General features: G+C 46.0%; 3 protein-coding genes, 1 long non-coding RNA gene and 1 pseudogene across 13 annotated transcripts; 3 read left to right on the forward strand and 2 right to left on the reverse strand.

Annotated features, from left to right (window-relative positions):
- Positions 1-2,838: 2,838 nt before the first annotated feature.
- On the forward strand, positions 2,839-4,118 carry LOC123057256 (G-type lectin S-receptor-like serine/threonine-protein kinase SD1-1; annotated as a pseudogene).
- A 141-nt stretch (positions 4,119-4,259) lies between these two features.
- LOC123057257 (MEIOTIC F-BOX protein MOF-like) lies at positions 4,260-6,318 on the reverse strand. Its single transcript, XM_044480328.1, has 5 exons — positions 6,143-6,318; positions 5,356-6,088; positions 4,989-5,264; positions 4,739-4,888; positions 4,260-4,268 (listed from the first exon to the last, which is right to left on the reverse strand). The coding sequence occupies exons 1-5, from the start codon at positions 6,316-6,318 to the stop codon at positions 4,260-4,262; spliced, it is 1,344 nt and encodes a 447-aa protein (XP_044336263.1).
- Positions 6,319-6,861: 543 nt separating this feature from the next.
- On the reverse strand, positions 6,862-12,778 carry LOC123063480 (uncharacterized). Of its 10 annotated transcripts, none has more exons than XR_006430354.1 (6): positions 12,582-12,778; positions 11,408-12,454; positions 10,772-10,971; positions 7,503-9,009; positions 7,204-7,289; positions 6,862-7,107 (listed from the first exon to the last, which is right to left on the reverse strand). It is a non-coding gene; the product is annotated as an uncharacterized lncRNA (long non-coding RNA). The 10 variants fall into 10 exon arrangements; XR_006430357.1 differs by lacking the exon at positions 6,862-7,107 and having other exon boundaries at positions 7,220-9,009; positions 11,408-11,617; positions 11,793-11,886; positions 12,288-12,454; XR_006430348.1 differs by having other exon boundaries at positions 6,863-7,107; positions 7,204-9,009.
- A 1,842-nt stretch (positions 12,779-14,620) lies between these two features.
- LOC123057258 (uncharacterized) lies at positions 14,621-17,007 on the forward strand. The gene is made up of 2 exons (XM_044480330.1): positions 14,621-16,625; positions 16,748-17,007. The coding sequence occupies exons 1-2, from the start codon at positions 14,621-14,623 to the stop codon at positions 17,005-17,007; spliced, it is 2,265 nt and encodes a 754-aa protein (XP_044336265.1).
- A 2,568-nt stretch (positions 17,008-19,575) lies between these two features.
- Positions 19,576-23,080, forward strand: LOC123059429 (cysteine-rich receptor-like protein kinase 10). The gene is made up of 7 exons (XM_044482005.1): positions 19,576-20,461; positions 21,092-21,202; positions 21,331-21,512; positions 21,777-21,987; positions 22,065-22,302; positions 22,424-22,574; positions 22,684-23,080. The coding sequence occupies exons 1-7, from the start codon at positions 19,603-19,605 to the stop codon at positions 22,981-22,983; spliced, it is 2,052 nt and encodes a 683-aa protein (XP_044337940.1). The 5' UTR covers positions 19,576-19,602; the 3' UTR covers positions 22,984-23,080.
- Positions 23,081-72,089: the final 49,009 nt, after the last annotated feature.

Here is a 72,089-nt window from a genome sequence, read left to right on the forward strand (position 1 = left end):
CTCGCTAGTGACAGAACCTCATCGCCTTCTTGTCTCGCTCCGTCGAACGAATATCGCCTGATCCTCCGCGTTGCCACTCAAACGACTGTATCCCCTAAGCTCCTCGTCGTTGTACCAGCTAGCAACTATATCGTCCGCCCCGAGGCACTAGTAGAGGTCGCCACCTGGGGGCAAGCGCAGCTTCACCTCGACCTTGCTCTGATACCAATTATTGAAAATCCGACCTCAGGATCGATCATCACATCAAATACGACGAACATGCGCACACAAAAACTGATAGCCAAGGGCCTTGGTCTGCCCTTATTTCTTCTTTATTTCTTTTCTCATTTTCTCCACGGTACAATCGGCTCACGCAGCCAGGTCTGCTTATATATATGCACGACCAGACCGGCTGCTAACCTAAACCTACCCGTGTAGGACTCCTAATACTACTTGGATGGTTAGAGGGACTGTAGATCCCCAGCCCACCAGGGTTCAAATCCTGGTGCTCGCATCTATTCCTGGATTTATTTCACGATTTCCGGCGATGCGCATTCAATGGGAGGAGACGTTCCCCTCGATGACGAGGTGCCTATGGTGACTTCATAAATTTCAAGATGATATGCCTGCTCAGTCTTTCAAAGGTGCTCATAGGGGTAAGGTGTGCATATGTGCGTTCATAGGATGAGTGTATGCGCGTGTATATGAGGGCCTCCGTCTGTACTGTGTTAAGAAAATACGCAATGAATTATAGTATGATGTGCCTAATGTTTGGAATTAGCATACATTATGGTAATTTTAATACTGGAGCAGAATCAAAGTACATTTTCATACCACTTCATGTACTAGTTCAAGTATCATTCCCAGCACGAATGGAACATATGCATCAAAATATATGCATGATAAGTTGGTACAGCCTGAACCTAAGATTAGTACAAATGCTAGGTGTCTTCCGCACACAACTAGCTGCTACACAGACGACAAACATTGGACGATTTGCAGACGATGTAGCACAGGAAGCCGTTCACGTGAAAAGCAAAAGTGAACAACACCGTTCGATCCAACATCGTCCAGCTATCGGCCAGGGTACTGTCGTCCGTATAGTAGTTTCGATACAAGTACTAGGTGCTTTGAACCCCTTTCCTAGAAAATGCAGCAGCAACATCAACACACCCAGACTTTAATTTCGAATCCTAACCCCACCTCACCCCACACTCTCAGCCCCATACGCGCCTAAATCGGGGAAAACCATGAGGCGGGGGCACCAAAACAACTCCGCTAATAGCACACTATAGCTTATAAGGAATTGTCTCATTAAATAAATTAGTATACAATGTCTCGCTAATACCATGCTAGTAGTATAATTTAAGAGCGACGCTATTTTGTATAGTGTGCTATTTTTTTCCTTGATACCAACAACAAAATTTAGGGTTGCCAAAGTTAGGGATTGGAACAACCTCATCAAAAATGATGGAACCACGCCTTGAAGGACACACTGTGGTGGATCTAAACTTCACAACCTTGGGCAAGAAATCCCTTTGCTTCATGGCGAACTTGTTCCCCCAATTTTCCTCTCCTTCACTTTCTCTATTGGTTTTATCTTCTTATCCAATGGAACAGTGGAGTTTTTTTTTGTTGCGAGAAATTTTCAATCTATTCATCTTTAATCATGGTAGTACAACGAACACCAAAAATAATAAAAACTACATCCAGATCCATAGACCACATAGAGATGGTTATACAAGCACTAAAGCGAGCCAAAGGCAATGCCGCCGTCATCACCCCTCCCTCGCTGGAGCCGGGCAAAACTTGCTGTAATAGACAGTCAGAAAGTCGTTGTTCTAAGGCCCCATAGGACAAGCACACTAGAACAAGCAGCCGCCGCCGATGATGAAAAGCGCATATCAGAAGGATCCTACCCGAAGACACACGAATATAGACAAACAAAGACCAGATCCACCAAAGAAAACCACCAACCGAATCTTGCGAGATTTGTCGGAGACATACCCCCACACACCCTTTGACAATGCTAGATACACAACCAGGACGGGGGCTTGGCGAGGAGAACCTTATTCAATATTCAGGGAGCCGCCACTGTCTCGCCCTGAGCAGGACACAAACCCTAAGAAAACTCACATAGACATCTAAAAATGGAGCCCTCCCGCCGGTAAAGGCCGGGATCCACTGCGCCCCATGGCCCTAAAGCAAAAGAAGACGAGATAGATCAGCGGCGCCATTGACGGGAGGCAGAAACCCTAGCCACCTTTTCCCAAGGAGAAGACGCAAGGAACTTTCACAATGGAATAGTGGAGTCTAACCTGGAATTTTCATCACTTATCTTGGCGGTTGCTAGATGGGAAGCTAAAACACCCCCCTCACCTCATGTGTAGTCAAAAACACTCATATGTCATAATCGTAATGGGTGGTGAGCTCTTACACATGTTTGCCCAACAATAAAGGGTACCAAGTGTTACCTCCTCACATCCCATTGAAGGAGGATATCCTACAGTTTGTTCTTAAGTTACCTTGGAAAATAATTTATGTAAGTTCCAGTACACTACAATGGCAGATATCACATCATTCATCATTTCCTCTTGTGCTAGCAATCTAGGGAGAAAGGGAAAAGTTGCATGCTTCTATTGTATTATTGGTGCTCCAAATTGAAAAAATGCATATGGTTGCTTGATAAATATATGTGTAGCCTAAACCCAATATTTATAAATGTACCTCAACCAAATGTGTTAGCATACTAACCACATATGTAGCCTTAAACTATAAGTACAAATTTAAGAAAATCATCTGAAACTTATTTATTTTTACCTATTCGACAACGGACTAAAAGTTGTAAGGAATAGAAGTATGGAAGTGAAATGTAATATGAAGGTCCCAAAAGTCCCTTTCCCATGGATGACATGTAATCCTTGTTCTATAATATCACTAAAAAAAGATAGTGTCACTAATTTTGTTTCCATACTTCCAGGGGCAGTTACAAGATGGAGAGGAAATTGCAGCTAAAAGACTAGCCAGATATTCAGGACAGGGTTTCACAGAATTCAAAAATGAAGTCGAACTTATTGCGAAATTACAACACAATAATCTGGTCAAGCTCTTGGGATGCTGCATTCAGGGAGAGAAAAGACTTTTGGTGTATGAATATTTGCCAAATAAGAGTTTGGACTTTTTTATCTTTGGTATGCAGAAAAGTTAAACCATATTTTAGATTGTTGCTCGTCGATACTTCAAACCATGTTCTCTAATGTGCAGATCAGAATAGAACAACTTTGGTTGATTGGAATAAACGACGTGAAAGGCATAGCCCAAGGTCTTTTGTATCTCCACAAGCACTCTCGGCTACGCATCAGACATAGAGACCTTATTAAGGCAAGCAACATTCTCTTGGACCAGGATATGAATCCTAAAATCTTTGATTTTGGACTAGCAAAAAATTTCAGCTCCAATGATACTCAAGGAAACACAAATAGGGTGGTGGGAACATAGTAAGCATATATGTCATAATTAAAACATAGTTAGTTCCTACATCATGATTGTGTGTTTTGATATAATATTTTCCTTGTGCTTCTATATCTCTATCAGAGGTTATATGTCTCCTGAGTATGCCTATAAAGAGATTTACTCAATCAAATCAGACGTGTTCAGCTTTGGTGTGTTACTTCTCGAGATCCTTAGTGGAAAAAGGAATTCTGGTTTCCACAAGTCTGAAGATTTTATCAACCTCCTTGGATATGTGAGCGCTTCTGAACTCTCGGACAAAACTTATATAATTTTGGAGACTTAATTTGGCATGCATGTGATGAAAAATAATTCTGCAGTCGTGGCAGCTCTGGGAATGTGGAAGATATCTTGAGCTTCTAGAAGCATCAATTGTAATGGAAATTCATCCAGCAGAGGCGAGAAGGTTCATTCACATTGTACTGATGTGCGTACAAGAGAATGCAGATGATCGACTAACCACGTCAAATGTCGTTGCAATGTTAAACAACGAGAATGTTACTCTTCCAGATCCTAATCATCCAGCATACTTCAGTCTAAGAGTACCTAATATACATGAATCGGCCACTGCTGTTGTGCCATGTAGTAATAATGATGTAACCATTACTGAGCAGCCAGATGGAAGATAATTGGTCACTTTGTTTCCATTTTTGTGGCTGTAAGCGATTTCTCACCAAGAAAAGATTAGTGATCATGTGTTCGTAGGAACCAGTGGATCACACAAGAAAACTCCAAGGGAACAAACACAAAGACATATGTCCTTTTATCAATTAATTTTCCTAATATATTTTGAACATATCTTAGAGTACAGGTAGTGATAGCTTACACAAAAAACATTTATATATTCCATTGTTGCATGCGAAAGAAAAAAAACGAGGAACAAAGAAACAAGGACAGTATTATGAAACTGTTCCACATCATTTGAATAATAGCAAACCAAGAAAAGTATCATATAGCTAGTAATCAGCCTGTCCAACCACATGCTTATGAAAAAAGAGACCACCCAACACAAACCCATATAGGAAACATCTGCATATAACTCAGCAGTCCATGCAATGCTTGTCCTTTATTAAACATCTGCATAGAACTCAGCAGTCCATTGTTGCATGGAAAGGTCATCATGTAAAATAATATACAGAAAGGGAATAGACTTATAACAAACTAAAGTCAAAAGCAACTGAAGGGGGTTATATTAATTTTTGACCTTGGTAACATGGATCTTCGTAGCCACCGGTAAGTCCCTTTGTACCATGGACAGGATCTTCTCCATTTGTGCAGTATATTGGACTTCATGGTCATCTCTTGCGTTGTGCTTGATTTCTACCAACTTAAGGCTGGAGATTGTGCAACCCATCTTAAAAATGTTCGAAGCAGCAGCACCATATTGAAACTCTTGGCACTGCACAAATGAGCAAAGCAAATAATTTAAGACCTAAGACATAGGAGTACAATATATATTGAGGTAGAAAAATTTACTAACTGAAATTAAAAGTATGTACCCCACAATTGTTGAGAGTAAGCTTCCCAAGGGTAGGCGTATTATGCAAGAAGGACCACAACGTCTGAATGTTGTCACCTATCTCACACTTGTCAAGGACCAAGGTTTTTAGGTTGGCGAGTTGTGGTAATTTGTTTTGCTTCTCATCAAGTATTGCCTGCAACATAGGACGGGGGAGCAAATCATCATCACTTGTCCGCACCGTAGTTCGATAAAACCCCGCTGGAAATCGAGTACCCGGTGATGGAAGATCTGGAATATGTTGCTCTGCTACTGCCTATATATATTGTAAGTGACAAGAAGATGGTTAATTTATAATCTAATTGAGAGAATAAATGTGTGTTCGCTAATTGAAACTTAGTGCGCACCATATCTCCAAAGCCTGACAGCTCCAAGTGACTGACGTTGGATAGAGATCGGAGAAGTTTGCATAAAGCTATTAGCAAATCTTTGTCATCTTGATGATAGTAGCAACTTCCATGTACCTGCCGAACTTTAGGCTTGTCCAGGAAGTGGATGGATGCTTCGACAGGAGAAGCCGCCTCACACACGGTGACAGCGAAAACGCCAAGGCGGCGAAACTGAACGACGAGGTGTAGTGAGGCGAGACGAGGGGCGTCGACGAGGAAGTGTAACCTTGTTCCTTCATTGGGTGTGGGCGAGTTATCAACAATGAGGTTCTTGAGCGTCTCGGACGCGATTCTTGAGATTTTGGACATCTCCGTGCCTCTGATCTCGAGGTCTTGTAGGACGGGGAGCCCGGCGCTGAGGTGCTTCTCAAAATCCTTGTGGAGACATACGTTATGGAGGCGCAGCTTGTTGAGGCGGTGGGTGCCAGGACCAGACGCCAGAGGAGGCAGCTTGATGCCGGAGACGTCGAGGGTCGCCGGGGAGCACCGGAGGCCACGTCGAATCCACCTGGTGTGCGACCTGCAGTAGGAACGGTCGTGGAGGAGGCGCATCCATATGGGCCAGGAAGAGGGCAAGCTCAACCGCAGGGTGCCCAGCGGCGAGGCACACGCGCCGCGACGGAGCAAGAGACTGTCGACGAAATCGTCAAATTTGTCGAGCTCCTCATCCTCCTCCTCATCGTCGTCCTCGCTGAACCGGGGTTTGAAGCTCACATTGTGCTAACGGTGAGCCACGGATGCCCACTCCCCTGCGTCGATGTCGAGGCACGGCGCGGTGAGCCAGAGGCGGCGCCATGTCGACGACAGCGCGCAGGTCTGCACGAGCTGGCGGGCCTTCAGGCGCGACATGATGTCCTGGAGGAGGCACTCCGGCAGCTCGCTCAGCCGGTCCACATCGTCGGAACGCTTTCGCTTGGCCATGGAAGCAGATGCTGGGGAATCCGATCTGATCTCACGTTGCAGGGCCCGTCCGCTTTCTTGACGCCGAAATTTGTTTAGATCTGATTCTCCCGGACCCTAATAATTTCCGTCGGTCCGTGGACCCGACACATGTAGGTCCGTGGACCCGAACAGATCATCAAAGTGGGCCGTTTACAGCTCTCGCATGAAGAGCTCCGTTACAAAAAACTAGTAGAACGCCCGTGCGTTGCAACGGGCTGCATTGGCGACTTCTTTTTTTTTCTTTCTTCCATCCATCAACTAAAAATGTTCCTTGAGGTGATACGTGGATGGACAAATTTACAATCATACAAAAATATCAACGGTTTAAAATATATTTATCAAAAAAATAATTCTACAACACATCCGACATTAAGGTTATGGTATCTAACAGATAGGGAACAAACACAATGATGACTTACCATCAAATCTCATTTATATTTTATAACATGTTTTTCCTACCAATGTGTGCAAGATCTCTCTCCCAATTCCCCCTTCCCTTGCTCCCTCGCTCTCTCCCCCTCTCTCTCGCGCACTCTCTCCCGATCTCAGGTGTGTTGCCTTCTCAAGAAGGCTCCAATGCTCTAGTAGCGGTCTAATGAGCTGGTCGTCATTATTCGGTGGTGACAACAACGATGAGGAGGAACACCGCAAGATGTTGCTGATGTTCTTAATCTCTCCATGTGGTCATCAAGAGGGCTTCAACCAAGAACCATAATTTGATTGACTACCCACAAAAAATAGAACTATTCTTTACAACTTTCTGAAAAGCTAAATATAATTCAAAAAAAATTATGAAGAGAGGTTAGTAAATAAAAATACAAGTCATGACTAAAATATTAAAGTGAGAAAATTATTATTTTTTACCTCATAACAGATATTGTGGCATACTATCTTTCAATATTCCTTATTTAGTGCCAATGTAAATTCCATACATTAAATGTCTAGATCATCTGAAATGGCCATGAAATTACAAAGTGGGAAGGTGGAACAACATTTACACAAGTATAGCATGCAAAATCAGCAACTTATGTGTATAGTCTACAGCTTCATCAGGGCAAGTAAAAAAATCAGTCCGGCCTATAAATTGTACATAAAAAACTGCAGTTAAACCAATGGACAATTGGAATGGATGTTGCCTACAATCGCTGTGACAACAGGCTCACCAGCAAGGTTGCACTTGTAGATCATCATTTTCTGTGCAAGGGATATCTTCTCAACTGAAATCTCCATTCCAAAATCACCTCTGGCCATGAAGTAATTGGTTTCCCACAAAGTGTCATCAAAGTTTACAATGCCCTCTTGGTTTCAACCTACCAATTCAAGAAAGAATAACAACATAGCCGACATGGTCACGGGCAAGCACGTATGTTTATAGGCACAGTAGATTTAGTCAACACAGCAGTTGAACGAAGCTAAGTAATCTGAACAATTTTACAAGTACCAAGAAATAAAACTTACCACAGGAGATGCAAGAAATAAAATTAGGCAAAACTTGTTCAACAAATTATGCTAAGGCTTTTGTGAACCAAGTGTATTCATTAAGGAAAGCACATAGAAGAGAACCAATTATGTATTTTTTGACTATATAACACATAATAGACTATAATGTTTTTTTACAAACAGGAGTAGATGTGAAACATGTCCTCGGAGAGACAAAGAGTTCATGGGTTCCAGAATCAAGTGTGTATATTAACAAAAAGTTGGACGTTATAACAGTAAGTTGTCGAGTGTGTATATTAACAAAAAGTTGGACGACATAACAGTAAGGCAACTCAATGAAAGGAAGGAACATCATCTGTGGTTGCCCTGGTACTTAACTGACATGCAAAAACATTTCATCAGTGCAGAGAGTATCAGAAGTTCAGGAAGGAAAGGAAAAAAACATTAACAAAGCTCGATAACATTACCATCATAATAACACAAAACAAGGATATTTGAATCAGATTTGTAATTCAAGCCCAAAAATGTATATACTATAATAATAACGCAACCATCAAGTCTTTAGTTAATTCATAAAGAGCTGATTGTTTTTAAATGTTTCAGTCCGCTGCTTCTGTATAACAGTTAAAGAACATAAAGAACCACTGCCAACAAATTTCAGTTAACTAACCGACGAATGGATACATATCAAAACAACTAAATCTATAAGTAATGTAGACTAACAAATACGCATGACCATGAGTGCTTCACTGATTGCAGAAAATCAATACCTAGATAAGGTTAAGGATTCAGGCCAAAAATGCATATACACTGATAACACACTACCAAAAAAATCAGCAAGGTTCAGAATTCAGGCCCAAAAAAGGTATACTATACTAATAATAAGTAACCAGGAATTCTCGATTTGCTTCACAATTCAGGCCCAAAATACATATTGTACCAATAACACACAACCATCAAGTCTCAGTTCATTTACTTAAGAATTGATTATATTTCAATGATTCCATCTCCTGCTATTCTTTAGCAGTTAAAACCAGGCTTCACCATGAAAATAGAAAAGATACCTAGTTCAGTCACTCGTAGCTTTGGAGCATGCTTAATCAGTTTGTTCCTCATGAACCACATATCAGCGCACACATACAGACACACACGCGATGTGCTCAGCACCTCATGCTGCTAATCACTATGTCGTATGGACACACATGTATCATTGCCACTCAATGGTTTACCCTGAAAGAAGTAGGAACAACACTAATCAGAGATGATCAGGTTCAGTAGAATGGACGGATAGGCAGAAAAAAATCACTGTGCAGCCAAAAGTATACATCTTCCAGCTTCCAATTTTGGAAAAGCTTAAAAATAGATATAATGTCATTTTTGTTTCGAAAGTATACATTAATGCGGTTGAAAAACAGGTCCTCTCTCTGTTTAAACAAATAGATATAGATTCATTTTCCATTCCAAAAGTATACATTAACATGGTTGAAAAACAGATCACATCACCCCAGCTGTTAAAAGTCAATTAATCTTTTTAGTAAACAAAAATTATACTCCGTATTTCAGAATTTGGAGACGAGGCTAACTTTCCGTCTACTAAACCGACCAAGAAGAAATTCAACTCAGCCATGAGAGCTTTAAAAAAAAGGATTTTAGTGTGATCTTACCGAAAAAGGCTTTCGCCCCGCTTTATATATAAAGCATCAATCAACAAGCACCCAATACAAACACACGCCCGCCACCGCAACACACGCACACACCCAGGGCAGGATACATAGGTGCTGAGCGCAGCAACACCACCCCTAGCACTACCCACACAGAGATGAAGCTACATATGACGAACCATGTGCTCCAAGGCGGCGCCTTCAGGAAGGGAACGACACCGGATCGCCGCCACCGCCCGATCCAAAGATCAGAGTTTCCCCCGGAACCGCATGACAGACAATGAGAGCCGCGACGACGCCTTCAAGAAGGGAACGATCTTCGCCGCCGCCGGTCCGTTCGAAGATAGAACAGGTTTTCACCTCGGCCAACACTCATCGCCACCGAACGCCACACCCTGGACACCACACTGCCCACACGGCCATGGTGACCGGGCAGCACCAAGGCACGGGCTCTGCCCACAAGCACCGCGCTACCACCACCAGGGCCGCCGCCCTAGCATCCAAGACCTCGACACCACCTCACCCGAGACACGTCGCACCCCAAAGGAACGACACCGGATCGCCGCAACCGCTCGATCCAAAGGTCACTCCTGCTGCACCGTGCGCGAGACGAGCTCCGTCTAGCCGCGTCGGGCGCGGGACGAGCTCGATCCTGCAGCACCGGGACGCGAGACGAGCGGGGAGAGGGGAAGTCCCGGCGGCGCGCGGGTGGAGTCGCCCCTCGAGTCGCCAGAGGAGGGCGACGCGGGGGTGTTTTTTCACTCTAGTGTGATCTTTGGTATTTCAGCTTCAACCGAAGCTAGCCACCATTCACAGTTAGACAATGTAAATCCAAATTTTAGATGGTTTTTCGTTTAAACTGAAGATATAACAGCCTATGCACTGCCACAATCGATGAACACAAAAATAATGTTCAATTAATTACTTAACGGCAGATAATCAGTGTACCACTACATGGTACCATAATAATTAATTAATTTGCAGCAATTCTAGACATCATTAACTCTTAGACACTGTAAAAGCAAATTGCAGATATATTTTTAGTTTAACCCGAGGCTACAACCTTATACGCACTACCACATTCGATGAACGCCACAACAATGTTCAGCACTACCACATGTAATCTGAATCTCCCCTGAACTTTTCAGTTTGACCACCCCCAGGCATATAATTGCAGCCTAACAAAGACGACATTGCTCCATGGGAGACTCATAGATTCAACTCGACCAAAGAATAAGATTTAATAATGGATTCAAATAATTAAGACGAAGATATTGTCCTGTGGCCCAAGAGAAAAGATATGTTTGGTAATTGGAAACGTGTGTAGATACCTTGATGGAGCGGTCTTGTTCAAAGGCTAGGGAGGCCTTGGAGAAGACCACCTTCCGGGTGAGCAACTTCTGCAGGGACTACACGTTGGCGCCCAAGTCCCTAAGGTTGCCAATGCTCCTTTGGGTTTGAAAACCTTCTCTTCACAGAATTATAGATCAATTTCTGAATTCTGGAGGACTGTACATAACGCATACTTCATCTGGAAAAATAAAACTAACTGTAATGAAAGCATCAATTGCAGTTGAAAAAATAGTGCTAAAGAAAAAGGAAAGCTTGTGGCTGCTAATTGATTGCAGCGTATGTACCAAACAAATTACAATGCACTAACACAACATGCGAATTTAAAGAACTCCCTATAGTGGATTCAACCACCCTGAACGAATGATATTATATATCAAGGGCATGAGTAATGCAGGTTTATATTTGTAACCAAATAAAGTAAAGAGTACATATTAACCAATGGAATTAACTGAAGCAATTAAATAAATTTGAGACGGTGACTACAAAGCATGAATACAATGAGAAACTACACAAATTCAATCTAACCATGTGTTAGTAGATTAGATGCTGCAAAAGGTTGTACAACCTTATGGGACACAAGCAGCCAAGTTAAACTAACTGAGGGATGAACTTACTCAATGAATCAACCACTTTGTTCTTGCCCCTGGCCTTATCAAACTTATACACAAGCAAATCTTGCATAGTTGGAGAAAATGAATATTCAAGATCGAGAAGAACATCTAGAAGCTCTCGTGCATCAATCTCATTAAGTTAGTTGATTGGTTCCCTTACAAAGAAGCAAGGGAACTTGTAGTTGTACTGTTGTAGCATCTCCCCCTTCAATCCTGAAACTTGTAAAACAAAGAGCTGAACTATTTTGCCCCTTGAAGGATCAAATATAATGTATTTGAAGTTAGTAGGTTAAATAAAAAAGTTTATAGAAAATAAGATCAATCTATTTATTAAACAAAGCAAGCTACAAATGCAAACAGTGTGGCAGACTTAGATCACTTCATGTACCAAATATTAACTGAAATTTTATGGCATAAACCACAAACTTCCTGTATTGTAATGGATCACACACCAAAGAACTTACATTGTAATTAATTTTATCCTGCAAAATATTGTGAGCAATCTTAATTTCATCACAACACAAACTGCATCTAGTTTTGCTGAAGGATAGTTACAAAAAGTATGGAAAAGCTTCCAAGCTAACGTTCCGTCAAAATAACCTTCAGTAAAGTGTATGTATGGAAGTATCTAAATAGTCCACCAAAATCAAAATGCTCCAGAAAATGGATCCTACAGCTAATCTAGTGCGAAGACCATTGAGGTGTTGTTAGTTTTCCTAAATCACGAGAACCATCTTGATAAGGAAATGACACCTGTTTGGAAGATAATTATATCATAGTAGAGGTACTCGAACCCTGGGTGTTCATTTTGTTCCAGCCCTACTCAGATTTGTGCTAGTTCTAAAATAGTTAACAGAGATGCACAATGACAATGGGCACTAACCTGGGCCAGTGACCTAAGAATTTGGAGCGAAGATTACTAATTTTTAGCGCAACACACCCTCTGTTGGCGGTTAAAATACCTCATGTCTGGGCTCGTAGTTGAACTTCTTACTGTAATTCTTACTGTGCATCTTCCTTTTGAACATTTGTTCCAATGAACCTGCAAACCTGCATCCAAAACAATCGATCTCACGACTGGCCATAATAATAAAAACAATCCACATGACCTTGCAAGCAAGAATATAGATGTAATTGATCAAAAATGAGGGAGATGGAATTTGTGTAAGTTCTGCACCTGTTCTAAGATCTCAGGTTGTAGTCGGCGGTGTAGGGGAGCAGTGATGTCGTGGCCGCACCATGGGGCTAGTCCTTGGTGTATGGGAGTTGTGCCATCAAGGCCGCACTGTTGGGGTAGTCCTTGATGTAGGGGAGCAGCTTCATCAGGGTCGCACTTGCCATCAGAGGGAGATGGAGCATCAGTTTGGTGAACTGGTGATGGAGTAATGCATTTCTTTTATCTGGTTGCTGCATTTCACCAATGTACCTTTGAAAAGATTGAACAGATTATCTTCCACCTAAAAGTAACATGGCCATCTTCATGAGACTGTCTACGCACATGGATGCAAATAGAAGATAATTGACGTCTTTGTACCAGAAAGATGTAAATTGAATATTCGATGTGTGACTGATTGCTACATTTTTCAGTTGATGAGATACAATATTCAGTTAAGATACACTCCATCCGTCCCAAAATAACTTATTTTGGGTTGGAGGGAGTATATCATAACTACATTCCTATCATGCACTGAAGCTTCAAATTGTATTTACTTGAGACATCCAAGATAGAAAAAATATAAGAGGAAAAATAAATAAAGGTTCATGCATGAACAAAACCTCCAGTGCTTTCACCCAGGAAAAAAGCAAACGCACGGGTTTTTTACTGGAAACTAAAGTTTATCGACAAGAGAGGAAATTCTATAGCAGAGGAAAGGAGAAGGCATTGGAATCACAGATAATATGTGCTAATCCAACCAATACGATCAGTTGAAACTAATAAAAAAAGAGTAAAGGAGTAGGCATTTGCATCACAAACCTTCTCTGATGCAGAAGTTGCAGCGCTAGGGCCGGCTGCACATCTGAAGCCCATCTCACCGTAGCACCTACGCCTCCTGTGCACCTCCTCCTTCCTGCTCGCGCCGCCGGGGAGGGTGCCACACGCGTGCCGCCGTTTTCGTGTGACCCCGCCGCCAGCCAGCCTCCGGCGAGCGCCACCGCGTCGGTGAGTCCCTCCCCGTTCCTTCCTTCCTCCTCCCATCACCTCATCTCTCCCGTCTGTCCTATGATTCCTCGTCGCGCCGTTGATGCAGGACGCGGCCGCCGCCGGATCTTCAACGCGCACGGGAGCCACAAACCGCCCCCTGTCCAAATCAAGCTCCAGTCCCGCTCCCCCCTCCCCCGGGTATAGCATGGCGGCTGAATCCAAGGCACGGCGGCTGAATCGAGCTCCAGTCCCGCTCCCCCTCCCTCGGGCTCCTAATTGAGGTTAGGGTTGCGCGCTCGGCCGGCACGCCGGCTGAATCCAACATGGGCCTGCGGCGATGGAGAGGAGGGCATTGGTGACAGCCATGGCTGGATCCGGCGACCGCAGCCTCCTCCAAGGTCGGGCTAGTGGGGGCTCGGGGCATAGGCGACTGGCGAGCGAGAGGGGTGGGAGCTCAAGAGCTGAGGAGAAGGCGACGATGCGAGCGGCGGCGGCGGACAGAAACCCTATTTGGTGTGGGTCGAGAGGTGGATGAGGGCCGGTTTTTTGGGTGCGTACGTGGGTTGGGGTGGGAGTTGGGACGGAAAAAAACCTGGGAGGTGGGAGTTGTCCCTGGTTAACCTATGAAATTTCAGGACGAAAATAAACCAGCGGAGGTGGGACGAAAATTGACCGGCGGAGACTACCAACTGCTCCATTAGGAGTAGAGATAATCAGAGACGGTCGCGTTCTAGATCAAATTGCAAATTCATTGTGTCCGTGGCGTCCATATATTTTTGGGAAAAAAATTATATAAGACCAGCTTTTACGGTTAGCAGGTGAGATCCGTCCTGATGAATAACACGTGACATTCACAAATCACAAAGCATCCACAAATCACGTGTCATCCAATGGATCTCGCGTGAGACCAGTCGCATAGAATTCTTTTCCATATTTTTGGCCCGTTCGCTTAGAAAAGGAAATAAACTAGCCTATAGCCTATACAAAACCTAGCGATCGAGAGAATGGAGCGCAACGAAAGTATCGCACGTCGTCTCCAACCCATCCACCTGATCATCGATCGTTCTCGACACATGGTCCAGCCGATGCGTATGCCGCCGCCGCAGCCCTACGAGTACGACGACTACGACCCCACGAGGGGCACGATCTCCTGCTTCACGGACCACGGCCTCGCCGATGACCCCATCTCGGCCGCCACGCTCGAGGCCCTCCGCGTCATCCTCGTCGGCCACTACGACGAAGCGTTCCGGCGGCTGCCCGTCGAGGACATGCCGGACGGTCTCGACCTGACCCAGCTCGCCGACCGCGGCGGCTTCTGCCTCGGCCTCCTCGATCCCGTTACCAACATCGTCCTCAATACCATCTCCCTCCTCCCACACGGATTCGAGTTCGAGGCAAACCCTAGCCCGGCGCCGTCCGGTCCAGGACGCAGGATGCCGTCGGGCCGCCGAAACGAGAGCAGAGATGCATGGCACGGCGTCGCGTGCAGGTCCAGCGGGTGCCTCCTCGAGTTCATGAGGGCCTACTTCGGACTGCTCAGCGAGGAGCAAGCCGGGCGGTACCTCGTCTGGGCGCGTGCCGACATCGCCATGGCGGTTCTGCTCGTCGAGCACGAGCTCTACATCGCCCGGCCTGCGCCGCCGGACCCTGGCTCTGGGAGGACGCGGCAGTCTCTCAGGCTCGCGGCTATGCACATGCAACACCCTTCGCCGGACAGCCTCGTGTCGCTCGCGACGGCGTGGCTTCCACCGCAGAAGCTCGAGATACTTGCCCCCATCCTACGACACGACGGCGGTCGGAATAGGCTGGCTGTCCAAGACGTAAAGAACATCCTCCACGTGCTGCGCCACCAAGACGACATCTCCGCCATGGCTACATTGCAGTCACCGCCGCCGCTTGAAGAAGGCACTACGAGCTGCATCTACCTTGGAGATGGCCGGATCGCGTACACCACCATTGTCCAGCGAGCCGGCGACCACATCGCATCTCTACGGCGTCTTCAAGACATGCAGTCCACGCTAATCTCTTACTCCATGGCACCATCGTGGGCGACACGCACGACGGCGGGTCCGCGCGACTCCCCTTGCGCGTACATGGGATGTCTCGGCGTGGACAACGCCCGAAAATGCCCGTACGTAAGGTCTCTGGAGATGTCCCTCCTGGGCACCATCCATGGATTCTACCTCAGGGCGCTCGCCATGCTGCCAAGCTATGCCGCGCGCCACCATGTACGCGGCATCCTCCTCGCCGGCCACTGCTACGGCCCTATGGACCCTGTCTCCAACATCATCCTGAGCACCGTCTGGTATGACGCGAACTTCCCGCTCCCCGTGGCTGATCGTGGGATGCAGGCGCACGACATCCTTGACACCCTCACCATGCTCAGGGTGGTCACTAGCTCCCTGCACGGCCTCATAGCTCTCCTGCACGCCAACTCCGGCAAGCATCTGCCGTTGCACGAGATCTTGAAGTACCTCTGCTACAGGAAGTGCGACTTGGCCACCATGTTACAGCCACATCTACACCGGAGCTCTCCCAACCCTTTTGCCAGCGCCGCCGCTGCTGCTCGTCACCCGCAAGCGTCCGCTTGGGCAACATTTCTTTCATCATTGGCACCGACGAAGCTAGACCAGATACGGTCCTCGATGATTAGTGCCACTGCCAACAACACTGCGCTTTCTTACGAGTCTTTGACCCAGATATACAACATCCTCAGAGAGGAAACCCGGACGGCGATGATTCTGCCGGCTCCCAGACTCTGTCGGACGGCGGTGAGCATTCTCACAAGAAAGAGGGAGGCCTATGCTCACCAGCAGAGCTTCATTCGTGGTAGGATTGAACAGCTACTGCTGGAATACGCGCGTCGCCATCCTTCAGAAACAAAATATGATCTGGATTTTATATGCGGTGTAGCCGTAACAGTAACCGGTCACCAGGATCAATGCTACCATGTCAATTTCATGGCAGCTACCAAATCGACATCCAAGAACACACTTTTCTTTGCCGAGTTTTGGTGGGCATATCAAGATCAGTCAAAGCCTTCCGTATGCTGCCCTCTGCCCCAACCGTATACCATGGGTAAGTACTAAATAAGTAGACTTTTCAACCTTAATATGTTGAGTTCTCAAGTATATTTAAGGAGTGCAAACTTCTCAAAATAAATGTGCATTCGTTTGGTGCAAATTTGGTTCTGCCAACAGGTCGTTGCTACTACGGCCAGGAGTCTGCTTGTAAGCTCGCCTATCCGGATGACTCCATCGACTATTTCTCACGCGACATTACTCATGGCGGACTAGATGACACGGAAGGCATACTAGACACGGACTTTTTGTACTTCGACTCCGAGAGGGACGTCGAACTTGCCAAGGTCTTGGAGAGGATGGGCAAGAAAGAAGAGGTCATGCAAAGGTCCTCTACTGGAAGGCGTGCTGAATGGACCGCCGGTGTTCCTCTGTGTTAGGTTTATTCATGCTTTGAATTATAATGTAGAAATGTTTGGAGAAAGCTGGATACACTAGTTAACGAGAATAGTTGGGTGTGGATCATAGTTTTAAATAGCCGGCTATAGCTCCGCTATAGCTGTTTGAGGGTGTTGCCGCTAAATGATTTCATGTACAATTTGCCGCTATAGCCCAATAATAGCTGTTTTTAAGGGTCGCCGCTAAATATCATAGCCCGCTATTTAAAACATTGGTGTGAATTAGTGTAAACCTTAAACTTGTTAATTGCTAGCTCAATGTGATCAACCATTTGACATCTGCCTCCTCCGTGGTGATGGTAAATGGTAGACCAGCACCATACGTAAAACCTTGAAAACAAGGAAGGCCCAAATAGATTAGGGACAACGCAGGCGCCGCAACCCCACGATCCTACACTTATCAAATCTCCAAATTTCCAGCCAACTAGGGGCGGTTTGTTGGGACAAACTCGGGACCATCTCTCTCTCTCTCACTCTCTCAGGTGAAGGTGAATACCCGGCTCGGCAACACACCGGCTCTTACATGCAAGACTATAGACGCCCTGGAGACTAACTCCAGCCACTAACCAGCTAGCTGTTTGTTGCCAGCTCCGGTGGACGGCTCGGCCAAGACCAACCGGCCGTGATCAAGATTAATGCTTACACGGTTAGCATTAAATAATCTACTAATCTCTTTCAACTTTTACATTATGCCCCTAAAAAGTATACAATTGATGTAATTATGTGATATTTGATGTCTTTCTTGCCAGAAAACTTCCAATCTATTTATCTTTAATCATGGCAGTACAATGAATATCAGAAATAATGAAAATTACATCTTGATCCGCAAACCACCTAGCGACGATTACAAGCACTGAAAGCGAGCCGAAGGCGCGCCACCGTCATCGCCCCTCCCTTGTCGGAGTCCGGCACAAATTGTTGTAGTAGACAGTTGAAAAGTCGCCGTGCTAAGGCCAGCGCACCAAAACAGCAACCGCCGCCGATGAAGAATAACGTAGCTCGAAAGGATCCACCCCAAAGACACACGAACATAGACGAACAATAAGCGGATCCGAGCAAATCCACCGAGGATAGATCCACCGAAGACACACCGCCACACGCTCACCAATTATGCTAGACGCACCATCGAAACGGGGGCTAGCGGGGAGACCTTTATTTCAACTTTAGGGAGCCGCCGCCGTCTCGCCTTCCTGAGTAAAACACAAAACCTAACAAAAATCAAAAGAACGACTAATAACGAAGCCCTCCGCCGGCCCTTGCCAAGATTCACCATGCCCCCATGGCCCTAGGGCCATCGGAGGCGAGGCAGACCTGTGGCGGCACTAGCGAGAGGCACGAACGAGCAAGGCATTGGGAGGAACTAAACTCAACAACGTCACCACTGCCACCTTACAGGCCTCCAGCGGCGGGATTCACCATGACCTCCGCATGCCTGGGTGGCCAATGGTTAAAGCACAATCAGAGATGATGGCCACCGCCGATCTCGTCGCCACACACGGTGAGCTATCGCTTGGTACCAGCCTTTGTGCCGATGAATATAGTCATGCTCATTGTGTTTGTTCTTGTGCATGATGGTTTTAATCCAATACTTTAGGGTTATTTCATGATTATATTTGTGATGATATATTATTATGGATGTTATATTGTTCGGTTAAAATTACAATTGTGTCAGTAATTAGGAGTGGCTAGTTCGACTGGTTACCAACTGTAGTTTGTGACGTGCGGGCATGAGTTCGAGTCGAGGCCCCAGCTTAATTCTAGTGAGTTTTTACATTCAACGTCTGCAAATGGGCCGGCCCGTTTTGCGCGCTCTTCAGCGAAGGCTTTTCTGTTTGCCGCTCGCGAGCATTCAATAGGACCTTTCCTCGCGTTCATCGAGCAGCCGCGAACCCTCTCGCTGAAGGGGCGACCGTGATGGGACAGCCCAGGAGCTCGGGGCAACAACCTCCTTTTTCTATTTTTGATGAGATGGATGTGTAGTCATATGAGAAAGGAGAGAGTACAGAATGATGATATACGAGATAGAGGTGGGGTAGCAAGGAACCAACAAACCCTTTTTAAGTTTCATATAGGCCAACTTTTTGATGCGATCCAAGCAACCAAACAAGCTAAAAACATTCCGTCCGGTCTGGCTGAGACTAATGCAGGCTCCCAAACGGGCGTTGGTGTTATCGTGGTCACCCATCACGTCCACGACCCGGTGACTCTGACTCCGCTGGCTACGTACGAAGATGAATAGAAGACGGTGAGCCCACGACGGCGACAGCAAGACCAGGACGGCGACGCAACCAAAGTCGCCGACGGGGTAGAAGATGGGCAGCTTTCGGTTAGGTTCGGTCTTTTGTGTTCGGTCTTGGGTCTTGGGTCTTTGCAAGAATCATGCTCACCCCACTCAAACGCGGGTCAGTCAAACATTAAATGTTCGGTCTCTCTCGCCGGTAACTAAATACATAGTACATCCCAGCATATCATCATGAATGTGATGCTGATATAGGAGCAACTCGCTCTTGCATTATTTCGCCAAATAAAAAGAAAACCATCAACGATCTTCGGGCAATGCCCGGTGTAAACTAGTCGATGGACATGGTTATCGTCCTCTTCCTTCTCCTGCCTTTCGTTGGTGCCGAATGGCAAGTGTGCGGCAGCAGCGGCAACTACACATCAAACAGCACCTACCAAGCCAACCTCCTGCTCCTCTCCTCCACCCTTCCCAACAAGGCCGTGTCCAACACCACCAGCCTCTTCGCCACCGCCACCACCGGCGATGCTCTGGACATCGTCTACGCCCTCGCGCTCTGCCGTGGGGACACCACCGACGCCTCCGACTGTGAGAGCTGTGTGGCTGCCGCCTTCCCCGATGCCCAGCAGATCTGCCCCTACAATAAGGACGCCACCTTGTACTACGATGCCTGCATGCTCAGGTTCTCCAACCATAATTTTCTTCTTGCCAACAGCACCGAAGATCAGAAGAGCTGGATCACCCTCCGGAACAACCTCAACTTCACCACAGGCGGCGACTCCGCCAAGCACTTGCTGTTGATGCGTCTCAACAGCACGGCCCAAGCGGCTGCAAACAGCTCGAGGAGGTTCATCACCTCGCGCTTAGGCGTCGACCTCGTCCCGACGACGGTGTACTGCCTTATGCAGTGCACGCCCGACCTCACGCCCGACGACTGCGCGGCTTGTTTACAGCTTGTTTTGAAGCATACGATCAAGTCCCTAGATGGAGCGCAAGGTGGTCGAATTCTCGGGACACGGTGTAGCATGAGGTACGAGCTATACCACTTCTACGAAGGGGTCCCCATGCTTGCAATTCCGGCCGTCAACAGCACTAGGCCAGCGCCCACGCCCGCTACCAGGTACCCACATTCCCAGTCACACCCACCAGCTGCGGCGCCTCCCCGGCTGGCGCAGACGACCATCCAAGAACAGCAGGGTATGTAAACTTCTCACCCTGTCCAGGACATCCTTAATTGGATTTGATTAGTTGATTCAGAAAAATCATGGAGAAAAGCTTTTTTAAAGGAGGGAATTCCCTCGGTCTTCGCGTCGTCGAGATGCATACAGCTAAAAATAACTTATCGTACGTACTGATATACATTATCCACACGTCATTTTGTTTCATAGCAGCTGATTTACTCTAGCACATGATGGTAATCTCCACTTACAAAAATTGCTTCTTTGATCTCTATGATAAGTAGCATGTTAAATACGTGGTACGTAGCACTATTACACTGGTATTAATTAGTAGACCTGAGCTTAGAATAGATGAATAAAAATAAATAAGTAGAAGAACTAAGTTTTAAGAAACTAAGCTAAGTGAATCAAAAAGAAAAGGAGGTTCCTTGACAAGGGGGTAAACCGTTAGAATCGGAACGGTTCAAATGTCACTGACATACGTGAAAATTCCTGTCAAATATGGCTGGCATATGTTTAATTTGTCAAGCTGATTTCTCATATATTGTCTATCACTTGGCAGAAAGAAAAATATATTGTCTCTATCACTAAATGATTCTGTTTTCATTTATATGAGAACTATACATGAACTAGCCTTTTTTTTTCTTAGGACGCAACTCACGCAAGAGGGTGGTGTGGATTATTGCTGTGGTGGCTCCACTCCTGTCAATACTCCTATGCTTCATCTGTTCGGTTATATGGCTGAGAAGACGAAGAAAAGGTTTGTTCTAATTATGGTTCATTCACAACAATGTTCCTCTAAAGAAAAACTAACAATTATTGATGTAGCCAGCCAGGTTAAGTTTCAGTCCCAGATTAAGATGATATTTATGTATTCTCTCAATTTAGGAAAGGAAAACTTAAACGATCAGGTTGCCACCAATAGACCAGAAGAAGACGAACTTGTCTGGAGATTGGAGGAGAAGAGTTCAGAGTTCACTCTCTTTGACTTCTCTGAGATATTGCATGCCACACATAACTTCTCCAAAGAAAACCTACTTGGACAAGGTGGTTTTGGCCCTGTCTACAAGGTAAATGCATTGTCTTGAAAAGATTCAATACTAAGATCATTCTATAATAATTCTCTTAAATAAATCTAAGATTGGCTGGCCATTAATCAATACACATTCTTGCGCGTACCCTGCAAATACATAACACTTTGCAGAAATAAAAATTAAGAAAATCTTGATAACTTGTTTATTTTGTCTTATTTTGCAATGGATGACCTGTAATCCTTATTTTATCATTTCAATAAAAAAATTATGCCTACAATTTTGGTTTGTACATATTTACAGGGCCAATTACCAGATGGAATGCAAATCGCAGTCAAAAGGCTTGCCTCACATTCAGGACAGGGTTTTACAGAATTCAAAAATGAAGTTGAACTTATTGCAAAATTACAACATAATAATCTTGTCAGGCTCTTGGGATGCTGCATTAAGGGAGAGGAAAAACTATTGGTGTATGAATATTTGCCAAATAAGAGCTTGGACTTCTTTATATTTGGTATGCACAGTGTAGTTTTGAACCATATTTTGGATTGTGATCCATCCATGTTATAAAATGCACTCTCTAATGTGCAGAAAGAAACAGGACAACTTTTATTGATTGGAACAAAAGACGTGTGATAATCGAAGGGATAGCCCAAGGTCTTCTCTATCTCCACAAGCACTCTCGGCTACGCATCATACACAGAGACCTTAAGGCCAGCAACATTCTCTTGGACCAGGACATGAATCCTAAAATTTCTGATTTTGGCCTAGCAAAAATATTCAGCTCCAATGATAGTCAGGGAAGCACAAAGAGGGTAGTAGGAACATAGTAAGCATATTTCTTCCTTACAATCTACAGCATAAGTAGTGCCTACTATACCATTTATTAGTTGATGAAACGAGTCGTATATTTTGATATAATATTTTCTTGTTCTTCTAACTCATTTCAGTGGTTACATGTCTCCGGAGTATGCATCTGAAGGCATTTACTCAATCAAATCAGATGTGTTCAGCTTTGGCGTGTTACTTCTTGAGATCCTTAGTGGAAAAAGGAATTCTGGTTTCTACCAGTACGGAGACTTTCTTAACCTTCTTGGATATGTGAGCGTTTTCTAAACCCTCACATGTACGGGCGTGTTATTTTCGTAGTGGATTTATAACTTTTACCATGTATATGCATATTATGAAGATACTTTCTCGCTTTCTGCAGTCATGGCAACTCTGGGAAGGACGAACGTGGGTTGAGCTTCTAGATGCATCAATTGTAAAGGAGATCCATACATCAGATGCTAGGAAGTACATTAACATTGCACTGTTGTGTGTACAAGAAAGTGCAGATGATCGACCCACCATGTCAGATGTCGTTGCAATGTTAAACAGCGAGAGTGTTATTCTCCCCGAACCAAATCATCCAGGATACTTCAACCTAAGGGTGTCTAAGACACATGAATTTTTTGTCCCATGTAGTAATAATGATGTAACCATCACTGAGGAGCCAGATGGTAGATAGTTGATCACTTTATTTCAGTTGTTAATGAAAACAAGCAATCATAGTGGTGTCTGAGTTGTACAAATATTCTGGAGTAATTCAAATATTCTGCAGTATATGGTAGATAGCAGATACTCTAGATGTTAACTATTGTACCTATTGTTATCCAAAAGTAATTCAAGCTTAAATAAGTCCAACATAGGCATACGTAACAAGTGAATAAAGCTACACTACTAGAAAGCATTACATCATACACGGGCAAAACCCAACAATGCACATGGCATATCAAAGAGACATATCTACATCATTTCATTGCTATGCAATGCTTTGGTACACTGCACATGAGTTTTTTTTCTCTCTCGAGAGTGTTTGGTGTCACCAAAATGGTATGTTGGTTTTAAAATTAAATTTTGGCACACTGTACAATTTTTTTTTGGCACACTGTAAGGAAAATGTCACAGATTCAAGGGTTAGATGTTCCGAGTCTGATGATGGAGCTGGCAAACCTTCCTACTCTCAGGAAAAAGAGAAGCAAGGATCGGGATTCGACATTTTTGAGTGCACAACATAGCTCCTCCATCATGTACATGATATAATGTGCAGATGGTGAGCATAGTGCAACGGCAGGGCCAAGATTTAGGTATGGGGGGGGGGGGGGGGGGGGGGGGGGGCTAAGTCGATGAAAAATAATCCAATGTGATAACTATCATAATGTTAGAGTAATTCTGTGCTTCGAGGCTATAACAACATAGTTACATTGGTATTAGCCTAGATTTGTCTACAATTGCTGAAAGATCCAAAATATTAATAATTTATCGGAAGAAAATTTTTCTGCTAATGCCCTTTCAATATAGATCCTGCAATGCCCAAGCAAATCGAGTATCTTCCAACTACAAAACGTCTCTTCAAATTTTCATACATAGCTTAAAATTCGAATCGATCTTAATACTAGTGGCACCTTTCTGTTCATAACTTCATGTCTTGGAATTAACATCAAATGTCACACAATTAAAATAGTTACATAAATTGTATATTTTTGACAGGCATAAGATAGGAGTTAAAAGAGATTAATTAGTAGATAGTTTAGTGCTAACCTCACATAGTTGGCCAGAAAATTGATAAGTGCACGACCATAGGTTGCGGTGCTGGCGTCGCCCCATGATCTAACAGTAATGCTACATCAACGGGCTTTTACGGGGGTGTTACGGGATGATTATTACGTGGCAAGTTGTCATTGGATTAAAAGGGAGAGGAACGGGTCCCACCCACCTGAAACTCAGGGAGGGCGGTAGAGAATTAAGGAAAGGCTCCATAAACGCAAGTAAAATGTCCGTGAGTTTAGCATTTTCGCATGATCTAATCTCACTTTGAGAGAGAAATTGGCAGGAGGCAGCAGCAGGGCAGGACGGCAGCCCTAATTGCCTAGTTCTTTGTAGGGAAGCGCTAATCGCCTAATCAATCGCACATTAATCATGGGAGTTAAAAGTTCGTTTAACGCCAGGACTAATGGCAAATGAGGGCAACATGTGGGCTTTAGTATGGACCTTCTCTGTTTCAGGTTCTACGTTTGAATCTGGGGGGCATAGTACGTCTAATGGCCTATAGTTCTCGCTAATTACTGCTACACGTGGTACAAAAACTCGATCGATAGGGGGGCTAGTCCCCTACTTGCCCCCCCCCCCGCCCTGTCTCTCCGCCACTGAGCACTGAGGGAGAGGTGATATGAAGAGGCGAGATGGGTACTATCACTGGAGAGAATTATATGAACGCAGTTCAAGAGACTTAAGGAGTCAGCATGAATAGGCGATGTGATGCAACACGGTCTCCGGGGAAGAGATGTGCGAGGGGGAGCCCGATCTTCACGGCGTAGGATCGATGAATGGAGGGGATAAATAGCTGCAAGTAGCAAAAAGAAAGCTCTTGGAAGGAGGGAAAATGGTTTGAGTTTCTAGACTCGTCAATTGTGAAGGATCCATACACTAATCCACACCCAACTATTCTCGTTCACAACTGTATCCTGCTTTCTCCAAACATTTCTACATTATTTCAAAGCATGAATAAACCTAACACAGGCAGACCAACCAACTAAATAAAGCTGGTTGAAAGGTACTCACTCAAATGATTGAAATTAGCAAAAACCAGTAGTCCATTGAGCACGCCTTCCAGTAGAAGACCTTTGCACGACCTCTTCTTTCTTTCCCATCCTCTCCAAGACCTTGGCAACCTCCACGTCCCTCTCAGAGTCGAAGTACACAAAGTCGGTGTCTAATATGCCTTCCGTGTCATTGAGTCCACCATGAGTAATGTCGCGCGAGAAATAGTCGAAGGAATCATCCGGATATGCCAGCTTACGTGCGGACTCCTGGCCGTAGTAGCAACGACCTGTTGGCAGAACTGAATTAGCATCAAATGAATGCACATTTATTTAGAGAAGTTTGCACCCAAAATTTGAAGATACAGTAACACTCTTATAAAATACTGGAGAACTCAGCATAATAAGGTTAAAAGTCTACTTAATTAGGAGTTTAGGACTTACCCATGCGATACGGTTGGGGCAGAGGGCAGCATACGGAGTGCTTTGACTGATCTTGATATGCCCACCAAAACTCGGCAAAGAAAAGCGTGTTCTTGGACGTCGATTTGGTAGCCGCCATGAAATTGACGTGGTAGAATTGATCCTGGTGACCGGTTAATGTTATGGCTACACCTCATATAAAATCCAGATCATATTTTGGTTCTGAAGGACAGCGATGCGCGTATTCCAGCAGTAGCTGTTCAATCCTGCCGCGAATGAAGCTCTGCTGGTGAGCATAGGTCTCCCTTTTCCTCGTGAGAATGCTCACTGCCGTCTGGCAGAGTCTGGGAGCCGGCAGGATCATCGCCGTCTGGGTTTCCTCTTTGAGGATGTTGTACATCTGGGTCAAAGACTCATAAGAGAGCGCAGTGTTGTTGGCAGTGGCACTCATCATCAAGGACCGGATCTGGTCTAGCTTTGTCGGCGCCAAGGATGCAAGAAATGTTGCCCAAGCGGATGCTTGCGGGTGGCGGGCGGCAGCGGCGGCGCTGGCAAAAGGGTTTAGAGAGCTCCAGTGTAGATGTGGCTGTACCATGGTGGCCAAGTCGCACTGCCTGTAGCAGAGGTACTTCAGGATCTCATGCAACGGCAGCTGCTGTCCGGAGGTGGCGTGGAGTAGAGCTATGAGGCCGTGCAGGGAGCAAGTGACCACCCGGAGCATGGTGAGGATGTCGAGGATGTCATGCGCCTGCGGCCCGCGGTCGGCCATGGGAAGCGAGAAGTTGGCGTCATACCAGACGGCGCTGAGGATGATGTTGGAGACAGGGTCCATGGGTCCGTAGCAGTGGCCGGCGAGGAGGACGCTGTGGACGTGGTAGCGCGCGGCGTAGCTTGGCAGCATGGCGAGCGCCCTGAGGTAGAAGCCATGGATGGTGCCCAGGAGAGACATCTCCAGAGACCGTACGTACGGGCATTGTCGGGCGTCGTACATGTCAAGAGACCCCACGTACACGCAAGGGGAGTCGTGCGGCCCCGCCATCGCCATCATGTTTGTCGCCGATGGTGGTGCCGTGGAGTAAGAGATTAGGGCATCTCCAGTCGCGTCTTCAGGAAGGCCTCCCCAGGCGATTTTTTCGCGCCGGAGCCAAAAAAACGGGCCAGTCGCGCCTCCAGAAGTCCGATTTTCTCCGGCTTGGGCCGAAAACAGCGCCAGTGGACCCAGGCCGAACCCGGCGCGCTGGGGGGCGCCGGGGCGAGCTGTTTTGGCGCAAAAAAGACGCGGGCCAGCCGCGTCAACGACTCGGCGCCTCTTCCCCCAACGGCCTCGGTTCCCGCGGGGAATCAATGGCAAGGCTGCCGCCGGTCAGCCTTGCCATTGATTCCTCACCGGCGGCGCGTTCACGGGACGGCGCGCCGACGCCTCCACTCCCTCGCACGCGTACACACGGGCGTGGCCCGGCTATAAAAGCCGGCGGCCTCCACTCACCTGCGCCCACACCAGCCCCGCCCCTCGCCGCCGTCCAGCCCTTCCTCTCCCTACCTCTCCCCGAGCGCCGCCGCCCAGCCCCTCCCTCTACCTCTCCCGAGCCCGCCCAGCCCCGCCATCGCCATGGCAGAATGCTTCCCCGGAGATACGGCGGCGGCCAACGGCTTCGGCCGCCGTTCGCTCCGCGAACAGGAGTCCTGGCTCCTGTTTCAGGCGAACATCCCGGCGCCGCCGGACATGCACGCCGGGCCGACGGGGTGGAGACTCAGCACCGGGGGAGTACCCATTCCCCCGTTGCCCGACGCCGTGGCGAAGCCGAGGTACTTTGCCGAGGAGGTCAAGATCGTGCGCGCGTCCCTCACCGACGCCGAGCTCTCCCTCCCCCAGTACGCCGCCGACAACCACGCGGCCTGGGCGGCGTATTTCGAGCGCCGCCAACAGCAGCGCTTGGCATCCACCAACGGCGCGCCGGTGGTCGGCGGCCGGCAGAACAGCGAGAGACGCCACCTCTGGTGGGGCGTCCCCGACCGCACACTCGAGGGCGTGCTCACGTACCTCGAGGGCGGCAACGACCCGCCGTTGGCGTACCCCCCGGCGAGAGTGGCCGCCCCGGCGCAGCACCGACGCGCCGGGCCATGGGCTCCAAGGAGGTTCGGCGCCTCCTCTTCTTCCTCCTCATCCCGTTCTTCTTCGCACTCCTCCGGCTCTCCGGCGCTGCTCGGCATCAAGGCCGAGCCCGCGGCGGAGACGCCGCTCGGCCGGCGCACTCGCAGCGCCGGCATCGTCATCAACGAGGGCGGCCGGCGCGCCCCCTCGTCGGCTCCTCCGCGCTTCGTCAAGCCAAAGACGGAGCCAGGGCTGGCGCCGGTGAAGGCCGAGTTCGACGACGACGACGACGCCGCCCTCGAATGGGCGCGCCAGGACTCCATTGCGATGGAGAAGGCGCGCCGCGAGAAGGAGAAGGAGCGCCAGCGCGCCGCCCTATGCCACTTCGAGGAGCGCCGACGCGGCCGCGAGGAAGGCGGGGCCGTCGTCTTGTGCGACAGCGACGACGACGACTACGTGCCGCCGCCTGTTTGCCATGGCGACGCCGGGGAGGGGTCCAGCAGGGGCGCCCGCGTCAAGGAGGAGAAGGCCGACGACGACGATGGCGGCGACGGCGGCGACGACTTCAGCCCCTTTCTTTTTTTTAAATTAGGTTCATGTAATGTTTGGCCGAATTTCGCCGAAATTTGTAATGTTTGGCCGAAATTTAACTAGTTTTTATCATAACTTCGCCGAACGGTTATGTTTTTTTTAAGATACGCGCCTGGGGGCGACCCTGGGGGCCGACGGCTGGGGACCGACTCGTCCCCAGTGCCATTTTTTTCGCGGGCTCATCCCAGACGGCGCTTTTAGAGGCCCCCTGGAGGGCCAACGGCTGGAGATGCCCTTAGCCTGGACTGCATGTCTTGAGGACGCCGTAGAGATGCGATGTGGTCGCCGGCTCGCTGGACAATGGTGGTGTACGCGATCCGGCCATCTCCAAGGTAGATGCAGCTCTTAGTGCCTTCATCAAGCGGCGGCGGAGACTGCAATGTCGCCATGGCGGAGATGTCGTCTTGGTGGCGCAGCACGTGGAGGATGGTCTTTACGTCTTGGACAGACAGCCTATTTCGACCGCCGCCGTGTCGTAGGATGGGGGCAAGTATCTCGAGCTTCTGCGGTGAAAGCCACGCCGTAGCGAGCGACACAAGGCTGTCCGGCGAAGGGTGCTGCATGCGCATCGCCGAGTGCCTGAGAGACTGCCGCGTCCTCCCGGAGCGAGGGTCCGGCGGCGCAGGCCGGGCGATGTAGAGCTCGTGCTCGACGAGCTGGACAGCCATGGCGAGGTCGGCACGCGCCCAGACGAGGTACCGCCCAGCCTGCTCCTCGCTGAGCAGCCCGAAGTAGGACCTCATGAACTCGAGGAGGCACCCGCTGGACCTGCACGCGACGCCGTGCCATGCATGCTTGCTCGCGTTTCGGCGGCCCGACCGCATCCTGAGTCCCGGACCGGATGACGCCGCCGGGCTAGGGTTTGCGTTGAACTCGAAGCCGTGTGGGAGGAGGGAGAGGGTGTTGAGGACGATGTTGATAACGGGGTCGAGGAGGCCGAGGCAGAAGCCGCCGCGGTCGGCGAGCTGGGCCAGGTCGAGACCGTCCGGCATGTCCTCGACGGGCAGCCGCTGGAACGCCTCCTCGTAGTGGCCGACGAGGATGACGCGGAGGGCCTCGAGCGTGGCGGCGGAGACGGGGTCATCGGCGAGGCCGTGGTCCGTGAAGCAGGAGATCGGGCCCCTCGTGGGGTCGTACTCGTAGGGCTGAGCGGGCGGCGGCGGCGGCATACGCATCGGATGGACCATTTGTCGACAACGATCGATGATCTGGTTGGAGTCTTGGAGATGACGCACGATGGTGGGTTTGGTGCGATCGACTCTCTTGATCGCTAGGTTTTGTATAGGCTAGTTTTTTTCCTTTTGTGTGAAGAGTTTTGTAGGCTAGTTTTATTTCCTTTTCTAAGCGAGCGGGCCGGGGGTGTTATGTTTGAGCCCATCTCATGTCAACGAGGGGAACCCCTGAGCAAATCATAATTAAGGAATTCTCTTTGCAAAGGTCATTCTCACCTTTCCAAATTGTGACAAGTGGCGTACTACATGTGCATCACTTGTCGCAACCTGTGAGTTTTTCTTTTTCATAGATTCATTTATTCAAAAAGTTTTATCACTTAGATCATGTGTCCAAATCTTCATCCGTTTTCACTGTTGAATTCCTTGCATTTAAATCTAAAAAACTAGATCCCATTTTGATAGATTTTGACTATCTTTAATTTGTCACAAAAAAATCGGACGAAAAACACCGAACCAGGAGCAGGTTGTGACGAACTTTATTTTTTCACGAAAAAATTAGAAGCAAAACCATGCCTCTCGAGGAAGGAAAAAAAGAAAACGTATACTAGTGCGAAAAGTTCCAAAAAAATTCCTCTTTGACTTCTTTTCGAAAAAGAAAAAATTTCGGTCAAAATAGCATGAATAGTGATCTATAATAGAAAATAATTTTTTGTCTTTTTCGCTGTGAAGTTAACGTTGGTTTTTCTTTGGGTTAATTATCCTTTTGCCCTCAGTGGTGTTCATGTGCTTAGTTTTGCCCTCAGATGCGAATTGTTCTCGGTTTTGCCCCTAGTCCGTGCGCACCGACTCGTTCCGTGAACTCTGCCGTCTCCGTCAGGTCAACCTTTTGACTCGGCCCTTACAGGTGGGACCAGGCGACAGAAACGGCCAATTTTATTCAGACCGTTGCACGCGTGGCTTGTGGGACCCAGCAGAGAGCCGTTGAGCAGAGAGCCGTTGGCGGGTGTGCTATATAAGCGGGCGACAGCAGCGGTGACCACGGCGACAGAGAGCACGGCAGTGACCACGGCGAGAGAGAGAGAGCACGGCGGCGGGAAGCTAGCTGTGGAGGGCGCGGCGGTGGGAAGCTAGCAGTGGAAGGCGCGGCGGCGTTGAGATCCCTTCGGCTCCGAGCTCCATGTCTTCCTCAAGCTCCCGCGCCACCTCGCGGATGCAGAGCCGGGCGCGTGTGGACATGCCTGTCTTCGTCTATCCACGGTGCCGGGCGGGCGTTGATCGGAGGGTTTCTCAGACACCGAGGAACCAGAATCGTCCGTTCTACGTGTGCAGCGAGAATGGGGTAAGAATCGGGGCAATTGCACCATTTTTGTGGTCGGGATCTTTGAGCAATGGGTTGATCTGTTTGGTGTTCATGCAGGTGACATGCTTCTTTCTTTGGGTCGATGCTCTGGCCAAGACTCTGATGAATGAACTGCAAGAAGAGCATGAAGAATGGTTGCGCATGCTGCCACGAACGGCAGTGGCCGCACCACGAGCTCCGGAAGAAGGGATGGAGGGCGAAGCACGCACTGACAGAGAGCTAGTTGTTGAGCTTAGGATGTTGAAGAAGAAGGTTAGGAAGCTTGAAGATCAAGCACTACCAATACCCATTTACAAATACTTTTGGGCATTTGTAGGTATGGTAATCACACTGGTTGTAATGTTGAAAATGTATGGAAAGGCATGAATTATGGAGGAATTTGTAATCTTGAAATTGTTTGAGAAATCCACCTAGTTTAAATGTTGGTTAAAGTAGTTGTTTAAAGGTTGTTTAAATGTTGAAACAAAAAGAGAAGAAGTGACCAACATTTAAATATGTTGAAAAAAAGAGAAGAAAATAGGAATTCAGAAACCCTTTCTGTCCAAAAAAAAGGTTGCTCTTGGGCCAAATTCAGAGCGTAGAGCCAAGTGCAGGCTAGACTAATGGGCCAACTACATCCAATTAGGCCCATTCGGGGGTTCTCTTGCGTATTTTTCTGTTTTCTATTCTGATTTAATTTAGGCAGTAAATCATAATGCTGGAACTTTTTGTGGAAGCTAATTGAATTATTCCGGAGCCAAACAATTAAGGTTAGAAATTTTTTGGAGCTGTTAATTAATCCAATTCAAATACACCGTGATTTAAATCAAAGACCAAAATATCATGGAAAATGTGCCTCAGCTCTGGTAGAGGTTTACGCCAGGTGCCAAAATAAATGAACAATTTTTAAGGGCATTACATTGAGAAAAACATAATTTGTCTAAAAAATGAAGGGTCGAAAATGCACAAAAAATTGGTGCGGCTGGGGACTCGTACTCAGGACCGCGTGGGTTTGTGGTGTTTAGGGCTGCGCTGGTAACCGCTAGGACAGATGGCAAGACTTTGACATGGATAGGGAAGGAAGGTATACATAGTGAGATTTTGAATTTTTTTAAAAAAATAGTGAGACCGTGAATGTTTGGACATGCGTGAGAGTGTTTTTCCATTGTTTTGCACTTAAATTTTGGAGGGTTGGAAGGTTGAAAATGTATGTTGCACTACCACATGATTTTGGTCAAAGTGGCACTTGGTCTAGGGATAGAGTGGCACTTGGTTTAGGAGTTAAAGGGAATAAATTTGCATGTTAGTTCATGACTTTTTGTTTGAATGAAACAGAGGGCTTCTCACCCCCTCCGATTTTCATTAATGAAAACCACAAGTTCTCGAACTTCATGACTTGTTTAGGGAAGAAATGATATGTTTGGGCACGGACATTTTTTAACACACATAATAAACCCTAATAACTTAGATAAGATGGAACACACCGTACCATTGCAATAACTTAAATAAGTTCACAGTTCACAGACACATGACGAAACATGACACGACACGACACGACATAGAAAAGCAACAAAATAAAAAACGAAACATGACGAGCTTGACTCCGGGCTTGAACATATCTTCATCTTGACCTTCTTCTTCCACCTTGGCCGCGCGCGCCCCTTGAACACCGTCTTCATCTTCACACCTCCTCCTCCTCGTCGTAGGGAAGGGAGTGCATCTGGCCTGGAGCGGGGAAGATGCGTTCGTAGTTGGTGTAGATGTTGTAGACGGTGAAGAAGATGGCCTCGCAGCCGCACCAAAAGACTTGGCCGAGGAGCTCGCGCGCGTCAAACGGGTTGGTGAAGGTGACCGTGAGCAGTAGGAGGATGCCGCCGCGGTCACGAACCTTGTTGAGGGTGAACATCCTCGGCGAGCCCCGTGGGAGGTGGGCATAGCCGGCTCTGAGGAAGGCGCGGGTGAGTTCGACGGAACCCCTCCACCTTGAAATAGCCCACAAACGGAGCTCCCTCTCCACGAGCACGCCCGGTGGGTAGCGCAGCTCCGGCACGACAGGTGGACGGTTGAAGGTCGGCCCGTTGAACTGCATCTTCACTTGGTCTCGCTTGGGGAGGGCTCGGTCGCTTGGGTGTTTGAAGTTGGAGAGGATTGGATCTGGCTTGTGGATGGGAGAGGAAGAGAGGCACCCCATTTATAGGCCTGTGCGTGGGAGAGGAAGAGAGAAAGGATGAGAACGGTGCGTGTGTGAATCCGGACGCGTGTGTGTATCCGTTACGTTTTGCACACTTAAATTTTTGCACAAAACGATGCATGGGACGCATGCGTGCATCTGAATCACTGCATAGCTCTTTGACCGGGTGGTGCATGTGAATCACTGCCCTGAACCACTGCACTGAACCACCTAGCTCGCCTCGCTAGCCTAGCTCACCTAGCGCGCCTCGCTCGCTTTGCTCGCATGCATGCACGTCGCCGCCTCCCGTGCATGCAAACCCACGTCGTCGTATCCATGCATGCAAGGCCTGGAAAGGCTGAGACGGGCTATTTACTGCGGTCTCAGGCCCAGAGCACGAGACGGCCCAACGGTCCATCCAGCGCGCCCGGTATTTGTTAGAAAATAATGGGTCTCCCATCCAATCAGATTGCATCTCGCGGATCGCCCCCCTCCTCCCCGCAGATTCCTTCTAGAAGGGTTAGATCGACGGCCCTTGATCACCGCTAGGGTTAGATGAACGGTCCTTATTCAGCGCTAGGGTTAGCGGGGTTTGGGAGGGGTTTGGAGCAGTCAAAGCTATGTTTGACCAGATTTCAAATGAGCATAATAAATTAAATAAAAATCAGAAAAATAAAAAACATGCGCACATGGTCTTCTTATGTCATATACTAACGATCTATGTTGATAAACAAGCTTTACATACATTTAAATGATAAGTTCATGTGTATTATACGATATCTCGAGTATCTCAAACTCTCTTGTATGAAGTGAAGAGAAGTGTTTTGGGGAAATGAACATGAAAATTTCAAAAAACTAACCACAGCTTCATTTTGGAGTGACTAAGAAGGATCCAGACTTAGTTTTTCATTTTGATGTTTTACACTTGTTTAAATCTTGGTCAAAGTTAAGTTTGACCAGAATTCAAATGAGCAAAACAAATTAAAAAAAAATCAAAAAATGGAAAAACCAGCGCACATAGTCTGTACATATAGAATATGTGTGTAGGAAAGTTATTTGGCTGATTTAGACAAGGTCGAATTTTTTTTTGCTTCGAAATGAGGCCGTTTACCCTACCTTTGGACCCCTCTTTTTAGCATATTTTTCATGAAAATTTCAAAAAGCTCACCACAACTTCATTCTGGATTGACTAAGAAGTATTCAGGCTTAGTTTTTCATTTTGACGTTTTAGACTTGTTTAAATCTTGGTCAAAGTTAGGTTTGACCAGAATTTAAATGAGCAAAACAAAATTCAAAAAAAGCAAAAAAGGAAAAAAACCATGTGCTCATTCAAACATCATGTCAAACATACTTCTAAGATAGGTCCAACATCATCCAACAGAAATACAACATGTCAAGTGATAAATGTTTCATAATACAACATCATCCCTTATTCATAATGTTTCATAATTATTCATAGATAGCGTTGGGGCTTCTGTTTGTTCCTTGAGCTTCTTGCCATCACTTTGCTCCTCGTGCACCTTGTTCTCATTGTTTCTTCTCTTCTTCTCTTGGTTGTCGATACGTTGCGCGTCTTCTTCAAACCTATCATAGAGCTGTGCAAAACATAAACGGTAATGAGATCATGTAAAGTGATAGATGTACAGTAGTATTTGACCATTGCAAGATTTGTTGGGGAACGTAGTAATTTAAAAATTTTCCTACGCACACGCAAGATCATGGTGATGCATAGCAACGAGAGGGGAGAGTGTTGTCTACGTACCCACGCAGACCGACTGCGGAAGCGTTGACACAACATAGAGGAAGTAGTCGTACGTCTTCCCGATCCGACCGATCCAAGCACCGTTACTCCGGCACCTCCGAGTTCTTAGCACACGTACAACTCGATGACGATCCACGGGCTCCGATCCAGCAAAGCGTCGGGGAGGAGTTCCGTTAGCACGACGGTGTGGTGATGATCTTGATGTTCTATCGTCGCAGGGCTTCGCCTAAGCACCGCTACAATATGATCGAGGTGGAATATGGTGGCAGGGGGCACCACACACGGCTAACGAACAATCTCAAGGATCAACTTGTGTGTCTAGAGGTGCCCCCTGCCTCCGTATATAAAGGAGCCAAGGGGAGGGGGCCGGCCGTCCAAGGAGGGCGCGCCAAGGGAGTCCTACTCCCTCTGGGAGTAGGATTCCTCCCCCCCAATCCTAGTTGGAATAGGATTCGCTGAGGGGGAAAGAGAGAGAGGGGGCCGGCCACCTCTCCTAGTCCTAATAGGACTAGGGGAGGGGGGAGGCGCGCGGCCCATCTTGGGCTGCCCCTTCTCCTTTCCACTAAAGCCCATAAAGGCCCATATAGCTCCCGAGGGGTTCCGGTAACCTCCCGGTACTCCGGTAAAATCCCGATTTCACCCGGAACACTTCCGATATCCAAACATAGGCTTCCAATATATCAATCTTTATGTCTCGACCATTTCGAGACTCCTCGTCATGTCCGTGATCACATCCGGGACTCCGAACTAACTTCGGTACATCAAAATGCATAAACTCATAATAACTGTCATCGTAACGTTAAGCGTGCGGACCCTACGGTTCGAGAACAATGCAGACATGACTGAGACACATCTCCGGTCAATAACCAACAATGGGACCTGGATGCCCATATTGGCTCCTACATATTCTACAAAGATCTTTATCGGTCAGACCGCATAACAACATACGTTGTTCCCTTTGTCATCGGTATGTTACTTGCCTGATATTCGATCGTCCGTATCCAATACCTAGTTCAATCTCGTTACCGGCAAGTCTCTTTACTCGTTCTGTAATACATCATCCCGCAACTAACTCATTAGTTGCAATGCTTGCAAGGCTTATGTGATGTGCACTACCGAGAGGGCCCAGAGATACCTCTCCGACAATCGGAGTGACAAATCCTAATCTCGAAATACGCCAACCCAACATCTACCTTTGGAGACACCTGTAGAGCTCCTTTATAATCACCCAGTTACGTTGTGACGTTTGGTAGCACACAAAGTGTTCCTCCGGTAAACGGGAGTTGCATAATCTCATAGTCATAGGAACATGTATAAGTCATGAAGAAAGCAATAGCAACATACTAAACGATCGGGTGCTAAGCTAATGGAATGGGTCATGTCAATCAGATCATTCAACTAATGATGTGACCTCGTTAATCAAATAACAACACTTTGTTCATGGTTAGGAAACATAACCATCTTTGATTAACGAGCTAGTCAAGTAGAGGCATACTAGTGACACTAAGTTTGTCTATGTATTCACACATGTATTATGTTTCTGGTTAATACAATTCTAGCATGAATAATAACCATTTATCATGATATAAGGAAATAAATAATAACTTTATTATTGCCTCTAGGGCATATTTCCTTCAGTCTCCCACTTGCACTAGAGTCAATAATCTAGATTACACAGTAATGATTCTAACACCCATGGAGCCTTGGTGTTGATCATGTTTTGCTCGTGGAAGAGGCTTAGTCAACGGGTCTGCAACATTCAGATCCATATGTATCTTGCAAATCTCTATGTCTCCCACCTGGACTAGATCCCGGATGTAATTGAAGCGTCTCTTGATGTGTTTGGTTCTCTTGTGAAATCTGGATTCCTTTGCCAAGGCAATTTCACCAGTATTGTCACAAAAGATTTTCATTGGACCCGATGCACTAGGTATGACACCTAGATCGGATATGAACTCCTTCATCCAGACTCCTTCATTTGCTGCTTCCGAAGCAGCTATGTACTCCGCTTCACATGTAGATCCCGCTACGACGCTTTGTTTAGAACTGCACCAACTGACAGCTCCACCGTTTAATGTAAACACGTATCCGGTTTGCGATTTAGAATCGTCCGGATCAGTGTCGAAGCTTGCATCAATGTAACCTCTTACGGTGAGCTCTTTGTCACCTCCATATACGAGAAACATATCCTTAGTCCTTTTCAGGTATTTCAGGATGTTCTTGACCGCTGTCCAGTGATCCACTCCTGGATTACTTTGGTACCTCCCTGCTAAGCTTATAGCAAGGCACACATCAGGTCTGGTACACAGCATTGCATATATGATAGAGCCTATGGCTGAAGCCTATGGAACATCTTTCATTTTCTCTCTATCTTCTGCAGTGGTCGGCATTGAGTCTGACTCAGCTTCACACCTTGTAACATAGGCAAGAACCCTTTCTTTGCTTGATCCATTTTGAACTTCTTCAAAATCTTGTCAAGGTATGTGCTTTGTGAAAGTCCAATTAAGCGCCTTGACCTATCTCTATAGATCTTTATGCCTAATATGTAAGCAGCTTCACCGAGGTCTTTCATTGAAAAACTCTTATTCAAGTATCCCTTTATGCTATCCAGAAATTCTATATCATTTCCAATCACTAATATGTCATCCACATATAATATCAGAAATGCTACAGAGCTCCCACTCACTTTCTTGTAAATACAGGCTTCTCTGAAAGTCTGTATAAAACCAAATGCTTTGATCACACTATCAAAGCGTTTATTCCAACTCTGAGAGGCTTGCAGCAGTCCATAAGTGGATCGCTGGAGCTTGCACACTTTGTTAGCTCCCTTTGGATCGACAAAACCTTCCGGTTGCATCATATACAACTCTTCTTCCAGAAATCCATTCAGGAATGCAGTTTTGACATCCATCTGCCAAATTTCATAATCATAAAATGCGGCAATTGCTAACATGATTCGGACAGACTTAAGCATCGCTACGGGTGAGAAGGTCTCATCGTAGTCAACCCCTTGAACTTGTCGAAAACCTTTTGCGACAAGTCGAGCTTTGTAGACAGTAACATTTCCATCAGCGTCAGTCTTCTTCTTGAAGATCCATTTATTCTCAATTGCTTGCCGATCATCGGGCAAGTCAACCAAAGTCCATACTTTGTTCTCATACATGGATCACATCTCAGGTTTCATGGCTTCAAGCCATTTTGCGGAATCTGGGCTCACCATCGCTTCTTCATAGTTCGTAGGTTCATCATGATCTAGCAGCATGATTTCCAGAACAGGATTACCGTACCACTCTGGTGCGGATCTCGCTCTGGTTGATCTACGAGGTTCAGTAGTATCTTGTCGTGAAGTTTCATGATCATCATCATTAGCTTCCTCACTAATTGGTATAGGCGTCACAGAAACAGTTTTCTATGATGTACTACTTTCCAATAAGGGAGTAGGTACAGTTACCTCGTCAAGTTCTACTTTCCTCCCACTCACTTCTTTCGAGAGAAACTCCTTCTCTAGAAAGGATCCATTCTTAGCAACGAATGTCTTGCCTTCGGATCTGTGATAGAAGGTGTACCCAACAGTCTCCTTTGGGTATCCTATGAAGACACATTTCTCCGATTTGGGTTCGAGCTTATCAGGTTGAAGCTTTTTCACATGAGCATCGCAGCCCCAAACTTTAAGAAACGACAACTTTGGTTTCTTGCCAAACCATAGTTCATAAGGCGTCGTCTCAACGGATTTTGATGGTGCCCTATTTAACGTGAATGCGGCCGTCTCTAAAGCATAACCCCAAAACGATAGCGGTAAATCAGTAGGAGACATCATAGATCGCACCATATCTAGTAAAGTACGATTACAACGTTCGGACACACCATTACGCTGTGGTGTTCCGGGTGGCGTGAGTTGCGAAACTATTCCACATTGTTTCAAATGTACACCAAACTCGTAACTCAAATATTCTCCTCCACGATCAGATCGTAGAAACTTTATTTTCTTGTTACGATGATTTTCAACTTTACTATGAAATTCTTTGAACTTTTCAAATGTTTCAGACTTGTGTTTCATTAAGTAGATATACCCATATCTGCTTAAGTCATCTGTGAAGGTGAGAAAATAACGATATCCGCCACAAGCCTCAATATTCATCGGACCACATACATCGGTATGTATGATTTCCAACAAATCTGTTGCTCTCTCCATAGTACCGGAGAACGGCGTTTTAGTCATCTTGCCCATGAGGCACGGTTCGCAAGTACCAAGTGATTCATAATCAAGTGGTTCCAAAAGTCCATCAGTATGGAGTTTCTTTATGCGATTTATACCGATATGACCTAAACGGCAGTGCCACAAATAAGTTGCACTATCATTATCAACTCTGCATCTTTTGGCTTCAATATTATGAATATGTGTGTTACTACTATCGAGATTCATCAAAAATAGACCACTTTTCAAAGGTGCATGACCATAAAAGATATTACTCATATAAATAGAACAACCATTATTCTCTGATTTAAATGAATAACCGTCTCGCATCAAACAAGATCCAGATATAATGTTCATGCTCAACGCTGGCACCAAATAACAATTATTTAGGTCTAATATTAATCCCGAAGGTAGATGTAGAGGTAGCATGCCGACCGCGATCACATCGACTTTGGAACCGTTTCCCACGCGCATCGTCACCTCGTCCTTTGCCAGTGTTCGCTTAATCCGTAGTCCCTGTTTCGAGTTGCAAATATTAGCAACAGAACCAGTATCAAATACCCAGGTGCTACTGCGAGCTCTAGTAAGGTACACATCAATAACATGTATATCACATATACCTTTGTTCACCTTGCCATCCTTCTTATCCGCCAAATACTTGGGGCAATTCCGCTTCCAATGACCAGTCTGCTTGCAGTAGAAGCACTCAGTTTCAGGCTTAGGTCCAGACTTGGGTTTCTTCTCTTGAGCAGCAACTTGCTTGCCGTTCTTCTTGAAGTTCCCCTTCTTCTTCCCTTTGCCCTTTTTCTTGAAACTAGTGGTCTTGTTAACCATCAACACTTGATGCTCCTTCTTGATTTCTACCTCCGCAGCTTTCAGCATTGCGAAGAGCTCGGGAATAGTCTTGTTCATCCCTTGCATATTATAGTTCATCACGAAGCTCTTGTAGCTTGGTAGCAGTGATTGGAGAATTCTGTCAATGACGCAATCATCCGGAAGATTAACTCCCAATTGAATCAAGTGATTATTATACCCAGACATTTTGAGTATATGCTCACTAACAGAACTGTTCTCCTCCATCTTGCAGCTATAGAACTTATTGGAGACTTCATATCTCTCAATCCGGGCATTTGCTTGAAATATTAACTTCAACTCCTGGAACATCTCATATGCTCCATGACGTTCAAAACATCGTTGAAGTCCTGATTCTAAGCCGTAAAGCATGGCACACTGAACTATCGAGTAGTCATCAGCTTTGCTCTGCCAGACGTTCATAACATCTGGTGTTGCTCCAGCAGCAGGCCTGGCACCCAGCGGTGCTTCCAGGATGTAATTCTTCTGAGCAGCAATGAGGATAATCCTCAAGTTACGGACCCAGTCCGTGTAATTGCTACCATCATCTTTCAACTTTGCTTTCTCAAGGAACGCATTAAAATTCAACGGAACAACAGCACGAGCCATCTATCTACAATCAACATAAACAAGCAAGATACTATCAGGTACTAAGTTCATGATAAGTTTAAGTTCAATTAATCAAATTACTTAAGAACTCCCACTTAGATAGACATCCCTCTAATCCTCTAAGTGATCACGTGATCCAAATCAACTAAACCATAACCGATCATCATGTGAGATGGAGTAGTTTTCAATGGTGAACATCGTTATGTTGATCATATCTACTATATGATTCACGCTCGACCTTTCGGTCTCCGTGTTCCGAGGCCATATCTGCATATGCTAGGCTCGTCAAGTTTAACTTGAGTATTCTGCGTGTGCAAAAACTGGCTTGCACCCGTTGTAGATGGACGTAGAGCTTATCACACCCGATCATCACATGGTGTCTGGGCACGACGAACTTTCGCACCGGTGCATACTTAGGGAGAACACTTCTTGATAATTTAGTGAGAGATCATATTATAATGCTACCGTCAATCAAAGCAAGATAAGATGCATAAAAGGATAAACATCACATGCAATCAATATAAGTGATATGATATGGCCATCATCATCTTGTGCTTGTGATCTCCATCTCCGAAGCACCGTCATGATCACCATCGTCACCAGCGCGACACCTTGATCTCCATCGTAGCATCGTTGTCGTCTCGCCAATCTTATGCTTCCACGACTATCGCTACCGCTTAGTGATAAAGTAAAGCATTACATCGCGATTGCATTGCATACAATAAAGCGACAACCATATGGCTCCTGCCAGTTGCCGATAACTTGATTACAAAACATGATCATCTCATACAATAAAATTAGTATCATGTCTTGACCATATCACATCACAACATGCCCTGCAAAAACAAGTTAGACGTCCTCTACTTTGTTGTTGCAAGTTTTACGTGGCTGCTACGGGCTTAAGAAAGAACCAATCTCACCTACGCATCAAAACCACAACGATAGTTTGTCAAATAGACTCCGTTTTAACCTTCGCAAGGACCGGGCGTAGCCACACTTGGTTCAACTAAAGTTGGAGAGACAGTCGCCCGCAAGCCACCTATGTGCAAAGCACGTCGGGGGAACCGGTCTCGCGTAAGCGTACGCGTAATGTTGGTCCGGGTCGTCTCGTCCAACAATACCGCTGAACCAAAGTATGACATGTTGGTAGGCAGTATGACTTATATCGCCCACAACTCACTTGTGTTCTACTCGTGCATATAACATCAACATATAAAACCTAGGCTCGGATGCCGCTGTTGGGGAACGTAGTAATTTCAAAATTTTCCTACGCACACGCAAGATCATGGTGATGCATAGCAACGAGAGGGGAGAGTGTTGTCTACGTACCCACGCAGACCGACTGCGGAAGCTTGACACAACATAGAGGAAGTAGTCGTACGTCTTCCCGATCCGACCGATCCAAGCACCGTTACTCCGGCACCTCCGAGTTCTTAGCACACGTACAACTCGATGACGATCCCCGGGCTCCGATCCAGCAAAGTGTCGGGGAGGAGTTCCGTCAGCACGATGGCGTGGTGACGATCTTGATGTTCTATCGTCGCAGGGCTTCGCCTAAGCACCGCTACAATATGATCGAGGTGGAATATGGTGGCAGGGGGCACCGCACACGGCTAGGGAACGATCTCAAGGATCAACTTGTGTGTCTAGAGGTGCCCCCTACCTCCGTATATAAAGGAGCCAAGGGGAGGGGGCCGGCCGGCCAAGGAGGGCGCGCCAAGGGAGTCCTACTCCCTCTGGGAGTAGGATTCCTCCCCCCAATCCTAGTTGGAATAGGATTCGCTGAGGGGGAAAGAGAGAGAGGGGGCCGGCCACCTCTCCTAGTCCTAATAGGACTAGGGGAGGGGGGAGGCGCGCGGCCCATCTTGGGCTGCCCCTTCTCCTTTCCACTAAAGCCCATAAAGGCCCATATAGCTCCCGGGGGGTTCCGGTAACCTCCCGGTACTCCGGTAAAATCCCGATTTCACCCCGAACACTTCCGATATCCAAACATAGGCTTCCAATATATCAATCTTTATGTCTCAGCCATTTCGAGACTCCTCGTCATGTCCGTGATCACATCCGGGACTCCGAACTAACTTCAGTACATCAAAATGCATAAACTCATAATAACTGTCATCGTAACGTTAAGCGTGCGGACCCTACGGTTCGAGAACAATGCAGACATGACTGAGACACATCTCCGGTCACTAACCAACAGCGGGATCTGGATGCCCATATTGGCTCCTACATATTCTACGAAGATCTTTATCGGTCAGACCGCATAACAACATACGTTGGTCCCTTTGTCATCGGTATGTTACTTGCTCGAGATTCGATCGTCGGTATCCAATACCTAGTTCAATCTCGTTACCGGCAAGTCTCTTTACTCGTTCTGTAATACATCATCCCGCAACTAACTCATTAGTTGCAATGCTTGCAAGGCTTATGTGATGTGCACTACCGAGAGGGCCCAGAGATACCTCTCCGACAATCGGAGTGACAAATCCTAATCTCGAAATACGCCAACCCAACATCTACCTTTGGAGACACCTGTAGAGCTCCTTTATAATCACCCAGTTACGTTGTGACATTTGGTAGCACACAAAGTGTTCCTCCGGTAAACGGGAGTTGCATAATCTCATAGTCATAGGAACATGTATAAGTCATGAAGAAAGCAATAGCAACATACTAAACGATCGGGTGCTAAGCTAATGGAATGGGTCATGTCAATCAGATCATTCAACTAATGATGTGACCTCGTTAATCAAATAACAATACTTTGTTCATGGTTAGGAAACATAACCATCTTTGATTAATGAGCTAGTCAAGTAGAGGCATACTAGTGACACTAAGTTTGTCTATGTATTCACACATGTATTATGTTTCCGGTTAATACAATTCTAGCATGAATAATAAACATTTATCATGATATAAGGAAATAAATAATAACTTTATTATTGCCTCTAGGGCATATTTCCTTCAAGATTTACATACCTAGCAGAACTCACAACAACAGAAGGTTGGTCACCATTTGGAGCCTCACTTGGATCATCATTTGGAGCCTCACTTGGATCAGCATGATCACCATTTAGATCCTCACTTGGATCATCATGTGGAGCCTCATTTGGATCACCATGATCACCATTTAGAGCCTCACTTGGATCACCATTTGGAGCCTCACTTGAATCATTATTTGGAGGATATTTTGGATCATCGTCAAAATCATGCGGTTGTTGACCATCATCATTTGGAACCTTGTCAAAATCCTCATCTGATGCAACCGGCTATTGACCATCATTTTCATCATATGTTGAGGCAACCAGCTGCTGACCAACATTTTCATTGAAGCCTTCATCGAAACTCTCTCCGAATGCTGGATCTACTGTGTTATCACAATACTTAGCAAAATGACCAGACCAACCACACCTTGTGCACTTACGCTTCCTCGCTCCAAGTCCAGCTCCTTCGCTGCGAGGTCTGATTCGACTCTTCCTTGGTCTACCTGCTGCTCTCTTCAGAATTGGAGCGCAAAGCTTGAATCCAGGGTCCACCATGTCCCATTGTTGTTTTCCCTCCATAGCAGGCAAGGCATTAGCATATGTGGCTTTGAACCTTGCAACAGAGTAGTAATCATGCACATACTGTTGTATGTTCCCTGCTGGACCTGGGAGAGAAGTGATGAAAAACAAGGCATGAATGCATGGCAACCCAGTTATCTGCCATTGCCTACAACTGCAAGTTCTAGCTTCTAAATCTACTGGATATCTCCATTCCCTTTTCTCTTTATCCAAATATGATATCTCTACTGTGGTACCCGAGCAAAGAGTCATGTTCATTTCCAAGCCTGTTGTCTTCTGCTTCAGTTCATTCATCTCGGCAGGGATGATAATGTGGCCCATGAATTTTGCCTCGGCTATTCCTGCACAATAATGAAATTTCTGCATGTATTCTATCCTTATCCTGTCAAGCAAATCCACCACATAATGACCCTTTAGTTTCCGGATCGTTGAGTTGAAAGACTCTGCTAGATTATTGTGCACATAGTCAACTTTGCTCACTTCACTGAATTGGCTTCTGGCCCATAACTTGGAGTGGTGTGTTTCCAAGTATTCTTTCACTTTGGGATTCATGTATAACTGCCTCAAGTGGTAGTTGTGCTTCTTCACACTGCATGTCAAAGATGTTGTCCATAAATTGTCGGTATACACCTTTCCTTTGAATTTCTTCATGAAATTTGCAGCAAGGTGACGCATGCATTCCCTATGCTCTACTCCAGGGAACACATTATCCACGACCACTTCTAAACCTTTGCAGGCATCTGTATGAATGACCAACCCATTGGGATGTGCAATAGCCCGGCGGAGATTATGCAAAAACCAAGTCCAGCTCTCCTCAGACTCTGTCTCCAGCACACCATAGGCAACTGGAAATACAAAACTATGTGCATCAACTGCACAAGCTGCTACTAACTGTCCTTTAAACCTCCCTGTGAGAAAAGTGGCATCAATAGCCAAATAAGGCCTGCAGCCTGCCAAAAAACCCCGGCGACAAGCCTCAAAGCAGACAAAAACCCTCCTAAAGCATTCCTTGGTCTTTGTCACTCCCCTGAATGTGTACTCCACGGTGTGGTGATCAATATCTACAATACTACCTGGGCTTGTCCTCTCCACTTCACCTTTGAATGAATACAACAATTGAAAACTTTCCTGCCAGTTACCATAAATAGAATCCATAGCATGTTGTTTACCATTGAACAACCTCATGTATGGTAAATCTATCTTGAACTTATCTTTGATGTTCTTCTGCAATTCCTTTGGACCCACTTGCTGGTTTTCTTTCACCCACTTCTTTACTTCTTCTGCCACCCATCCTGACTTGGCTCTACTGATTGTATCCTTCCTAAGGGTTGATTCCTGGCATGTGTGCTTAAAAGGGTTCACTTTGACCTGAACATTAGTGCTATTCCGCATTTTAGATGCAAGCAGCCTCCATGGACAACCTTCAGTCGGACAGTGCACTCTGTAACGTACTTGATCACTCTTGTCAACTTTGAAAGTACATTCTACCTTGATGCAGTATGTCACAAGTGCATTTCTACACTCATTCATGGATACAAAAACTGTACCTTCTTCCATATGAGGGTTCAAAGGGTCCCATTCAACAGCTGCAAGGTCTTCGTCCTCACACATCGCATCATCATCCACACGGACTGCATTGTGAGCCTCATCTTGATTTTCAGTCCGAGGTGCCCGTCGTAAATTCCGGATAACATCAGAATATAGCTTCTCTTCATCAACCCCAGAATTGTAGCCATCAGGCTCCGCTTCAAGGGGGACCCTACTGCTGTTGCCCACACTTGTCGAGCCACCACGTCGCCGTGCACCAACTGAACTGTTCTGGCTAGAGATGCCATTACGACGACTTGGTTCTCCCCGAGATGTTGCACCCGCCATCCTAGGTCCAAATGCCTGCTCAAGCACATCAACTTGCAGCCTCACATGAAAATTATCTTTCTCTTTATGCCTAACAAACATGGTAGCTAGCTCTTCATCATTACTAACTGTCACCCAATTCTTTTCCCCATCATAGTATTTGTATACCACTTCATCAAGCAAACCCCAAGAATATTGGCTACAAATTACCTCCCCAAATTGTCTGAAACTCCAATTACTAGCCATTGGCAACCGATAATCAAAACCTCCTTGGTATTTCTTCTTATCCTTTGCATCGAACATGTACCGGTCCCTTCTAATGTGCACCAAGAAAGCAAACTGCAACTCCATCCTAACCGGCGAAAAACAGAGACGCAATCAGCACACTAATTGGGCAAACCTATTCGAATCGAGTGTTCAAATGCACAACTAAGCTCAATCTAAACAAGAGGCGAGACTTACCCCTCGGGAACCCAGTCGTGGACGCGGCGGATCTCCGGCCCGATGCCCGCCTCACCAAATACTTCGGGGTCGCCGCTGCTCACCATTTCGCCCTAGGGTTCTTCCTCCTAGTTTAAATAGCTCCAGCAGCCCCCACCTTTGAGCGCTCCGGCCAGGCGCACGGAAGGAGGCCGCGCCGCGGATCGAGCAGGTGGCGGGCGCCCCACCCGTGGCGTCGTAGGAAGGTGGTGGGCGTCACAGGTAGCCGTGGAGCATACGCGTAGGGAGGTAGCGGCAGAGCAGGCCGTGCAGCTGGTGGCCGGGCAGGTGCTGGCCGCGGCGCAGGTGGCGGCGGAGGTGGCGGCGGCGGCGGCGCAGGACAGCCGACCGGGCGGATGGGTTGCCAATGATTTGGGGATTTAGTTGCACGGGCCTACATGTCAGCTCCGGACCCACGTCCACGCGGTCCCACGTGTAAGCTCCGGACCCACAACCACTAAAGCCGACGGACGGAATGGACTCAAATATGGCCGTTTGGCCTCGTCATAGTTGCTGTGCTCGGACTAGGGGCAAAACTGAGGACAATTCGCATCTGAGGGCAAAACTGAGCACATGAACACCACTGAGGGCAAAAGGATAATTAACCCTTTTTCTTTTGTGAAAATTTATATACTAGTGCGCAAGTAGGGAGCCACTATGCGCCGGCCGGTGGATGTACTAGAAACGTCCGCCGCATGGATCTCCGTTGGATCAGCACCCTGACAACCGTCGGATCTAACCACCGCGCGTGCGTGACCACCTCCTTACTTCCTGCAACAACCCCTCAGTTTCGGAAACAGATTGCACAGTCCGCCGTCCTTACACAGGTGCGCCCAACGCGGCGTCAGCCCCCACCACCGCAAAATCGCTGCCACCGGTGGACAGGGGTGTTTCCGAAACTTACCACCAATAAATCTGCAACAAAAGATCGGCCCCGTTGTGAGCCGTCCGGTATGGCGCATCGAGCGGCTGAGCAGCGCCTCCACCATTGCAACACAAGTTTTGTTGCAGCTTTTTTTGGCAACAAACCTCTTACTGCATTTTTTTTCTTCAATAGAGCTCTTGTTGCAATGTTTTCTACAACAGGGGTCTTGTTGCAAAAATGTTTCGCAACAGAGATGTTGTTGCAGATTTTTTTTCATAACAGAGGTCTTATTGCAGAATTTTTTCGCAATAGAGGTTTTGCTACAGAAATTTTTCGCAAATAAAACTAAACATATTGCATCAAAGATTATGTTTCAGAAACATCATATATGTTGCAATCCATCAAAACCCAATTGAGAGAGAGAGAGAGGAGAGAGCGCCATGGAAGCTCAACCATGAGCTCTTGTCTCAGAGAGAGGGAGAGTGGGGACAGAGAGAGAGGTAAGGAGAGAGTAGGAGGGAAGGACAAAGGGCTAGTGGTGGAGCACCATGGGATCTCGATCTGGAGCTTGTGTGTGGAGAGAGCGAGTGACAAGGGGAGAGGGGAGGATAAAAGAAGACAGAAGGAGAGAGATGGTTGTGCGGCACGAGAGGATAAGGAGCTCTCGTTCCTTGTGGGCGTTCCTAGAGAAAGATGTGGGACCGAAGAAGAGCACATCACCACACAATTTCCGTTGATCGGACGGCTGCATGCGAGGCCGATAGATGTGTGTCATCCGCCGGGTGAATCTAAGAGTTTCCCATATTAAAAAAATCGTTGTCTCGTTCCTCCACCACCGCTGCTTTGCCGACCTCGTCCACCGTTGCCGCCGTGCCGCCGCCTCTCCTTCTCCCAACTGACCTCATCCATGTAGCGGACGAATGCCGCGGCCACGGGTACCAGCGCCATCGCACCATCTATGGCGTCGTCGACCATTGGCGTTACCGCGGCCGCATCATCCATTGCACCGATGGCCACAACAACCGTCACGGCCACTGTTGTTGCCGCCATCATAGCCGTCCACCCCTCTCCTCTTCACACCGTCCCCGGGACACACCTGGGAATTCCTCATCCATCGCCGGTTCTTCCTCTCCTCTCCCCATGACCGCACTATGTGAGCTTCTTCACTTTTTTCTTCCTTTTTTTCTTTTGAGAAAATTGATGTTTATTTGTTAATTGTTTAGTATAGTATCAGAGTAGTTGTTATATACTATTAGTTGCTAGCTTTCGAAAATGCTCACGTACATGCACATATACTGACACCTATAAATGCACACACGCACACCATATCCTTATGAGCACCTTCGAGATAGTGAGCCGACATAATATCTTGAGATTGACCAAGTCCCCACTGGTGCCTCATAGTCGCCGGAACATTTCCTCCCACTAAACTGTTGAGTATATGTGTTATGTGCATGTTGTGTACTGAGCCCGCCTCCTAGTTCTTTGTATAGTTGAGGTCCGTGACCCACCGTTGTACATCATATATACGTGCCTATGCACGAGAGCAATACATCGTGAAAATCACATATTCTACATGGTATCAGTTTTTAGGTTTCAACCCTAGCCTTCCGCCGCCGCCGCCGCCGCTGCGCACCTCCCCTGCGCTGCCGCCGCCGCGCACTAATCCAGTCGCGCCGCACGTCTCGCTCGCCAGCCTACCCGCCTCGCTACTTCCGCTCGCCCTGTCTCCCTGCTGTGCCCGCTCGGCCCGATGTGCTACGCCCTGCATCGCTGCTTCGCCCAAGCCCTGCCTTGCTGTATCGCCTTGCTGCTGTGCCCGATCCGCTACACTCGGCCTCCCTGCATCGGCCGAGCCGCCCGACTCGCTGCTTCGCCCGTGCCACCTGCCAGCGATCGCCCGCTTCGCCCGATCTGCTCGCCAGCGTCGCCTGCTTCGTCTGCTAGCAGCAGCAACTTCGTCCGCTAATTGCCGCGATCACGCGCCGCCATCCTCGTCCGACTCACCTACTGCTGTCGTTCGCGTCATTCGCACCGTCCCATTCCTGCCATGTCGTCTGTCACCTCCTCCGCGTCCACCAACTCCAACCCGTTCGCCGACGCCTACCCTCCCGACGTCAACGACATCCGCAACCTCAACATCTTTGAGCGGGTGCCGGTTCTCTCTCCTAGGCGGACTCCTCCTACTACACGTGGAAGACCTACTTCTCCCTCGTGTTTCGGGAGTATCATCTCGTTGATTACGTGGATGGCATTGTCGACTCCAGCCTCGTCCTCGAGTTCCATGACTGGTCCACCATCGACACCACGATCATCCGATGGTTCTTCCTCACCATCTCGCCGAACCTCTTCCAGACGGTTGTGCAGGACGGTGATGACGCATGCGCCGTGTGGACTAAGCTGAACGGGCTCTTCACCGACAACAAGCTCTAGCGTCGCGTTTTTTTGCAGCAAGAGTTCTTTGGGAGTCACCAGGACAATGCCTCCGTTGACGACTATTGTCGCCGCCTGAAGACTCTCGCTGACGAGCTCCGCGATATTGGCGCGAAGATCGATGATGACCTCCTCCTCAGCACGCTCACCGCCGGGCTCAACGAGGACTTGGGTGATGCAGCAGAGTAGAGTAAGTATTTCCCTCAGTTTTTGATAACCAAGGTATCAATCCAGTAGGAGGCTACGCGCGAGTCCCTCGTACCTACACAAAACAAATAGCTCCACGCAACCAACGTGATTAGGGGTTGTCAATCCCTTCACGGTCACTTACGAGAGTGAGATTTGATAGAGATTATAGATAATATTTTTGGTATTTTTGGTATAAAGATGAAAAATAAAATAAAAGCAAAGTAAAAAAGAAAAAGCAATAATAAAGTGTTGGGAGATTAATATGATAAAGATAGACCCGGGGGCCATAGATTTCACTAGTGGCTTCTCTCAAGAGCATAAGTATTTTACGGTGGGTGAACAAATTACTGTTGAGAAATTGACAGAATTGAGCATAGTTATGAGAATATCTAGGTATGATCATGTATATAGGCATCACGTCCGAGACAAGTAGACCGACTCCTGCCTGCATCTACTACTATTACTCCACTCATCGACCGCTATCCAGCATGCATCTAGAGTATTAAGTTCAAGAAAACAGAGTAATGCCTTAAGCAAGATGACATGATGTAGAGGGATAAATTCATGCAATATGATAAAAACCCCATCTTGTTATCCTTGATGGCAACAATACAATACGTGCCTTGCTTCCCCTACTGTCACTGGGAAAGGACACCGCAAGATTGAACCCAAAGCTAAGCACCTCTCCCATTGCAAGAAAAACCAATCTAGTAGGCCAAACCAAACTGATAATTCGAAGAGACTTGCAAAGATAACCAATCATACATAAAAGAATTCAGAGAAGATTCAAATATTGTTCATAGATAATCTTGATCATAAACCCACAATTCATCGGTCTCAACAAACACACCGCAAAAAGAAGATTACATCAAATAGATCTCCATGAGAGAGGGGGAGAACATTGTATTGAGATCCAAAAAGAGAGAAGAAGCCATCTAGCTACTAACTATGGACCCGAAGGTCTGAGGTAAACTACTCACACTTCATCGGAGAGGCTATGATGTTGATGTAGAAGCCCTCCATGGTGGATTCCTCTTCCGGCGGAGCTCCAGAACAGGTCCCAAGATGGGATCTCGTGGATACAGAAAGTTGCGGCGGTGGAATTAGGTTTTTGGCTCCGTATCTGATCGTTTGGGGGTATGTAGGTATATATAGGAGGAAGGAGTACGTCGGTGGAGCAACGGGGGGCCTACGAGGCAGGGGGGCGCGCCCCCCACCCTCGTGGCCACCTCCCTTCTTTCTTGACGTGGGGTCCAAGTCTCCTGGATCATGTTCAGTGAGAAAATCACGTTACCGAAGGTTTCATTCCGTTTGGACACCGTTTGATATTCCATTTCTTCGAAACACTAAAATAGGCAAAAAACAGCAATTCTGGGCTGGGCCTCCGGTTAATAGGTTAGTCCCAAAAATAATATAAAAGTGGAAAATAAAGCCCAATATGGTCCAAAACAGTAGATAATATAGCATGGAGCAATCAAAAATTATAGATACGTTGGAGACGTATCAGGCATCCCAAATCTTAATTCCTGCTCGTCCTCGAGTAGGTAAATGATAAAGGAGAATTTTTGATGCGGAGTGCTACTTGGCATAATATCAATGTAATTCTTCTTAATTGTGGTATGAATATTCAGATCTGGAAGATTCAAGCCAAAAGTTTAATATTGACATAAAAGTAATAATACTTCAAGCATACTAACTAAGCAATTATGTCTTCTCAAAATAACATGGCCAAAGAAAGTTCATCCCTACAAAATCATATAGTTTAGTCATGCTCCATTTTTGTCACACAAGAATGCTCTCATTATGCACAACCCCGATGACAAGCCAAGCAATTGTTTCATACTTTAGTAATCTCAAACTTTATAAACCTTCACGCAATACATGAGCGTGAGCCATGGATATAGCACTATGGGTGGAATAGAATATGATGATGGGGGTTATGTGGAGAAGACAAAAAAGGAGAAGGTCTCACATCAACTAGGCTAATCAATGGGCTATGGAGATGCCCATCGATTGATGTTAATGCAAGGAGTAGTGATTGCCATGCAACGGATGCACTAGAGCTATAAATGTATGAATGCTCAACAAAAGAAACTAAGTGGGTGTGCATCCAACTTGCTTTCTCACGAAGACCTACGGCACTTGATGAGGCCCATTGTTGAAATATACAAGCCAAGTTCTATAATGAAAAATTCCCACTAGTATATGAAAGTGACAAAACAAGAGTCTCTCTATCATGAAGATTATGGTGCTACTTTGAAGCACAAGTGTAGAAAAAAAGGATAGTAGCATTGCCCCTTTATATATATATATATATATATATTTTGGGCCCTCTTTTTTCTAGTTTGGCCTTTTTTTTATTGGGACAATGCTCTATGAATGATGATCATCACACTTCTATTTATTTACAACTCAATGATTACAACTCGATACTAGAACAAAGTATGACTCTATATGAATGCCTCCGGCGGTGTATCGGGATATGCAATGAATCAAGAGTGACATGTATGAAAGAATTATGAATGGCGGCTTTGCCACAAATACTATGTCAACTACATGATCATGCTAAGCAATATGACAATGATGAATGTGTCATGAAGAATGGTATGGTGGAAAGTTGCATGGCAATATATCTCGGAATGGCTATGGAAATGCCATAATAGGTAGGTATGGTGGCTGTTTTGAGAAAGATATAAGGAGGTTTATGTGTGAAAGAGCGTATCATATCACGGGGTTTGGATGCACCGGCGAAGTTTGCACCAACTCTCAATGTGAGAAAGGGCAATGCACGGTACCGAAGAGGCTAGCAATGATGGAAGGGTGAGAGTGCGTATAATCCATGGACTCAACATTAGTCATAAAGAACTCACATACTTATTGCAAAAATATACAAGCCATCAAAAACCAAAGCACTACGCGCATGCTCCTAGGGGGATAGATTGGTAGGAAATGACCATCGCTCATCCCCGACCGCCACTCATAAGGAGGACAATCAAATAACACCTCATGTTTCAAATTTGTTACATAACGTTTACCATACGTGCATCCTACGGGACTTGCAAACTTCAACACAAGCATTTCTCAAATTCACAACTACTCAACTAGCACAACTTTGATATTATAACCTCCATATCTCATAACAATTATCAAGCATCAAACTTTTCTTAGTATCCAACGCACTCAAAAGAAAGTTTTACAAATCTTGAATACCAAGCATATTATTCTTATTAGGCAAATTACCATGCTATTTAAGGCTCTCAAAATAATCTAAGTGAAGCATGAGAGATCAATAGTTTCTATAAAACAAATCCACCACCGTGCTCTAAAAGATATAAGTGAAGCACTAGAGCAAAACTATATAGCTCAAAAGATATAAGTGAAGCACATAGAGTATTTTATCAAATTCTAATTCATGTATGGCTCGCTCAAAAGGTGTGTACAGAAAGGATGATTGTGGTAAACTAAAAAACAAAGACTCAAATCATACATGACGCTCCAAGCAAAACACATATCATGTGGTGAATAAAAATATAGCTCCAAGTAAAGTTACCGATGGAAGTAGACGAAAGAGGGGATGCCTTCCGGGGCATCCCCAAGCTTTGACTTTTTGGTGTCCTTGCATTATCTTGGGGGTGACATGGGCATCCCCAAGCTTAGGCTCTTGCCACTCCTTGTTCCATAATCCATCAAAAGATTTCACCCAAAACTTGAAAACTTCACAACACAAAACTCAACAAAAATCTCGTGAGATCCGTTAGCGAAAGAAAACAAAAGACCACTTCAAGGTACTGTAATGAACTCATTCTTTATTTAAATTGGTGTTAAACCTAAATTATTACAACTTATCTATGGTTTATAAACTATTTCACTAGCCATAGATTCATCAAAATAAGCAAACAACACATGAAAAACAGAATCTGTCAAAAACAGAACAGTCTGTAGTGATCTGTAACTAACGCAAACTTCTGGAACTCCAAAACTTCAGAAAAAATAGGAAGACCTAGGAAATTTGTTTATTGATCAGCAGAAATTGGAATCACTATTTTATCACGTTCTGGTGATTTTTAACAATTGTTTTCGTGAACCGAAAGTTTCTGGAAATTACAGCAAGATCAAATAACTATCATCCAAGAAGATCCTATAGGTTTAACTTGGCACAAACACTAATTAAAACATAAAACCACATCTAAACAGACGCTAGATGGATTATTTATTCCTAAATAGAAGCAAAAAACAAAAAAAACTAAAAATAAAATTGGGTTGCCTGCCAACAAGCGCTATCATTTAACGCCCTAGCTAGGCATAAAAGCAAGGATAGATCTAGGTATTGCCATCTTTGGTAGGCAATTCTTCACTGAGGCATCTACCTTCCTTAGAAATTTCTTTCTTTCTAGTCATTATCAAACTTTTAGGCACAAGATCGAAAAATTCATTCGTAGCAAATGGTTCCTTAATGATAGCAAAAAGATTGGGATGAATACTTTTAGATTTAAGATCTGCAGTTTCCTTACTAGTGGATTCACCCTTATTTTTAGGAACATACATAAGGCTGGCAATTTTAGTAGGAGGACTTGGAGTATTCTTTACAGAAGAAAAAGCGGTTCCCAAGTTGGTAATAATACCCTCAAGTTTATCGATTCTAGTGGAATCTTGATTTATTCTCTCATTAACTATGGGTTCCTTCTCCTTAATATTTTTCAAAGTTACTCCTACCTTAGATCCATATTCGGTAATTTGATTGTGGATCTTCTTATCTAGATTTTCAATTAACTCAAGGGTAGCAACTTTATTATCAATAATTTCAAGTCTTTGCATTACATGCTCCAAAGTTAACATAGTTCCATTAACCAAAAGAGGTGGTGAGCCAAATAAATCTATCATAGCATTATAAGAGTCAAAAGTGTGGCTACCCAAGAAATTCCCTCCGGTAATGGTATCAAGGATATATCTATACCAAGGATTAGCACCTACATAAAAATTGCGGAGAAGAACTGAAGTAGATTGCTTCGTGGTAGATCTATTTTGAGCATTGCAAATTCTATACCAAGCGTCTTCTAGATTTTCTCCCTCCCTTTGCTTAAAATTTAGAACTTCATTCTTGGGAGACAACGGAGAAGATATAAGACTAGCCATAACGACAAGCGAGAAAAAGGCAAATGGAAAAGACAGGGCAAATAAAACGGTAAGGGTGAAGTGGGGGAGAGGAAAACGAGAGACAAATGGCAAATAATGTAATGCGAGAGATAAGGGATTGTGATGGGTACTTGGTATGTTGACTTTGCGTAGACTCCCCGGCAACGGCGCCAGAAATCTTCCTGTTACCTCTTGAGCACTGCGTTGGATTTCCTTGAAGAGGAAAGGGTGATGCAGCAGAGTAGAGTAAGTATTTCCCTCAGTTTTTGATAACCAAGGTATCAATCCAGTAGGAGGCTACACGTGAGTCCCTCGTACCTACACAAAACAAATAGCTCCACACAACCAACGCAATTAGGGGTTGTCAATCCCTTCACGGTCACTTACGAGAGTGAGATCTGATAGAGATGATAGATAATATTTTTGGTATAAAGATGCAAAGTAAAATAAAAGCAAAGTAAAAAAGCAAAAGCAATAATAAAGTGTTGGGAGATTAATATGATAAAGATAGACCCGGGGGCCATAGATTTCACTAGTGGCTTCTCTCAACTGCATAAGTATTTTACGGTGGGTGAACAAATTACTATTGAGCAATCGACAGAATTGAGCATAGTTATGAGAATATCTAGGTATGATCATGTATATAGGCATCACGTCCGAGACAAGTAGACGGACTCCTGCCTGCATCTACTACTATTACTCCACTCATCGACCGCTATCCAACATGCATCTAGAGTATTAAGTTCAAGAAAACAGAGTAATGCCTTAAGCAAGATGACATGATGTAGAGGGATAAATTCATGCAATATGATAAAAACCCCATCTTGTTATCCTTGATGGCAACAATACAATACGTGCCTTGCTTCCCCTACTGTCACTGGGAAAGGACACCGCAAGATTGAACCCAAAGCTAAGCACCTCTCCCATTGCAAGAAAAACCAATCTAGTAGGCCAAACCAAACTGATAATTCGAAGAGACTTGCAAAGATAACCAATCATACATAAAAGAATTCAGAGAAGATTCAAATATTGTTCATAGATAATCTTGATCATAAACCCACAATTCATCGGTCTCAACAAACACACCGCAAAAAGAAGATTACATCAAATAGATCTCCATGAGAGAGGGGGAGAACATTGTATTGAGATCCAAAAAGAGAGAAGAAGCCATCTAGCTACTAACTATGGACCCGAAGGTCTGAGGTAAACTACTCACACTTCATCGGAGAGGCTATGATGTTGATGTAGAAGCCCTCCATGGTGGATTCCTCTTCCGGCGGAGCTCCGAAACAGGTCCCAAGATGGGATCTCGTGGATACAGAAAGTTGCGGCGGTGGAATTAGGTTTTTGGCTCCGTATCTGATCGTTTGGGGGTATGTAGGTAATATAGGAGGAAGGAGTACGTCGGTGGAGCAACGGGGGGCCCATGAGGCACGGGGCGCGCCCCCCACCCTTGTGGCCACCTCCCTTCTTTCTTGACATGGGGTCCAAGTCTCCTGGATCATGTTCGGTGAGAAAATCACGTTCCCGAAGGGTTCATTCCGTTTGGACTCCGTTTGATATTCCATTTCTTTGAAACACTGAAATAGGCAAAAAACAGCAATTCTGGGCTGGGCCTCCGGTTAATAGGTTAGTCCCAAAAATAATATAAAAGTGGAAAATAAAGCCCAATATGGTCCAAAATAGTAGATAGTATAGCATGGAGCAATCAAAAAATATAAATATGTTGGAGACGTATCACGTACCTCCGCTTGGAGGAGCCACAGATGAAGCAGGTGAAGGCGCGGGCCATCCACACCTCCCTCGCCGGCCCTGCCACCGGCGCCTTGGGATCCGGCGCTCCTCACCGCGCTACACACCGCGCTGATGTCGAACAACTACACTGCGGCGGTGATTGGTACATGGACACCAGCGCTGCACACCACACCTCCTTCACTCCGTCACCACCGACCGCCGCATCATTGTCGGCGACGGTTCCACACTCCCTATTACACATGTTGGGCACACTACTTTTCCTTCTAATTTCATGCCTATTACTTTGTCTAACATACTTGTGTCACCTCATCTTTTTAAGAACCTTATTTTCGTTCGTTGTTTAACTCGTGAAAATCATGTTACTGTTGAATTTGACGAGCTTGGTTTTTGTGTCAAGGACGCTCGAACCAGGATGGTACTTCACCGATGTGACAGCCTCGGCGAGCTCTATCCGGTGCATTCGTCGTCCACCCCCACCACTGCACCGGTTCTGTAGGAGATATGCCCTAGAGGCAATAATAAATTTTATTATTTATCTCTGAGTTCATAATTATGTTTATGTTCCATGCTATAACTGCAATGATTCTCGAGTCTGCAATATCCACGAGGCTCAGAGGAAGATTCATATGCATGTGTGGAATAATAAATGGTAAGAAGTATTCTTAGTCTGGCCTCTAAGACTAGCTCAAGTGTTGCATGATGGTTCTGTTTTCCTGATCATGGGCATGTCAATGCCAGCAACTTTGAGGGCACAATGTTAAGAGAACATTTTGTGTCGAATCGACCCGGACTGATGTTATGCTATGAGATTCTTTCGTCACAAGTTAATGGTGCATAACACAGAGATGGTTAACGTTTGCATAATTCCTTAGACCAAGAGAGTATCGAGTTTCTTCATGCTTGCTTCATGAACTTTGGGGTTTGTTAAATGTCATCCGTAAATGGGTGGCTATTACGGCGACTTACGGGTTCATGGAAAAGTGTGTCAAGTTACTTGATAGCTCAAGATTGGGATTTGCTCCTCCGACGATGGAGAGATATTCTTGGGCCCTCTCGGTATTACGGTATCCATCATCGTCTGGCCAGACATAGTGTGATTTGATCACTTGGATGCCGGAACACGGAAACGAGAAAAGAGAACAAAACCGGTAACGAAGTAACTTGCATGGCGGGCAAATGGTTCGTCCACGGGGATGCAACAAATCTCACCTCGGGTGTTTGTGACATATCGTGAACCAACAGGAATAGCTCACTGCAACTGGAGGTTCACTCGAATATTTATTCGTGTGGGTATAGGGGTCAATATGGGTGTCCACGGCTCCGATGTTGATCATTGATCGGAAGGGGTTTCGGGTCATGTCTATACTTCACCGAACCTATAGGGTCACAACGCTTAAGGGTCATCTATCTGTTGAATACTAGACAGTGAGTCTGAGAGAAAATCATTGAAAAAGTTTCGAACACCGAAAAGTTTTGGACAGCGGAAAAGTTCCGCAGAGAGAGGTCACCGGATAAGTTTCGGTGAAACCGAAATAGTTGTTTCGGGGTATGCCATTAAGTCAAAATGGTTTCGGCACATGCCTGATAATTCTTGGAGGGTGCCAGAATCATTCTGGAAACTTTTTGGAAATTTCAGAAATAAAAACCGGAAATGTTCCGGAGCTGCAGGAACCGGTTCAGATGCTTTTCACAGATGAAAATCACTAAACTGGAATTGTTCCAGAACACGTTGAAAATTATTATGGTGGGTACTAGAAATTTTCTAAGCCCACATAAATATTTTCAGTTCGAACGGACGCTGAAAAATGTCGTCGTGAATAGTGAAAGTGCTTTTTGGGATATTCTATGGAAAGCCACCTTTTGGGGCTTTGCCCAAAAGATCTAGGGATGACAAGGATGGATTGGGAGGCTCTCATGGGGCCCCCCAAGGGGTGTGGCCGGCCACACTTGGGGCTCCACCTTGGAGCCCCTCTTGTTCCTTGGTTTCACTCTTATGCCCTTGAGGAATGACTTCATTCATGTGCATTTTGGGTTTTTGTGTTAAACTACCCTACCCCTTGGGATTTCCTATAAATAGAGGTGGAGGGGAAGCTCTCCACGCTCACTCTTTCTCACATACAAGTGCCATTGCAATGATCTGGCTTCTCTCTCCCTCCCCGCGAAATAGTTTCGTAAAGCTGAAAGGCTGTCTGGGTTCCGGTGGGAACTAGTTCTGGACGGCGAAGCCCTGCTGGATAGATGACACCGTATGTGTGCAACTCGGTAGAGAGGTCGTAGTTTCGATCTTAGTGCCCAAGGAGCTGTTCGAGAATGCCTCCCGAAGGGCTGTCCAAGCTATGGTCCGAGTTTTGTGAGTCCTCCCGAAGGACTGTCCGAGTGATCGTCCGAGTTTCGAAGGTCCTCCCGAAGGGCTGTCCGCAACACCGTCCGGGGGACTGTTCGACCGCCTCCCGGAGGCCTGTCTGAGGAGCAGATGATGGTATACATCCTCGCAGCTGGGAGGTTGTAAATCCTAGTTGCGGGGATCTGCACCGCCGACCGTCATCGACTCTACTTCTCGCTGCGCTACGAGTCGGTAACAAAAAAGATCAAACCATGTATGCAGTCTCCATAGTGGTCCTGGGCTGGTGTGTAGGTCGGAAATTTTTTGTTTTCTGCTGCGTTACCCTACAGTGGCATCAAGAGCCGTGCTATGCGTAGATGCAGGTTTCGATCTAGAATAAATGGAGATGTATGGGTATTGCATAATATAATTAGGTAGTAGATGAGATCTATTGCTGAAAATTATTTATGCGGGTGACAGATGAAATATGTTACCCGACATTCTTGTTGCTTCCCTAGAATTTGCGTTTGCTCAATCTCGAGACAGCATGGTGGAATTTGACAAAGTTCTGGCAATCCGTGATCCTGATTGATCATGGAAATGCTATCAGTTCTTTGGGTTCTACCGTAGTCAAAAGAAAGATGAAATTCGCAGATGAAAGGGCATTGCAGATATGATCTGCATGGGGGTCATGCGTATGACGAAGTTTAGTATGGGGCTCGAGATTTAATTATCTCGTGTTTCATACACCCCGAGATGTTAATCTAGCAACTTGAATAATCATACTTGACGATAAAACGTTGGTAGCTTCGGTTTAAGTCAAAACCTTACAAGCCACGAAAAATAATTTTTTTGCATAAACCAATTAGAGACGTCTAACTTGGTTTTGCAGGATGTGCATGTGATGTGGTATAGCAATGCTCATATTCAATTTGATCATGTATGAGATGACTATATGATGTAATTAACATGACCTGTGTGTCATGATTCGGCATGATGGCTGGAGCCATATGATTGTCACTTTAATGACCTGCGAGTCAACCTTAAGTAATGCACTTATTTTATTAGCTATATATATAGCAATATTATCTGGTGCATCGACAAGGTGGTGGCAATCTTCGTGAAGGTAAACACCGACACGAACGCCGAAAGACGAAGAAATACAAGACTTCTCCGTCAGAAAGGGCTATACCATATCATGCTAATTATGAATTGCCTGAAATGTTTATCCCTTATGATGCACCCTTCTTGATTGAGCGGTAGTCGCTTTTATTAGGGTGATCTCTCACAAAAATATCAAGTAGTTTGTGTTCTCCCAAATACGAACGATTAGGGAAGTGTGAGGCGGGTGAGTTGAGACCTCGCAGCAAGATCACTTGGTTGTCTTGACGTTCTGGAAGGATCTCCCTGAGCTCGGAACACGCCCATCGAAAGATGAACAAGAGTCACATAGAGATGTGATCGGCAAGTTTGCCTACCGATTGAATTTCGCGCCATCAGTGTTCATCTCGTTCAATTGCATTGAATGGATATGCAGGTCTTGTGTCACTCATAATCAATTTTGAGAGATATTGATTTGATTGGGAGCGCACTATTGAATTAACATGTTTAATTCTCAGTGCAATTAATTATGAACACTGTCTAAGTGTTTCTTGCAAAATAGTTGTAGAATAATGGCTCGCGGTTCCACTTTCCCTGTTAAAATTGAATAGCTGTTAAATATCTGGTTAAAACATTACGATTGGTATGAGGATTGTCCTCAAAAGTGCCGAGAAGGACTTTGTCCTATCGCATGCTTTCCGTATCCTCCCGCTAATGCTATGGATCATGTGACTCTCGTCCTTCAATCCAAAAGCTAGAATTCTATTACGGTCAAGTGGAATATGTTTGCTTCCATGAAACCCAAAACTCGGAAGTTGGGAAAGTTATATGATATTCATGGAACTGAAAATTATTTTCAGATACAAACAAAGCAATGTTTGTTTGCAAGTATTAGTAAAGTGTTTACTATGCATTTGACTGTGTTGGAAATATGCCCTAGAGGCAATAATAAAAGCATTATTATTATATTTCCTTGTTCATGATAATTGTCTTTATTCATGCTATAATTGTGTTATCCGGAAATCGTAATACATGTGTGAATAATAGACACCAACATGTCCCTAGTAAGCCTCTAGTTGACTAGCTCGTTGATCAACAGATAGTCATGGTTTCCTGACTATGGACATTGGATGTCATTGATAACGAGATCACATCATTAGGAGAATGATGTGATGGACAAGACCCAATCCTAAACATAGCATACGATCGTATAGTTCGTTTGCTAGAGTTTTCCAATGTCAAGTATCTTTTCCTTAGACCATGAGATCGTGTAACTCCCGGATATCGTAGGAGTGCTTTGGGTGTACCAAACGTCATAACGTAACTGGGTGACTATAAAGGTATACTACGAGTATCTCCGAAAGTGTCTGTTGGGTTGACACGGATCAAGACTGGGATTTGTCACTCCGTATGACGGAGAGGTATCACTGGGCCCACTCGGTAATGCATCATCATTATGAGCTCAAAGTGACCAAGTGTCTGGTCACGGGATCATGCATTATGGTACGAGTAAAGTGACTTGCCGGTAACGAGATTGAACGAGGTATTGGGATACCGACGATCGAATCTCGGGCAAGTAACATACCGACTGGCAAAGGGAATTGAATATGGGGTTGCTTGAATCCTCGACATCGTGGTTCATCCGATGAGATCATCGTGGAGCATGTGGGAGCCAACATGGGTATCCAGATCCCGCTGTTGGTTATTGGCCGGAGAACCGTCTCGGTCATGTCTACGTGTCTCCCGAACCCGTAGGGTCTACACACTTAAGGTTCGGTGACGCTAGGGTTGTAGGGATATGTATATGCAGTAACCCGAATGTTGTTCGGAGTCCCGGATGAGATCCCGGACGTCACGAGGAGTTTCGGAATGGTCCGGAGGTAAAGAATTATATATAGGAAGTGCTATTTCGGCCATCGGGACAAGTTTCGGGGTCACCGGTATTGTACCGGGACCACCGGAAGCGTCCCGGGGGTCCACTGGGTGGGGCCACCCATCCTGGAGGGCCCCATGGGACAAAGTGGGGAGGGGAACCAGCCCATAGTGGGCTGGTGCGCCCCCCTAGGCCCACCCCATGCGCCTAGGGTTGGAACCCTAGGGGTGGGGGGCACCCCACCTAGCCTTGGGGGCCACTCCAGCCCTGGCCGCCGCCCCCCCTAGGAGATCCAATCTCCTAGGTCCGGCGCCCCCCTAGGCCCCCTATATATAGTGGGGGGAAGGGAGAGCTTCTTACCTTTGCCTTTGGTGCCTCCCTCTCCCTCTCCAACACCTCCACCTCCTCCATAGAGCTTGGCGAAGCCCTGCCGGAGTACTGTAGCTCCATCACCACCACGCCGTCGTGCTGCTGCTGGAGCCATCTTCCTCAACCTCTCCTTTCCCCTTGCTGGATCAAGAAGAAGGAGACGTTACGCTGACCGTACATGTGTTGAACGCGGAGGTGCCGTCCGTTCGGCGCTAGGATCTCCGGTGATTTGGATCACGTCGTGTACGACTTCCTCATCCCCGTTCTTTGAACGCTTCCGCGCGTGATCTACAAAGGTATGTAGATGCAATCCAATTACTCGTTGCTAGATGAACTCATAGATGGATCTTGGTGAAACCATAGGAAATTTTTTGTTTTCTGCAACGTTCCCCAACAGTGGCATCATGAGCTAGGTCTATGCATAGTTCTCCTTGCGCGAGTAGAACACAATTTGTTGTGGGCGTAGATGTTGTCAACTTTCTTGCCGCTACTAGTCTTATCTTGCTTCAACGGTATTGTGGGATGAAGCGGCCCGGACCAACCTTACACGTACGCTTACGTGAGACCGGTTCCACCGACTAACATGCACTAGTTGCATAAGGTGGCTGGCGGGTGTCTGTCTCTCCCACTTTAGTTGGAGCGGATTCGATGAAAAGGGTCCTTATGAAGGGTAAATAGAAGTTGACAAATCACGTTATGGCTTTCATGTAGGTAAGAAAACGTTCTTGCTAGAACCCTAAAGCAGCCACGTAAAACTTGCAACAACAATTAGAGGACGTCTAACTTGTTTTTGCAGCAACTGTTTTGTGATGTGATATGGCCAAAGTTGTGATGAATGATGAATGATATATATGTGATGTATGAGATGTTCATGCTATTGTAATAGGAATCACGACTTGCATGTCGATGAGTATGACAACCGGCAGGAGCCATAGGAGTTGTCTTTATTTTTTGTATGACCTGCGTGTCATTGAGAAACGCCATGTAAATTACTTTACTTTATTGCTAAACGCGTTAGCCATAGTAGTAGAAGTAATAGTTGGCGAGCAACTTCATGGAGACACGATGATGGAGATCATGATGATGGAGATCATGGTGTCATGCCGGTGACAAGATGATCATGGAGCCCCAAGATGGAGATCAAAGGAGCTATGTGATATTGGCCATATCATGTCACTATTATTATTTGATTGCATGTGATGTTTATCATGTTTTGTACATCTTGTTTACTTAGAACGACGGCAGTAAATAAGATGATCCCTCATAATAATTTCAAGAAAGTGTTTCCCCTAACTGTGCACCGTTGCGACAGTTCGTTGTTTTGAAGCACCACGTGATGATCGGGTGTTAGATTCAAACGTTCACATACAACGGGTGTAAGACATATTTACACATGCAAACACTTAGGTTGACTTGACGAGCCTAGCATGTACAGACATGGCCTCGGAACATAGAAGACCGAAAGGTCGAGCATGAGTCGTATAGAAGATACGATCAACATGAAGATGTTCACCGATGTTGACTAGTCCATCTCACGTGATGATCGGACACGGCCTAGTTAACTCGGATCATGTTATACTTAGATGACTGGAGGGATGTCTGTCTAAGTGGGAGTTCATTGAAGGATTTGATTAGATGAACTTTATTATCATGAACTTAGTCTAAAGTATTTACAATATGTCTTGTAGATCAAATGGCCAACGTAGTCCTCAACTTCAACGCGTTCCTAGAGAAAACCAAGTTGAATGACGATGGCAGCAACTATACGGACTGGGTCCGGAACCTGAGGATCATCCTCATAGCTACCAAGAAAGAATATGTCCTACAAGCACCGCTAGGTGACGCACCCGTCCCACAGAACCAAGACGTTATGAACGCTTGGCAGACACGTGCTGAAGACTACTCCCTTGTTCAGTGCGGCATGCTTTACAGCTTAGAGCCGGGGCTCCAAAAGCGTTTTGAGAGACATAGAGCATATGAGATGTTCGAAGAGCTGAAAATGGTTTTTCAAGATCATGCCCGGGTCGAGAGATATGAAGTCTCCGACAAATTCTTCAGCTGTAAGATGGAGGAAAATAGTTCTGTCAGTGAGCACATACTCACTATGTCTGGGTTACATAACCGCTTGACTCAGCTGGGAGTTAATCTCCCGGATGATGCGGTCATTGACAGAATCCTCCAGTCGCTTCCACCAAGCTACAAGAGCTTTGTGATGAACTTCAATATGCAGGGGACGGAAAAGACCATTCCTGAGTTATTTTCAATGCTAAAATCAGCAGAGGTAGAAGTCAAGAAGGAACATCAAGTGTTGATGGTGAATAAAACCACTAAGTTCAAGAAGGGCAAGGGTAAAAAGAGCTTCAAGAAGGATGGCAAGGTAGTTGCCACGCCCGGCAAGCAAGCTGCCGGGAAGAAGCCAAAGAATGGACCCAAGCCCGAGACTGAGTGCTTTTATTGCAAGGGAAGTGGTCACTGGAAGCGGAACTGCCCCAAATACTTAGTGGACAAGAAGGCCGGCAAAACAAAAGGTATATGTGATATACATGTAATTGATGTGTACCTTACCAGTACTCGTAGTAGCTCTTGGGTATTTGATACCGGTGCAGTTGCTCACATTTGTAACTCAAAGCAGGGGCTGCGGAATAAGCGGAGACTGGCAAAGGACGAGGTGACGATGCGCGTCGGGAATGGTTCCAAGGTCAATGTGATCGCCGTCGGCACGCTACCTCTACATTTACCTTCGGGATTAGTTTTAAACCTTAATAATTGTTATTTAGTGCCAGCTTTGAGCATGAACATTGTATCGGGATCTCGTTTAATTCGAGATGGCTACTCATTTAAATCCGAGAATAATGGTTGTTCTATTTATATGAGGGATATGTTTTATGGTCATGCTCCGATGGTGAATGGTTTATTCTTAATGAATCTCGAGCATAATGCTACACATGTTCATAGTGTGCATACCAAAAGATGTAAGGTTGATAATGATAGTCCCACATACTTGTGGCACTGCCACCTTGGTCACATAGGTGTCAAACGCATGAAGAAGCTCCATGCAGATGGACTTTTAGAATCTCTTGATTATGAATCATTTGACACGTGCGAACCATGCCTCGTGGTTAAAATGACCAAGACTCCGTTCTCAGGAACAATGGAGCGAGCAACCAACTTATTGGAAATCATACATACTGATGTGTGCGGTCCAATGAGTGTTGAGGCTCGCGGTGGCTATCGTTATGTTCTCACCCTCACTGATGACTTGAGTAGATATGGGTATGTCTACTTAATGAAACATAAGTCTGAGACCTTTGAAAAGTTCAAGGAATTTCAGAGTGAGGTTGAGAATCAACGTGACAGAAAAATCAAGTTTTTGCGATCAGATCGCGGAGGAGAATACTTGAGTCACGAATTTGGCACACACTTAAGAAAATGTGGAATAGTTTCACAACTCATGCCGCCTGGAACACCTCAGCGTAATGGTGTGTCCGAACGTCATAATCACACTCTATTAGATATGGTGCGATCTATGATGTCTCTTACCGATTTACCGCTATCTTTTTGGGGCTATGCTTTAGAGACTGCCGCATTTACTTTAAATTGGGCTCCGTCGAAATCCGTTGAGACGACACCGTATGAATTATGGTTTGGGAAGAAACCTAAGTTGTCGTTTCTAAAAGTTTGGGGATGCGATGCTTATGTCAAGAAACTTCAACCTGAAAAGCTCGAACCCAAGTCGGAAAAATGCGTCTTCATAGGATACCCTAAAGAAACTATTGGGTATACCTTCTACCTCAGATCCGAAGGCAAGATCTTTGTTGCCAAGAATGGATCCTTTCTAGAGAAAGAGTTTCTCTCGAAAGAAGTAAGTGGGAGGAAAGTAGAACTTGATGAAGTATTACCTCTTGAACCGAAAAAAGGTGCAACTCAAGAAAATGTTCCTGAGGTGCCTGCACCGACTAGAGAGGAAGTTAATGATGATGATCAAGATACTTCTGATCAAGCTCCTACTGAAATTCGTAGGTCCACAAGGACACGTTCCGCACCAGAGTGGTACGGCAACCATGTCTTGGAAATCATGTTGTTAGACAACGGTGAACCTTCAAACTATGAAGAAGCGATGGCGGGCCCGGATTTCGACAAATGGCTAGAAGCCATGAAATCCGAGATAGGATCCATGTATGAAAACGAAGTGTGGACTTTGACTGACTTGCCCGTTGAGCGGCGAGCCATGGAAAATAAATGGATCTTTAATAAGAAGACAGACGTGGATGGTAATGTGACCATCTATAAATCTCGGCTTGTCGCTAAGGGTTATCGACAAGTTCAAGGGGTTGACTACGATGAGACTTTCTCACCGGTAGCGAAGCTAAAGTCCGTCCGAATCATGTTAGCAGTTGCCACATTCTACGATTATGAGATATGGCAAATGGACGTCAAAACGGCATTCCTTAATGGTTTCCTTAAGGAAGAATTGTATATAATGCAGCCGGAAGGTTTTGTCGATCCTAAGAATGCTGACAAGGTGTGCAAGCTCCAACGCTCGATTTATGGGCTGGTGCAAGCATCTCGGAGTTGGAACATTCGCTTTGATGAGATGATCAAAGTGTTTGGGTTTACGCAGACTTATGGAGAAGCCTGCGTTTACAAGAAAGTGAGTGGGAGCTCTGTAGCATTTCTCATACTATATGTAGATGACATACTTTTGATGGGAAATGATATAGAACTCTTGGACAGCATTAAGGCCTACTTGAATAAGAGTTTTTCAATGAAGGACCTTGGAGAAGCTGCATATATATTAGGCATCAAGATCTATAGAGATAGATCGAGACGCCTCATAGGTCTTTCACAAAGCATGTACCTTGATAAGATATTGAAGAAGTTCAATATGGACCAGTCTAAGAAGGGGTTCTTACCTGTGTTACAAGGTATGAAATTGAGCTCAGCTCAATGTCCGACCACGGCAGAAGATATAGAAGAGATGAGTGTCATCCCCTATGCCTCAGCCATAGGTTCTATTATGTATGCCATGCTGTGTACTAGACCTGATATAAACCTTGCCGTAAGTTTGGTAGGAAGGTACCAAAGTAATCCCGGCAAGGAACACTGGACAGCGGTCAAGAATATCCTGAAGTACCTGAAAAGGACTAAGGAAATGTTTCTCATTTATGGAGGTGACGAAGAGCTCGTCGTAAAGGGTTACGTCGACGCTAGCTTCGACACAGATCTGGATGACTCAAAGTCACAAATCGGATACGTGTATATTTTGAATGGTGGGGAAGTAAGCTGGTGCAGTTGCAAGCAGAGCGTCGTGGCGGGATCTACATGTGAAGCGGAGTACATGGCAGCCTCGGAGGCAGCGCATGAAGCAATTTGGGTGAAGGAGTTCATCACCGACCTTGGAGTCATACCCAATGCGTCGGGGCCAATTAAACTCTTCTGTGACAACAGTGGAGCTATTGCACTTGCCAAGGAGCCCAGGTTTCACAAGAAGACCAGGCACATCAAGCGTCGCTTCAACTCCATTCGTGAAAATGTTCAAGATGGAGATATATATATTTGTAAAGTACATACGGACCTGAATGTAGCAGATCCATTGACTAAACCTCTCCCTAGAGCAAAACATGATCAACACCAGAATTCCATGGGTGTTCGATTCATCACAATGTAACTAGATTATTGACTCTAGTGCAAGTGGGAGACTGTTGGAAATATGCCATAGAGGCAATAATAAAAGCATTATTATTATATTTCCTTGTTCATGATAATTGTCTTTATTCATGCTATAATTGTGTTATCCGGAAATCGTAATACATGTGTGAATAATAGACACCAACATGTCCCTAGTAAGCCTCTAGTTGACTAGCTCGTTGATCAACAGATAGTCATGGTTTCCTGACTATGGACATTGGATGTCATTGATAACGAGATCACATCATTAGGAGAATGATGTGATGGACAAGACCCAATCCTAAACATAGTATAAGATCGTATAGTTCGTTTGCTAGAGTTTTCCAATGTCAAGTATCTTTTCCTTAGACCATGAGATCGTGTAACTCCCGGATACCGTAGGAGTGCTTTGGGTGTACCAAACGTCACAACGTAACTGGGTGACTATAAAGGTATACTACGGGTATCTCTGAAAGTGTCTATTGGGTTGACACGGATCAAGACTGGGATTTGTCACTCCGTATGACGGAGAGGTATCTCTGGGCCCACTCGGTAATGCACCATCATTATGAGCTCAAAGTGACCAAGTGTCTGGTCACGGGATCATGCATTACGGTACGAGTAAAGTGACTTGCCGGTAACAAGATTGAACGAGGTATTGGGATACCGACGATCGAATCTCGGGCAAGTAACATACCGACTGGCAAAGGGAATTGAATACGGGGTTACTTGAATCCTCGATATCGTGGTTCATCCGATGAGATCATCGTGGAGCATGTGGGAGCCAACATGGGTATCCAGATCCCGCTGTTGGTTATTGGCCGGAGAACCGTCTCGGTCATGTCTACGTGTCTCCCGAACCCGTAGGGTCTACACACTTAAGGTTCGGTTACGTTAGGGTTGTAGGGATATGTATATGCAGTAACCCGAATGTTGGTCAGAGTCCCGGATGAGATCCCGGACGTCACGAGGAGTTTCGGAATGGTCCGGAGGTAAAGAATTATATATAGGAAGTGCTATTTCGGCCATCGGGACAAGTTTCGGGGTCACCGGTATTGTACCGGGACCACCGGAAGGGTCCCGGGGGTCCACCTGGTGGGGCCACCCATCCCGGAGGGCCCCATGGGCCAAAGTGGGGAGGGTAACCAGCCCATAGTGGGCTGGTGCGCCCCCCTAGGCCCACCCCATGCGCCTAGGGTTGGAACCCTAGGGGTGGGTGGGCGCCCCACCTAGCCTTCGGGGCCACTCCAGCCCTGGCCGCCGCCCCCCCTAGGAGATCCAATCTCCTAGGGCCGGCGTCCCCCCCCTAGGCCCCCTATATATATTGGGGGGAAGGGAGAGCTTCTTACCTTTGCCTTTGGTGCCTCCCTCTCCCTCTCCAACACCTCCTCCTCCTCTATAGAGCTTGGCGAAGCCCTGCCGGAGTACTGCAGCTCCATCACCACCACACCGTCGTGCTGCTGCTGGAGCCATCTTCCTCAACCTCTCCTTTCCCCTTGCTGGATTAAGAGGAAGGAGACGTTACGCTGACCGTACGTGTGTTGAACGCGGAGGTGCCGTCCGTTCGGCGCTAGGATCTCCGGTGATTTGGATCACGTCGTGTACGACTTCCTCATCCCCGTTCTTTGAACGCTTCCGCGCATGATCTACAAAGGTATGTAGATGCAATCCAATCACTCGTTGCTAGATGAACTCATAGATGGATCTTGGTGAAACCGTAGGAATTTTTTTGTTTTCTGCAACGTTCCCCAACAGACTGTTGGGAAAGGGATCCAGAAGAACGCCTGTCATATAATGAAAGGTGAATAAAACAACAACTTAAAGAGAAAGGAAGTGTCCAAAGGGTGTTAGTATGACTTACACGCCTAGAAAGTCCGGGGCTAATGCCACTCTTAAGTTGGGTGCTTCTTTTGCGAGTAGGAGAAATACTAAAAGTTAAACTGTTAGAAGTATAAAGGCAGAAAGAAAGATGACTGGAATATCCAGCTCATGTATGAATGTCATACAAGTTTTTGATGTATATTAGGCTGGTCAAAGATATAGTTCTTGGGAATTATGGTTAAACATGTTAATCACTAATTCTTGGGTATTGTGAGTTAATCACAAAGATACCCGCTCGATTGCATTCTGTTGCGAATCAATGTAAGAGCTACTATGGCCTGAAAGACTAGCCAGAAATGAGGTTAAGGTATACACAGGGAACATAGTAAATGTTACTATACCTTCCATCGGTGTATTGCCGTCTATATTTATTTTCATAATTCATTTAGAGTTTTACAAACTCTAGCCCATTGCATAAGGTATCTTGCAAGAAGGTTGTTCATAAGAGAACTTTTTATGTTCCATGTTATGAATAACACAAGGGCCATACTTTCATTATGAATGAGTTGTATGTTATGAATATTGATAATAATACAATACCTCTAGGTTTACTTTCATAATTCATTTTAGAGTTTCATACACTCTAGCCCATTGCACAATGTTTGTTGTAAAAGAGTTGTTCATAAAAACAACAATTGTTGTTAAGTATTATGAATAACATGAAGGGCCATGCTTCCATCCAAGATGGGATGTATGTTATGAATATTGATGGTAATATGATACATCCGTAACACTGACGATAAAGGTCGCAAGACTAAAAGAATACCACACAAGTGTGGCACTACATTTGTTCACATTGGAGAAACCCGCATGGAAAATTCCATTATGATGGATTGTGAAGTCTTTTTGATTTTGAATCATCTGACACTTGCAACTTTCCTCTAAAAAGTGAAGTGACTGAAATACCGTTCACAGGCCATAAGGAATGAGCAAAAACTTATTGGTGATCATACATTTTGATGTGTGTAGTTCAATAAATGTTGTTGCTGTTGGGGAACGTAGCAGAAATTCAAAATTTTCCTACGTAACACCAAGATCTATCTATGGAGAGACCGGAAATGAGTAGAAAGAGAGTGCATCTACATACCCTTGTAGATCGCTAAGCAGAAGCGTTCAAGTGAACGGGGTTGATGGAGTCATACTCGTCGTGATTCAGATCACCGATGATCCTAGTACCGAACGGACGGCACCTCCGCGTTCAACACACGTACAGCTCGACGATGTCTCCCACGCCTTGATCCAGCAAGGAGAGAGGGAGAGGTTGAGGAAGACTCCATCCAGCAGCAGCACAACGGCGTGGTGGTGATGGAGGAGCGTGGCAATCCTGCAGGGCTTCGCCAAGCACCTACGGGAGAGGAGGAGGTGTCACGGGAGGGAGGGAGGCGCCCAGGGCTCAGGTATGGATGCCCTCCCTCCCCTCCACTATATATAGGGGCAGGGGAGAAGGGGGAGGCGCAGCCTTGCCCCCTACTCCAAGAAAGGGGTGCGGCTAAGGAGGGGGGAGGAGTCCATCCTCCCCAAGGCACCTCGGAGGTGCCTTCCCCCTTTAGGACTCTCCCCTTTTTCCTTTATCTTGGCGCATGGGCCTCTAGGGGCTGGTGCCCTTGGCCCATGTAGGCCAAGGCGCACCCCCTACAGCCCATGTGGCCCCCCGGGGCAGGTGGCCCCACCCGGTGGGCCCCCGGGACCCTTCCAGTGGTCCCGGTACAATACCGATGACCCCGAAACTTGTCCCGATGGCCGAAACAGGACTTCCTATATATAAATCTTTACCTCCGGACCATTCCGGAACTCCTCGTGACGTCCGGGATCTCATCCGGGACTCCGAACAACATTCGGTAACCACATACAAGCTTCCTTTATAACCCTAGCGTCATCGAACCTTAAGTGTGTAGACCCTACGGGTTCGGGAGACATGTAGTCATGACCGAGATGTTCTCTGGTCAATAACCAACAGCGGGATCTGGATACCCATGTTGGCTCCCACATGTTCCACGATGATCTCATCGGATGAACCACGATGTCAAGGACTCAATCAATCCCGTATACAATTCCCTTTGTCTAGCGGTATGGTACTTGCCCGAGATTCGATCGTCGGTATACCGATACCTTGTTCAATCTCGTTACCGGAAAGTCTCTTTACTCGTTCCGTAACACATCATCCCGTGATCAACCCCTTGGTCACATTGTGCACATTATGATGATGTCCTATCGAGTGGGCCCAGAGATACCTCTCCGTTTACACGGAGTGACAAAATCCCAATCTTGATTCGTGCCAACCCAACAGACACTTTCAGAGATACCCGTAGTGTACCTTTATAGCCACCCAGTTACATTGTGACGTTTG

This window comes from Triticum aestivum, chromosome 3A (genome assembly GCF_018294505.1).
Source record: "Triticum aestivum cultivar Chinese Spring chromosome 3A, IWGSC CS RefSeq v2.1, whole genome shotgun sequence".
In the NCBI taxonomy this organism is placed as follows: Eukaryota; Viridiplantae; Streptophyta; class Magnoliopsida; order Poales; family Poaceae; genus Triticum; species Triticum aestivum.

Bases quoted from the DNA above. Each gene is read 5' to 3' on its own strand.
- LOC123057257 (XM_044480328.1), bottom strand. From the start codon at position 6,318: ATGGCCAAGCGAAAGCGTTCCGACGATGTGGACCGGCTGAGCGAGCTG. The intron at 6,089-6,142 runs GTGGGCATCCGT...ACCCCGGTTCAG, and splicing joins CTCGACATCGACGCAGGGGA to CGAGGACGACGATGAGGAGG. The intron at 5,265-5,355 runs GTGCGCACTAAG...CAATATATATAG, and splicing joins TGTCAGGCTTTGGAGATATG to GCAGTAGCAGAGCAACATAT.
- LOC123057258 (XM_044480330.1), top strand. From the start codon at position 14,621: ATGGTCCAGCCGATGCGTATGCCGCCGCCGCAGCCCTACGAGTACGAC. The intron at 16,626-16,747 runs GTAAGTACTAAA...TTCTGCCAACAG, and splicing joins GCCCCAACCGTATACCATGG to GTCGTTGCTACTACGGCCAG.
- LOC123059429 (XM_044482005.1), top strand. From the start codon at position 19,603: ATGGACATGGTTATCGTCCTCTTCCTTCTCCTGCCTTTCGTTGGTGCC. The intron at 21,203-21,330 runs GTTTGTTCTAAT...CTCTCAATTTAG, and splicing joins GCTGAGAAGACGAAGAAAAG to GAAAGGAAAACTTAAACGAT. The intron at 21,988-22,064 runs GTATGCACAGTG...TCTAATGTGCAG, and splicing joins CTTGGACTTCTTTATATTTG to AAAGAAACAGGACAACTTTT.